The sequence below is a fragment of the Physella acuta genome, unplaced genomic scaffold (genome assembly GCF_028476545.2).
Source record: "Physella acuta isolate Inbredline_101_S28 unplaced genomic scaffold, ASM2847654v3 ptg000616l, whole genome shotgun sequence".
Lineage (NCBI taxonomy): Eukaryota > Metazoa > Mollusca > Gastropoda > Physidae > Physella > Physella acuta.
Genome location: NW_026732135.1, coordinates 39284 through 100231, shown reverse-complemented (window position 1 = coordinate 100231; position 60948 = coordinate 39284). Strand labels below are relative to the sequence as shown.

At 33.2% G+C, this 60948-nt stretch overlaps 1 protein-coding gene and 1 long non-coding RNA gene across 7 annotated transcripts; both read right to left on the bottom strand.

The window, feature by feature from the left end:
* Positions 1-550: 550 nt before the first annotated feature.
* LOC131947927 (uncharacterized) lies at positions 551-31098 on the bottom strand. 6 transcript variants are annotated; one of them, XM_059309330.1, is made up of 5 exons: positions 30773-31096; positions 3402-3484; positions 2678-2772; positions 1633-1784; positions 551-952 (listed from the first exon to the last, which is right to left on the bottom strand). In XM_059309330.1, the coding sequence occupies exons 1-5, from the start codon at positions 30862-30864 to the stop codon at positions 877-879; spliced, it is 498 nt and encodes a 165-aa protein (XP_059165313.1). In that variant the 5' UTR covers positions 30865-31096; the 3' UTR covers positions 551-876. The 6 variants fall into 6 exon arrangements, with proteins under 6 accessions (XP_059165313.1, XP_059165316.1, XP_059165318.1 ...); XM_059309333.1 differs by lacking the exon at positions 30773-31096 and adding an exon at positions 9859-9990; XM_059309335.1 differs by having other exon boundaries at positions 880-952; positions 1625-1784; positions 30773-31095.
* LOC131947928 (uncharacterized) lies at positions 12345-15149 on the bottom strand. The gene is made up of 3 exons (XR_009387938.1): positions 15132-15149; positions 14055-14206; positions 12345-13436 (listed from the first exon to the last, which is right to left on the bottom strand). It is a non-coding gene; the product is annotated as an uncharacterized LOC131947928 (long non-coding RNA).
* Positions 31099-60948: the final 29850 nt, after the last annotated feature.

Sequence of the window (60948 nt, the reverse complement as noted above, 5' to 3'; positions counted from 1 at the left end):
TGGAAATCGAAATGTAAAAATATAAAAAAATGATTTAAAATAAAAACATTTTGAGGACTGATGGTTGATATGTTATTTTTGTCAATGTCACACATTTCTTACCAGTCATACATGGATATAAATACAAAGTCGCTGGATTAAAATATAATGTGTATTTTATTTTTTATAAAACTGAAACATGTTTTTTTTTTACATGTGATTCAAATCATTTTTTTTTCTTGCTGCCATAGCGGAGTTGCGTATTTAAAATTGTGACAAATGTAAGATCTGTGGGTATTTTTGTTTTTGAAAATTCATTGATTCTAGGTTTTTTACAATTTTGTGACTGTAAGTAACGTTTACACGGAGCTAATACTCAGAGTTTCTTTAATACATCTCTCCGGGGGGGGGGGGCATAACACCCCTCGGATGAAAAAGAAATAATATAAAGTGTATATAAAAATGTATATGCCCTACTTTAATGTGTCCACCCTCCCCAGTAAAATTTAAGGGTGCCACCCCTCCCCCTCCTCAGTAACTTTTTAACTCCCCCGCTCCCCCCATTGCAATGGTTAAACTCTTGAGCTATATAGTCACTTTCGAACCAACTGTTAATATTTAGAACGTTTAATTCACACAAATATTGCAATACATAGGTTTTTTTCACTGTTCGATTGATCTTATTAAAAAAAAACCATAAAGTAAAATAAAATAAAAAGGAAATGTCAGTATATAATATTAGCAGCAGTAAAAGTAATATTTATAAAAAAATGCTCAACAAAAATACATTCAATTACATAACATGGATGAAAAAAATAATGAATTACCATTTGTTACCAGTGCAAACAAGTGATTGCAGGTTACTACCAATTAACAGATAATCTATTAAATATTTTATTAGCCAGGTTCTCCATCCATCTTTTTAAGCTTTACATTCCCAATGCGTTTTTCTCCCGCCCGAGATTTGGCAACACTGTAATGAAATTAAAAAAGAAATACTCATGAAATAAACATAATATAAAAGTTGTATCGGAGGTGGCTGAAAAAGTGCCAGCCTTGTCACCAGTTAGTGCGAAAAATAATTGTTAATTAATCCCTGCGGTAATTGAAGATATTCCTAGCTAATACTTTTGCGAACAACGTATTTTATGAAATCGTGTATGGTAAATAAAATAGTGTATTACGTGCATATTTTTTACTAAGAAAAATTGTCAACAGTAACATATTTTTCTTTTTTTTTTAAATAAATTAAAAAAAAAACGATTTTCTCAACATTATCTCCCTTTATCCCCTCCCGTTACATAAACTCCAGAACATGAAAAATTCTCCACGATGAGCAGCCACAGCAAACATACACAGTAAACATATAATCATACTATCACGCAATATCTGTACATGAAATACATTTTTATAAATGTTTTTATAAAGCAATATTGGGCTGAGTGGCCTAGCAGCGGTAGAGAGATAGATTATTAAACAGTTCGAATCCGGGTTCCAATTACACTATCCCTCATTTGCCGATGTCCCTAAAACAGATTAACTCTACTCCATATTTCACATGGGCACGTTCGAGAAAAGATGATGATTTCAAGAAATATAGAACCACTAATGATTTAAAACCTAGGTAAAACGTAAAGACTACAACCAAGTTACCCTTTGGCTGCGATCCTGATCTCATGCAAGTCATCCATGTGCTCCTCGAATTCTTCATTAGGTTTAGGTATCACAGTTTCGTTGTTGGATTTGTAGATGACGACCTCGTAGTCGTTGACGTCAAACTCAACAGGTAAGTGGTTTCTCAAAAACTGGAACATAATTTATTTGGTTAGTTAATGATAGGTTCATTATTTAAACAAACTCAACAGGTAAGTGGTTTCTCAAAAACTGGAATATAATTTATTTGGTGAGTTTAAAAAAAACTTAACAAGTAAGTGGTTTATAAAAAACTGGAACATAATTCATTTAAATAGTTCAGTGTTAAGTTAATTATTTAAACAAACTCAACAGGTAAGTGGTTTCTCAAAAACTGGAACATAATTTATTTGGTTAGTTAAGTGATATGTTCATTATTTAAGCAAACTCAACTGGTAAGTGGTTTCTCAAAAACTGGAACATAATTTATTTTGTTAGTTAATGATAAGTTCGTTATTTACACAAACTTACTAAAACATTGTTTAATTAAAAATATTTCTTTAAAAAAGTATAAGGCATGTTCTAATTAATTTACTTTGTCAGTTTAGTAATAGGTTAAGTGTTTAAACAAACACCAAAACATTGTTTTATATAAAAATAGTTAGTTTCAGTAAGTATAAGACATGTTTTCATCAGTTTAGTTATAAGTTTAGTAATAGGTTCATTAGGCTATTTCGAAGACAAACCAAAACGCTCTTTAATTTTAAAAAGTACTAGTATTAAAAAATGAACCGAATCTTTCATTTCTTAATAAAAAGGCAAGAAATTTTTTTTTTATTCAGAGGTACTTCTTTTAAGTCATTCCCCTATGGGCATTGTCCCCTTCCTCCAACACCATGCAAACGATCCACCCTTATTCCCGGAATATAGGCCTACATAAAACATATATATTCGTTAATCAGAATATATAGGCTATATAGTTTAATTAATGTCAGCCACCCGTCCCGGAAATTTTAAGCCCTGTTTATATGGGGTGCCAATTTTTGCTAGCTATTCTACACCTTACTTCGTTCATTCTGGATGAGCGAAACACACGTTTTTTCTCCTCCTTTCCGTCCGGTAGCACCACAGTACAAATAACACCTTCATCAACGTCAGCCTCTGTATAACCCAGGCGAAAGTTTTATTAATAATATACATGTCATTCAAAAAAATTAATAAACGATAATAAATGGCCAAGATTACTTAAAAACTAGACTACTGACTAAAAAGTGATAATATTTACACGAAAAAAAAATGTAAAAGTGTATTTTCAAATGAAAGCAAGGTATGTTATTTTTTCATGTTATTGCTAGTATAATTTAGAGTATTATCAATCGTAAATTGAAATTCTATAAAAAAACGTAAGGATTGACGTCGCGTCCGTAATTTTATGATGACGTGTGAAGAGGGAGGGGGTGGGGGAAATACAGATAATGTGACGTCACATTTTGCATTTAAAAAGGTAAAATTAGAAATTGAATTTTAGCCCATTATTTCGAGTTTTATGAAACTCGATTTTTTAAATTTCGTGAGGAGGTAGGCGAAAATCGGCAAAATAAAGCATTATGTTATTTATGGATGAGCTCATATGTTAAAAACATTATGACTTTATTTTTGCATTTTTCTGCTAAATATATGGATAGAAAAGTAGCAACAGACGTTTGGTTTACACTAGTATACATTGTATTGTAAAACATACATATGTAAGACAAGAGATAAAGAGTAGTACGATGTTGACGATGTATTACCTGGATAATGGCCCCCCTGTAAATGTTTGGGTTGTGTCTCCTTCTGTTTACTAGTACTAGACTTATTTCCCATTTCTGCTCTACTGCAAAAACAAGTTATTAACATCAATAACCGTCCGTTTCAAATATAACGATCAGCTGCACAACGTTGGTAAATTTACTTTAATATTTTTAAAATAATAAATTAAACCAATATATGTATATATATATATATATATATATATATATATATATATATATACATATATATATATATATATATGCGGGACACATTTGATTAACAATTAATGAACATTTTGTTTTGAAAAATCTTCAGAACAATGTTGATATTAAGGTGCGCCGATTAATAGATTATTATTCGAGATATTTCGACATTTGTATAGGCCCTACCTCATGACATTCGGCTAATTTGAAAATACTTTCACTTTTACCCAGAAACGTGTATTTATTAAAAACATTTAATTTAATTTATTTGTTTAATGGAATTATAACTTTTAGCTACTTAATTCACCATATGCAATAAAGCATAATTCTTTAAAAATAAAAAAAAAACTTTAAAAAGGCATCACCTCTTAGAAGAGTTAAAATTATTTTATTCAGGTCACATCACGATAGCCTACATTAAATATAATATGACCTGGTCTTCTCTGAGTGTCATGTTCTAGAAAAAAAACATTATATTAATTTGGTCATATGTTGTTTTGAATGTTATATCCAAGTGATTCAGTGTCAAGACTGTTATTTTACACAGCACACTTTCGAGGTCTGGTCGATCAGTTATAATGCCAAAGTGTGAAAGTGATACGTCCCCTCCTATTTGGCTATAACAGTGGAGCAACAAGTCACGGAATATTATTCCAAATTGATTTTTACACTAAGTTTGTGTATTGGTTTTTTATGTTTGCAGAAGAGCTTACTATAGTGGCTGTAAAATAAAGATAACAGTACTGCAGCTACAGTATTTTTTTACAAACCAAAACATCAAGGCGAAAATTGCACGAAAATTACACTTACACTTTTTAAAAATATTAATTATGGTGGGCTGTGGTCCCCCCTCTCCTAAACGGCCTGATCCTACCCCCCCCCCCCCACCCTCGCACTGGCGGCATGGTAGCTCCGCCCCTGGTGTTTGGGTGTCAAGAATGTTATTTTACACAGTTTTACTAGACAAGACTTAATGTTACATACTTTTTATGACCTATAACAATATTGGACCAAAATTAGATCCATAGAAGCAGAGGGATATGTGGTTTGTTATGAGAAAAAAAATATTTAAAATACACTTATTTAAAAATGTATTACTTTGCCTAGGCTAATACACTAGGATTACTTTAAAAGGGTATACAAACACAATACGTTTTATTACATAATGTACTACTACTTTTTATACGAACTTATACAATACACGCAAAGATTAGTTTAAAGAAGTAGCCTACACCATCTTCTTTGACTCGAACCTGGTAGTTTCTCTTTAAATCGGATTATTATTTTATTTCTATGTAAATCTTAATTATCAGTAAATAAGGCTAACATCCAACTGCCCAATGTCTCTTGCCCTCACCATCCAGTCTGGGGGTCCATGTCCTAACTTAACCTCGAATACAATAGGGTATCTCTTAACGTGTTTCCTCTAATTCACATCCCAGTTCAGCTGGGTCGGTTTCAGGTCGAGGCGACCTGTATTACTCCACGCCTGCACATAGCTAGGAGGGAAAGGGATGGCTTCCTATCAAATTATGTCGTGTCCCAATTGGAGGCAGAACCCACTAGCATCAACAATGGACTCAGTTATAACAATAAACATAAAACAATACTAGACCTCTTTATCTTATTCATATGTTTAGCAGGAAGATGAAGGTATAATTTTTAAAAACACTAGAGGAGTAACAACTTGGCTGCTCATGTAATTATGTGCGTGGTCGATGCTTTCTTTCATAAAAAAAAAACAGCGCAAATCATATGTCAGTTTAGTTTGTATTCTATTTATAAAAAAAATATAATTGTAAATTAAGGTTCGACATTAAAAGTTCAAACAAATATATAACTTAAAAACTTAATAACTGAATTCGGAGAAGACTAATTCCATATTTTTAAAATGTATTTAAATTTTTAAAATAATATTCGTATAAAGTGTTTAAATAAGTGCTAACATTTTAATATCGTTATATGTTACCAGTTTTGTAGAAGGGTAATTGATGCAAAGTTTTGGTTGTTAAATGATGCTTATTGGATAGTTCATTTATAGCCTACATTGATTTTAAGTGTGACTATATATATATATATATATATATATATATATATATATATATATATATATATATATGTATATGTATATGGCTACAGGACATTACCACCCCCCGGAAATTACCCCCCCCCCCGGACAATCCCCCCACAGTCAATTACCCCCCCCTCCGGAATTACCCCCCCCCCCCCCCACATCCCCACGGTATTTACCCCCCGGAGCAATTACCCCACAGTCAATTACCCCCCTGTCAATTACCCCCCGCCTTCCCCGGGGAATCTTTCCCCCCTCAAGTTAGAATCCTAACTCTAACTAGAATTCTATACCTATATACTACTTAAATCCAAACCTTAAGAAAAAGACCAAAACCTAAGCATCCACCTTAGCCTAAAACTTCACACAAAACCAAAACAAACGCTTGACACAACCCTAACCCTAACCCTAGCTCTAAACCTAACCCTAGCCCTAGTCCTTACCCTAACCCTAACCCTAACCCTTTTCCTAACCCTAACTCTAACCCTGTCCGGGGGTGGGGGGTAATGTCCTATTGGGCGGGGGTAATTGACAGGGGGTAATTCCTCTGGGGTTAATGTCGGGGGGGAAATGTCCGGGAGGTAATTGATAAGGGGGAAATGCCCTGTTCCGATATTTATATATATATATATATATATATATATATATATATATATATATATATATATATATATATATATATATATATATATATATATATATATATATAATAACATTGAAATACCCCCGTCAATTACCCCCCACGACATCCCCCCCCTTCGGGCGAACGGCATTAAGGCAAGCGTCTTTCCAGTGCAGCGCCTGGCGGGCACGGCTTATATATTTTTAAAGCTTAAATGGACTATGTGTCTCTCTTGTGAGCGATTAGAATTGTGGATAACCAATGACATTAGAATAGTAAATAACTCGACTTGATCGCCATTGTGTATATTCTTAATTTGTTCATTTTGTTTTACTTAAATCGAAATGGATGTTTAAGCAAGACAATATTGATTATTTTCAAAGGGGTCATCCATATAGGACGTCAAGCTTTTTTTGACGATTTTTTCCTCCACCCCCCCTCCCCTCCGTCACACGTCGTCACAAAAAGCCAGACCCCCCCCCCCTAAAATGACGTCACACCTACAACTCCCCTCAAAATTGCTGTTGAAATTTTCAAATCTTGTCCGAACTCTGTCAACATACAGACTTTTGATCTATTCCTAATACAATTTATTAAAACCGTTTTTTAAAACGCGAAATAAGGGCTAAAACTCGTTTTCTAACATTGCTTTTTTATAATGCAAAAAAGTGACGTCACACCATCTGAACCCCTCCCCATCATCAGACACCGTCAGAAAATTACATACCCCCCTCCTCCCTACGAGTGTGACGTCATTTATGGACGACCCACAAAGCACATTTTCATTTTTCATCATATCATTTTGATTTTGACTCAATCTGCATTGAACACAATCAAACTAGATTTATTGCCCTTCACAAAAATTCTCATTGTGTCTGAAAAAATGTTACGTCCGTTTGAACTAACTACGTCTCTTGATATTACGTACAAAAGTAAATTAATAACAAAGCAGAAAAAAAAATTACATTTCTTTAGTTAGTTATTGGAAAAAAAAATGATAGGGAGAAATTAGCAGCTTTTTGACAACCTTCTCGAGCAGTAAATGAGCACACTATAAGATTTAAAGTGATTTAACATAACGTTCAAGAAATAGACTTTTGCACAAGTAGAAATCAAATCTCCAAACATGGTAGTTAAAATATAGAGCCTTTAGAAATGTCTTTTTTTTTGACAAAAAAAGCTATAGATAAGTTAAAACTAATTACTAATATAACAATATAACAAGTGAACGCCAACAAATATTACAACAACATTAGTCATTAAAGAAGACATAATTGCATCAAGAAATAGGCCCTATATAGAATAATTTATAAATAATGATGAGTTAATAAAATAATTATTTAAATAAAAACCATATAAAATAAATTTCATCTATAAGCTATTAAGCTCAGATCTTTTAGATCGGTATTAATCATTCATGCAATGATAAATTAATGTAGGATCAGTAAATAAAACTAATGCAAAGTGAAGTAGAATAGATGAGTGAAGGTAGTGAATAAAAAAGTTACTAATGATAGACTACATAGATAAAATAACCTTAACATTTAACTTGAGGAATTATGATACAAGCAAATGCAAAAATTGTATAGGAGATAAATGATAACATTAAACAGGTTGCAATACTAAAATAAATTCATAAAAATCGTTTTAATAACAAGCTTTTATGTAATAATGCACTAAAAAGTAGAAAATAAATTATAGACTACTATTTAAATTACTATAAAGAAAAGCGTGGGTCACTTTAGTACCGATTGGATACCTTTACTAATATTTGAGAAGAGACCCACGCTTTTTTTATAGTAATTTAAATAGTAGTCTATAATTTATTTTCTACTTTTTAGTTCATTATTACATAAAAGCTTGTTATTAAAACGTTTTTTATGAATTTTTTTTCAGTACTTTACATGTTTTATTTACAATACAGTTACATGATTAAAAACCATTGCGCGCCTACTGAACGTGATGGCGCAGCTATTGAACGTATCGTGATGGCGCAGCTATTGAACCTGATGACGCGTGTGGTGTGGTTGGCTAGACATGCCTACTAATTCGGTCCAAATTTTAATTAATTCATTAAAAATTTATTAGGCATCCAATTAAGTCAAATTTAATTTCAGATTGCATTGTCTTCATGTCTTGACCCACGTGTCAAATGTGAATCGTATCGGTCAAGTAGAAGTTTCCGAATTTTCACTCCTGCGTTTCGATCTAGACAGACTGACGACTGACGAAGAAGTGAGTTAAATAAAAGCTTGTACAAAGGGATAGGTTTCAGTAAGGCATTGTGATATTTAAATGAGTTTTTAAAAACTTAAATCCCCTAAAACTGTGTGATATAGGCCTACTACTTTGCTTGCTATTGAACATTAATTTTAATTTAGTCTCAAAATAGACTAGTCAGACATAAAAAATATATTGGTTTACTATTATGTTATTTTACATAGGGAGCCTATAGTCCTCTGTAATTTTATATAAATAATCTATAATTTTACAATGAAAAAAGGCCATTTATATAGAGGGCATATATGGTATATTTTGATATATATATATATATATATATATATATATATATATATATATATATATATATATATATATATATATATATATATATATATATATAGAGAGAGAGAGAGAGAGAGAGAGAGAGAGAGAGAGAGAGATTACTAATAAGGCCTAATTTTAAAAAGTAAGGCCTAGATTTAGAATTTTGATCTATAGGCCTAAATATACATATTGTATCGGCATAAAAGTAGCCTGTAACCAGAGTTTCTTCCAGGCATCTTTCGGGGGGGCCAAGCCCCCCCGGAAATTTTTTACCGCCCCCCCCCCCCCCCCCCGAACAAAATGAAATTTATATCATTTATATAGAAAATATATACTTTTAACAGTGTCCGCCCCCCCCCCCCCGAAGAAAGTTTACCGCCCCCCCCCCCCCGAAGATTTCAAGTGCCCCCCCCCTGTAACATTATAATTTTAAAGTTAGGCAACACATATATCAAAACTTAAGAAGAAGACCATGTCCTAAATAAAAAAAAGAGTCTATTTAATCTAGATATTAGACTATATTCTGGATCCACTAGATCTAGTATGTAGAAGTAATATATGTAGTATATTGAGTATTTATTAGTAGATCTAGATCTATTTTAGAAGAAATCTATAGGCCCTATGCCGTATATAGTATAGTATGGAAGAGTCCTTGATGAGTCATGGATTGTTTTTAGTTGCATTTTAAATACTGTTTTGCTAATTATTTTGTATTTTTAATTATTTTAAGTGTATGTGCTAATTATTACTGCTACTTAACATTTAGTAACATTTAGTAAATCTAATCGTCTTATTTTACTAGATCTAGCGTCTAGTTTTTTTTTTCTTTCTGTGATTCTTAAAAAATATTAATTATCACACTCGATTTTATTAAATAATATTTAGATGTACTAATTTTTGTTAATTTTCTGTCAATTATATTTTAAATTAAGTTAAAACATTAATTTAATGCACGTATCTTTATTTTTATATTAACGGTCAAATAAACTATGTTTTACAGTAACGAATCTTACCGAAATTCAACACACATTACCAGATAATTTTCGAAGCTATATGGTGAGATTACCATTTTAAGTACACTTTAGCATGTAGATCTAGATCCGTCTTGAACGTCTGTATCTAGATCTACCAAGTGTTCGCACAGTTTCGCGCTGTTTGACACATTTGTTTTTACACACACCACTTCAGTGAACTCAATAGTGATATCCTGTTTTTTTTAATTGACCAATGACTAACTGCTGTTTAAAGTGTTAGTGAAAAATAACTAGGTTATAAATAGACCAGCATTTGACAATGATGTGCGACCCCGTGTAGAATAACAAAGATAAAATGTTTGGGGCTACCCCCTGCTCTCATCCCATTCACTTAACACACCAACACACAACAGTGAGTTGTTACTTCACTCTGATAAGTAAAGTGGTAAAAACCTAATGTTAAATTTAGGTAGGCCTATAGGCTACATGAAACAAGCATTTAATACAAAGTAACATTGTTACAATGTAGCCTTTGAATGAATCAATCATTGTATTTGATTGAGGGATTAAAGGGTTGATACTTGTAGCGAACCAAAGGGTGTGATTGGCAGTGTTTCTTCCAGACTTTTTTCTCCTGGGGGTGTGGACGGGGGACTTAATAGTTTCGGGGGGGGGGGGGGGGGGGGGGGAAGCGGACACCATTTTCCTTGGGTGGGGGCAGTGGCGTAGCGAGGTCGGGTGTCACCCGGTGCGGCACTTAATGGTGTCACCCCCAGAAGTATAGCGACCCTTCCCGGGGACACATTTTCGATTTGCACCCCCCCCCCCCTCAAGTTTTCGATTTGCACCCCCCCCCCTCAAACTTTTTGATTTGCACCCACACCCCCCCCCCCTTCAAGTTTTTCTCTATATATTTTGCTACTTTTTGCCTTGGTGTCACCCCCCCCCCCCTTAATGGTGTCACCCGGTACGCCCCTGAGATCATTTGTCCGTGAGATATTTTGTCTGAGATATTTTGTCTGAGATCAATTGTCCATGGTATCATTTGTCCTGATATATTTTGTCCTGGAATCTTTTGTCCGTGAGGTCATTTGTCCTTGAGATCATTTGTCCTGAGATCATTTGTCCGTGAGATATTTGTCTGAGATATTTTGTCTGAGATATTTTGTCTGAGATCATTTGTCCTGAGATCATTTGTCCTGTCACCCTTAAAACTAAAACTATGGTTACATTTGCAACATGTGTACCATAGACTTACACGTCCAGAAGGGGAAAAACTCAAAGCAAGATAATGTTAAATGCAGGGACGGCGCTACCTATAAGGGGTCGTCCATAAATGACGTCACACTGGAATGGGGGGGGGTGGGGGGTCCGTAATTTTGTGTCGGTGTATGATGACGGGGAGGGGGAAGGGGGGTTAAGATGGTGTGACGTCACACTTTTGCATTATATGTAAAAGAAATGTCAGAAAACGAGTTTTTGCCGTTATTTCACGTTTTAGAAAATAGTTTTATGAAATGGTAATAGGAATTGATAAAAAATACTCTATTTTGACAGAGTTTAGACAAGATTTTGGAAAAATATCGATGTTTTAAGAAACATTTTACTGCAATTTTGAAGTGGGGGGGGGGGGGGATTGTAGGCTGAGGTCATTTTAGGGGGGGGGGGGTCTAGCTTTTTGTGACGATGTGTGGCGGACGGGAGGGGGTGGGAGTTAAAAAACGTCAACAAAAATGTGACTTCATTTATAGATGGCCTCTAAGGCGAACTAGGCTGTCGCCTAGGTCTCTATCCACAGTGGGGCACAAAAATGTTTAATCTCCATTTTTAAAAAGTACAAAATATTTATTACTTTGATAACATTGTATAAACTATAGACAGGGTATTATACGAAGGTGTAGCGATTTATTTCGGCGCCCAGGATGAATTACCAATTTTTTTATTTTGAAATCTACTTGTAAAGTTTATGCAACTGATAATAATTTTATATTTTTCACTTTACATTTATTGCTTCCTTATACATATGTTTTTGTAGTTAATGTGTGTGAAAGGGGGCGTTTTGATAAGTTTTGCCTAGGGCGCTAAGCAACGTGGCACCGCACTGGTTTTATCAACACATTTTTCCCACGGAGCATGTATTGTACACTACCTTATTTCGAGTTAATTATTTCTAGGCATGTATTTGTATATATAGGTGGGGGGGGGGGGGGTTGGCGGGTTGACGACTCTCGTTTGAATTTTAACCAGAGGCGTAGTGAGGGTGGAGGCGGGGGGTACATATGTCCCCGGGCGCCGACCCTTGGGGGTGCCAAAATGGGTTTGAAAAAAAGTAAAAGCTTATTTTAGCTGCATTTTTGCATTATAAATATAAAAAAATATAAGGGGGGGTGGGGGGGTGGGGGGTGACAAATTAAAAGTTTGTCCCCGGGCGCCGAGAAAGATCGATACGCCAACCAATTCTGTTGGGAAATTGATTTTTAGCTTTTACCCCCCTCACATCTAAAGTAAAGAATAAAGAATATACAAGTTTCGAGCAGCTTACTCCCAATTTATTTCCACAAGTAATCATAATCAGATTGACAAATACAACATACACATTTATATTTAACCATTGTGTACAAATATGGTCTTTTTATAAACATGAAATTTTATATGTAGCAGACTAATATTCCACAGATGGAAGAATGGAAATAGAAATGTGAAAATATAAAAAAAAAAATTGATTTACTTTGAAAAATAAAAAAATAAAACAATTTGAGGACTGATGGTTAATATATTATTTTAGTCAATGCCACACATTTCTTATCAGTCATACACGCATATAAACACAAATTCGATGGATTAAAATGTAATGTACACTTTTTTTAACAAAAGAGAAACATGTTTATTGTACATGTGATTTCAAAGTATGTTTTCTTGGTTGCCATAGCGGAGCTGTCGATTTAAAATTGTAACAAATGTAAGATATGTGGGAGTTTTTGTTTTGACAATAGATTGATTCTAGTTTTTTTTTTTTTACATTTTTTTTAAAATTTATTTAACGTTAGCAATATTACTTATGTTAATACATCTCTCCAGGGGGGGGGGGGCATACCACCCCTCGAGTAAAATAGAAATAATATAAAGTGTATATAAAACTGTATATGCCCTACTTAGTAAATTTTAATTACCACCGATCCTTCATAGCAAAATTTCTCACGCGATGGTTAAAATCTTCAGGTAAATATTCACTAACGAACCAACTGCTACTATTTAGAACGTTTACTTCACACAAATATAGCAATACATACGTTTTTATTTGTTGTTCGGTTAATATTATTTTTAAAAAAATGAACAAACCATAAAGTAAAATAAAATAAAATGGAAATGTCAGTTTATAATACTAGCAGCAGTAAAAGTAATATTTAGAACAAATGCTCAACAAACATACTTTCAATTACATAATATGGATAAAAAATTATGAATTACCATTTGTAATTTGCAGTGCAAACAAGGGATTGCATGTTACCACCAATTAAGGGTTAATCTATTAAATATTTAATTAGCGAGCTTCTCCATCCATCTATTTAAGCTTTACATTCCCAATGTGTTTTTCTGCCGCGCGAGAATGAACCACACTGGAATGAAATTAAAAAGAAAATATTCATGAAATGAACAAAATATAAAAGTTATGTCTGAGGTGGCTGAAAAAGTGCCAGCCATATGCCACCAGCTGGTAAGAAAAATAGTTGTTAATAAATCCCTGCGCTAATTGAAGATATTCCGAGCTAATACTTTTGCGAAAACTTGTGTGGTAAATAAAATAGTGTATTAAGTACATATTTTTTACTAAGAAAAATTGTCAACAGTTACATATTTTTCTCTTTTTAAAAAAATAAATTAAAAAAAAAAAACGATTTTCTAAAAATTATCTCCCTTTATCCCCTCCCGTTACATAAACTCCAGAACATGAAAAATACTCCACGACGAGCAGCCACAGCAAACATACACAGTAAACATATACTCATACTAACACGCAATATCTGTACGCCTGGCAGCGTTAGAGAGCTAGATTATTAAACAGTTCAAATCCGGGTTCAAATTATACTATCCCTCATTTGCCGAGGTCCCTAAAACAGATTAACTCTACTCCATCTGTCACATGGGCACGACCGAGAAAAAAAGATGATTTCAAGTAATATAGAACTATTATGAATTAAAACCTAGCTAAAACGTAAAGACTGCAGCCAAGTTACCTTTTGGCTGCGATCCTGATCTGATGCAAGTCATCCATGTACTCCTCGAATTCTTCATTCGGTTTAGGTATCACAATTTCGTTGTTGGATTTGTAGATGACGACCTCGTATTCATTGACGTCAAACTCAACAGGTAAGTGGTTTCTCAAAAACTGGAACATAATTTAAATAATTTGGGTAGTTAAGTGATAGGTTCACTATTTAATCAAACGCAACAGGTAAGATGTTTCTCAAAAACTGGAACATAATTTATTTAAATAGTTAAGTGATAGCTTGATTATAAAAAAAACTTTAAACCATTGTTTAATTAAAAATATTTGTTTAAAAAAATATAAGTTATGTTTTCATCAATTTACTTGGTTAGTTAAGTAATTGGTTAAGTATTTAAACAAACACTAAAACATTGTTTAATATAAAAAATAATTAGTTTCAATAATTTAGTATAAGACATGTTTTCATCAATTTATTTGGTAAGTTTAGTTATAGGTTCAGTAGGCTATTTGAACACCAAGACAAAACCCTCTTTGATTAAAAAATAAGGACTAGTATTTAAATAAACCGGGAGTGATCTCCCCTAAACTTTCTCGAATATCCTTAAATTAAAAAAAAGGTGATGGGAATTCGGGATATAGACATGAATTTTAATCCATTTTAAATACTTAAACTTTTAAAAATAGAATAAAGTCTCGTAGAAAAAAGAATTGCACACCTGTGAACGCCAAAGAAAATGTGCATAATAGTGCGGAATATTATTTGTACTTTATAAATTTACATTCGTTTTTTGAGAAATCGGAAATAGCGTAAATTAGTACTTCCTATCAACGGATATTACTCAAAATTTGACAGAAGGTAGACAATTAGATCTTTTACTTACATGTGAAATTTCATTTATCTATCTGAAATAGTACTCAAGTTATACGCTTTTGAAAAATTCAAAGTAGAAAAAATACCACTTCCGGTTATCGGAAATCGCTCAAAAGTTTATCAGGATCTACGATTTTGTCAGCCTCCCGTCCTGGAAATTTTAAGCTCTGTGTATATCGGGTGCAAATTATTGCTAGCTATTCTACATCTTACTTCGTTCATTCTGGATGATGGCTGAGGAACTTTGCCCAGTAAAATCAAAGACTTTCAAGGAAACAAACTGGCCCCTGAACTGAAATTTAATATTTAATGCGGCTCCTCGACTGAAAAGTTCGTAGACCCCTGGTCTACATTTCTTACCAGTCATACACGCATATAAACACAAATTCGCTGGATTAAATAAATGTAATGTGCACTTTTTTTTTACAAAAGAGAAACATGTTTATTGTGCATGTGATTTCAAAGTATGTGTTTTTTGTGGCTGCCATAGCGGAGCTGCCTATTTAAAATTGTGACAAATGTAAGATCTGTGGGCATTTTTGTTTTAACATTAGATTGATTCTAGGTGTTTCACAATATTGTGGTATTATTTAACTTTAACGATATTACTTTTGTTAGACAGCTAAGGCTGGAAGCTAAAGTGAACTTTTAAACTGCAATACTCAGAGTTTCTATCATACATCTTTTTTTTTTGGGGGGGGGGGGGGCATACGACATCTGGGATAAAATAGAAATAATATAAAGTATTTATAAAAATATAAATGCCCTACTTTAACAAGTGTCCACCCTCCCCGGTAAAACTGAAGGGTGCCTCCACCCCCTCAGTAAATTTTTAACTACCCCCGCTCCCCCATTGCAAAATGTCTCAAGCAATGGTTAAACTCTTGAGCTATATAGTCACTTACGAACCAACTGCTAATATTTAGAACGTTTAATTCACACAAATATTGCAATACATAGGTTTTTTTCACTGTTCGATTAATCGTATTTTAAAAAAAAACCCATAAAGTAAAATAAAATAAAATGGAAATGTCAGTTTATAATACTAGCAGCAGTAAAAGTAATATTTAGAAAAAATTCTCAACAAAATACATTCAATTACATAATATGGATAAAAAAATTTATGAATTACCATTTGTAATTTACAGTGCCAACAAGTGATTGCATGTTACCACCAATTAAGGGTTAATCTATTAAATATTTAATTAGCCAGCTTCTCCATCCATCTTTTTAAGCTTTATATTCCCAATGTGTTGTTTTTCTGCCGCGCGAGATTGGGCAACACTGTAATGAAATTAAAAAAGAAATACTCATGAAATAAACATAACATAAAAGTTGTATCGGAGGTGGCTGAAAAAGTGGCAGCCATATGCCACCAGTTAGTAAAAAAATAATTGTTAATAAATGCCTACGCTAATTGAAGATATTCCTAGCTAATACTTTTGCGAACAAAGTATTTTATGAAAACGTGTGTGGTAAATTAAATAGTGTATTACGTGCATATTTTTTTTACTAAGAAAAATTGTCAACAGTAACATATTTTTCTCTTTTTTTTAAAAAATACATTTAAAAAAAACTATTTTCTCAAAATTATCTCCCTCTATCCCCTTCCGATACATAAACTACAGAACATCACAAATACTGCATCAGTAGCAACAGCAAACATACACAGTAAACATTTACTCATACTAGCACGCAATACATGTACATGAAATAGGCCTACATTTTAATACATGTTTTTATAAAGCAACATATGGCGGCGTGTCCTATCGGTAGAGAAGTAGACTATTAAACCTCAAGTCTCGAGTTCGAATCCGGGTTCAAATAACACAATTCTCATTTGCCGAGGTTCATAAAACAGATTAATACTACTCCATCTGCCCCATGGGCACGATCGAGAAAAGATGATGATTTCAAGAAATATAGAACCACTTATGTATTAAAACCTAGCTAAAACGTAAAGACTAGAGCCAAGTTACCCTTTGGATGCGATCCATATCTCATGCAAGTCATCCATGTACTCCTCGAATTCTTCATTCGGTTTAGGTATCACAATTCCGTTGTTGGATTTGTAGATGACGACCTCGTAGTCGCTGACGTCAAACTCAACAGGTAAGTGGTTTCTCAAAAACTGGAACATAATTTACTTGGTTAGTTTAAAAAACTTAACAAGTAAGTGATTTATAAAAAAACTGGAACATAATTTATTTAAATAGTTAAGTGTTAAGTTGATTATTTAAACAAACTCAACAGGTAAGTGGTTTCTCAAAAACTGGAACATAATTTCTTTGTTTAGTTAAGTGGTAGATTCATTATTTAAACAAACTCAACAGGTAAATGGTTTCTTAAAAAAAACTGGATCATAATTAATTTATTTGGTTAGTTAAGTGACAGGTTAATTATTTGAACAAACGCTAAAACAATGTTTAATTAAAAATATTTGTTTGAAAAATATAAGACCTGTTTTCATCAATTTACTTTGTTAGTTTAGTAATAGCTTAAGTGTTTAAACAAACACTAAAGCATTGTTTTATATAAAAAATAATTAGTTTCAGTATATAGGGCATATAAGACATGTTTTCATCAATTTATTTAAAAGATTAGTAATAGGTTAAATAGGCTATTGGAACAAAAACCAAAACGCTCTTTAATTTAAAAAAGTACTAGTATTAAAAAATGAACCAAATCTTTCATGTATTAAGTCATTTTTAAGTCATTCCCCTATGGGCATTGCCCCCTTCCTCCAACACCATGCAAAAGATCCACCCTTATGTTATGTAGAATATATAGGTTATATAGTTTAACTATTGTCAGCCACCCGTCCTGGAAATTTTAAGCCCTGCGTATAAGGGGTGCCAATTATTGCTAGCTATTCTACACCTTACTTCGTTCATTCTGGAAGAGCGAAACACACGTTTTTTCTCCTCCTTGCCGTCTGGTAGCAACACAGTACAAATAAAACCTTCATCAACGTCAGCCTCTGTATAACCCAGGCGAAAGTTTTATTTATAATAAACATGTCATTCAATAAAATAATTTAAACGATCTTAAATGGCCAAGACTAATTAAAAACTAGACTACTGACTAAAAAGTGATAATATATATGCGAATAAAAAAATTAAAAATTTTAAAGTGTATTTTCAAATAATAGCAAGGTATGTTATTTTATTTTCATGTTATCGCTAGTATTATTTAGAATATTATTAATTGTACATTGAAATGCTATCAAATAACATAGGGATTGACGTCGCACTCTTAGGGTGAAGGGGGCGTCCGTAATTTTATGATGCCATCTGAAGATGGAGGGGGTGGGGAATTACAGATAAATTGAAGTCACATTTTGCATTTAAAAAAGTAATGTTAGAAATTGAATTTTAGCCCATTATTTCGAGTTTTATAAAACTTTTAATAAATTTTAATCTAAATTGACTGAAATAATCTGAACTGACCAACACAGTCAAGTTTTTAGAATAAAAATGGAAGTTTCAAAAGCTGCAGTTTTGAAGGGGGTGGAGGTTCTGGTAAAGTCGTGACTTCATTTTAAGGGGTCAGGGTCTTGCTTTTCGTGAAAATTTAGGCGAAAATCGGCATAAAAAAGCGTTATGTCATTTATGGATGAGCTCTGTGTTAAAAACATTTTACCTTTTTAAAATGTTTCTGCTAAATATATGGATAAAAACAGTAGCACCAGACTTTTGGTTTACATTGGTATACATTGTATAAAGCATACATATGTAAGACAAGAGATAACGAGTAGTACGATGTTGACAATGTGTTACCTGAAACATGGGCCTGTAAGTGTTTGGGTTGTGGCTCTTTCTGTTTACTAGTACTAGACTTATTTCCCATTGCTGCTCTACTGCAAAAACAAGTTATAAACATGAATAAACAACCATTTAAAATATAACGATCAGCCGCACAACGTTGGTAAATTTACTTTAATATTTTTAAAATAATAGATTAAACCAATATATAAATAAATATATATATATATATTTATATATATATCTTTATATTTATATAATTACGGGACACATTTGATTAACAATTAATGAACATTTTGTATTGAAAAATGTTCAGAACGATGTTGATATTATTAAGGTGCGCCGATTAATGGATTTTTTTTTCGAAATATTTCGACATGTGTATACCTCATGACGTAATGGCTAATTTGAAAATACTTTCACTTTTACCCAGAAACGTGTATTTATTCAAACTATTTAATATAATCTATTTATTTAATGGAATTATAACTTTTATCAACTTATTTCACTCTAAGCAATAAAACATAATTCTTTTAAAATAAAATAAAACTTTAAAAAGGCATCACGTCTCAGAAGAGTTAAAATTATTTTATTCAGTTTAGATTACGATAGCCTACATTAAATATAATATGACCTGGTCTTCTCTGAGTGTCATGTTCTAGAAAAAACAATACATTAACTGGGCCATAGGTTGTTTTGAATATTATATCCAAGTGATTCAGTGTCAAGACTGTTATTTTACACAGCACACTTTCGAGGTCTGGTCGATCAGTTATTATGCCAAAGTGTGAAAGTGATACGTCCCCTCCTATTTGGCTATAACAGTGGAGCAACAAGTCACGGAATATTATTCCAAATTGTATTTTACACTAAGTTTGTGTATTGGTTTTTTATGTTTGCAGAAGAGCTTACTATAGTGGCTGTAAAATAAAGATAACAGTACTGCAGCTACAGTATTTTGTTACAAACCAAAACATCAAGGCGAAAATTGCACGAAAAGTACACTTACACTTTTTAAAATATTAATTATGGTGGGCTGTGGTCCCCCCTCTCCTAAACGGCCTGATTCCACCCCCCCCCCCACCCTCGCACTGGCGGCATGGTAGTTCCGCCCCTGGTGTTTGGGTGTCAAGAATGTTATTTTACACAGTTTTACTAGACAAGACTTAATGTTACATACTTTTTATGACAACTATAACCCGGATTGACCTATAACAATATTGGACCAAAATTAGATCCATAGAAGCAGAGGGATATGTGGTTTGTTATGAGAAAAAAAATATTTAAAATACACTTATTTAAAAATGTTATACTTTGCCTAGGCTAATACACTAGGATTACTTTAAAAGGGTATACAAACACAATACGTTTTATTACATAATGTACTACTACTTTTTATACGAACTTATACAATGCACGCAAAGATTAGTTTAAAGAAGTAGCCTACACCATCTTCTTTGACTCGAACCTGGTAGTTGCTCTTTAAATTGGATTATTATTTTATTTCTATGTAAATCTTAATTATCAGTAAATAAGTCTAACATCCAACTGCCCAATGTCTCTTGCCCTCACCATCCAGTCTGGGGGTCCATGTCCTGGCTTAACCTCGAATACAATAGGGTATCTCTTAACGTGTTTCCTCTAATTCACATCCCAGGTCAGCTGGGTCGGATTCAGGTCGAGGCGACCTGTAATACTCCACGCCTACACATAGCTAGGAGGGAAAGGGATGGCTTCCTATCAAATTATGTCGTGTCCCAATTGAGGTGGCTACGGTGGACTGGAGGCAGAACCCACTAGCATCAACAATGGACTCAGTTATAACAATAAACATAAAACAATACTAGACCTCTTTATCTTATTTATATGTTTAGCAGGAAGATGAAGGTATAATTTTTAAAAACACAAGAGGAGTAACAACTGGGCTGCTCATGTAATTATGTGCGTGGTCGATGCTTTCTTTCATAAAAAAAAACAGCGCAAATCATATGTCAGTTTAGTTTGTATTCTATTTATAAAAAAAAATATAATTGTAAATTAAGGTTCGACATTAAAAGTTCAAACAAATATATAACTTAAAAACTTAATAACTGAGTTCGGAGAAGACTAATTCCATAATTTTAAAATGTATTTGAATTTTTAAAATAACATACGTATAAAAATTTTAATTAAATAAGTGCTAACATTTTAATATCGTTATATGTTACCAGTTTTCTAGCAGGGTAATGATGTTGTTAAATGATGCCCATTGGATAGTTCATTTATACATTGATTTTAAGTGTGACTACAGTTGTTACTATATAAGAGTTTTTCTGTGGCTGTGATTATGAAAAAACCTAAATATAAAATTAATGTTTAACTATATACGTAACAAATCAAATATGTGTTAGCTTTTGTATTTCCTAATTGATATGATTAGTAGTTATCGTTGTTTTTTTTTTTCTCGTCATTATGAAGGTTTACATTGTGTGTAAATTGCTGTTGAATTTTTCCAAATCTTGTCCGAACTCTGTCAATATACATACTTTTTATCAATTCCTAATACAATTTATTAAAACCGTTTTTTTAAAACGCAAAATAAGGGCTAAAATGCGTTTTCTAACATTGCTTTTTTATAATGCAAAAAAGTGACGTCACACCATCTGAACCCCCCCCCCCCCCTCCCCCTCATCAGACACCGTCAGAAAATTACAGACCCCCTCCCCCTACGAGTGTGACTTCATTTATGGACGACCCCAAAGCACATTTTCATTTTTCATCATATCATCAAATCTGCATTAAACAAAATCAAACTAGATTTATTGCCCTTCATAAAAATTCTCATTGTGTCTGAAAAAATGTATACACATTACGTCCCTTTGAACTAACTACTTCTCTTGATATGACTTACAAAAGTAAAATAATAAAAGAAAAAAAAATGATAGGAAGAAATTAGCAGCTTGTTGGCAAACTTCTCGAGCAGTAAATGAGCACACTATAAGATTTAAAGTAATTTAACATGTAATATTTTAAATCTCCAAACATGGTAGTTAAAATATAGAGCCTTTAAAAAGTCTTTTTTTTTTGACAAAAAAGGTATAGATAAGTTAAAACTAATTACTAATATAACAAGTGAACGCAAAAAAATATTACAACAACATTAGTCGTTAAAGAAGACATAATTGCATAAAGAAATATAAAGAATAATTTATAAATAATGATGAGTTGTTAAAATAAGTATTGAAATAAATAACCATACTGCATACATTTAATCTATAAGCTATTAAGCTCAGCTCTTTTAGATCAGTATTAATGCAATTATAAATTAATGTAGGATCAGTAAATAAAACTAATGCAAAGTGAAGTAGACTAGATGAGTGAAGGTAGTGAATAACAAAATTACTAATGATAGACTACATAGAAAAAATAACCTTGAACTTTAAATTGAGGAATTATGATACAAGCAAATGCAAAAATTGTATAGGAGATAAATGATAACATTAAACAGGTTACAAAACTGGAAAGGGATAGGTTTCAATAAGGCTTTGCGATATTTAAATGAGTTTTTAAAAACTTAAATCCTGTATAACTGTGTGATATAGGCCTACTACTTTGCTTACCATTGAACATTAATTTTAATTTAGTCTCAAAATAGACTAGTCAGACATAAAAAAAATTTTGGTTCACTATTTTGTTATTTTACATAGGGAGCCTATAGTCCTCTGTAATTTATATAAATAATATATAATTTTACAATGAAAAAAAGGCCATTATATAGAGGGCATATATGGTATATTTTGATATATATATATATATATATATATATATATATATATATATATATATATATATATATATATATATAGGTAATATATATATATATATATATATATATATATATATATATATATATATATATATATATATATATATATATAGAGAGAGAGAGAGAGAGAGAGAGAGAGAGAGAGAGGGAGAGAGAGAGAGAGAGAGAGAGAGAGAGAGAGAGAAAGAGAGAGAGAGAGAGAGAGATTACCAATAAGGCCTAATTTTAAAAAGTAAGGCCTAGATCTAGAATTTTGATCTATAGGCCTAAATATACATATTGTATCGGCCTGTAACATTATAATTTTAAAGTTAGGCAACACATATATCAAAATATAAGAAGAAGACCATGTCCTAAATAAAAAAAGAGTCTATTTAATCTAGATATTAGACTATATTCTGGATCCACTAGATCTAGTATGTTGAAGTAATATAATATGTAGTATATTGAGTATTTAATAGTAGATCTAGATCTAGATTTATTTTAGAAGAAATCTATAAGCCCTATACCCTATATAGTATAGTACAGAAGAGTCCTTGATGAGTCATGGATTGATTTTAGTTGGATTTTAAATAATGTTTTGCTAATTATTTTGTATTTTTAATTATTTTAAGCCTATGTGCTATTTATTGCTGCTACTTAACATTTAGTAACATTTAGTGAATCTAATCGTCTTATTTTACTAGATCTAGAGTCTAGTTTTTTTCTTTCTGTGATTCTTAAAAACATATTAATTATTACACTCGATTTTATTAAATAATATTTAGATATACTAATTTTTGCTAATTTTCTGTCAATTATATTTTAAATTAAGTTAAAACATTAATTTAATGCACGTATCTTTATTTTTATATTAACGGTCAAATAAACTATGTTTTACAGTAACGAATCTTACCGAAATTCAACACACATTACCAGATAATTTTCGAAGCTATATGGTGAGATTACCATTTTAAGTACACTTTAGCATGTAGATCTAGATCCGTCTTGAACGTCTGTATCTAGATCTACCAAGTGTTCGCACACTTTCGCGCTGTTTGACACATTTGTTTTTACACACACCACTTCAGTGAACTCAATAGTGATATCCTGTTTTTTTAATTGACCAATGACTAACTGCTATTCAAAGTGGTAGTGAAAACTAACTAGGTTATAAATAGACCAGGATTCGACAATGATGTGCGACCCCGTGTAGAATAACAAAGATAAAATGTTTGGGGCTACCCCCCGCCCTCACTCCCATTTCCCCAACACACCAACACACCAACACACAACAGTGAGTTGTTACTTCACTGAGATGAGTAAAATGGTAAAACCTAATGTTAAATTTAGGTAGGCCTATAGGCTACATGAAATAAGCATTTAATACAAAGTAACATTGGTACAATGTAGCCTTTGAATGAATCAATCAATGTATCTGATTGATGAATTAAAGGGTTGATACTACTAGCGAACTAAAGGGTGGGAGGGGGAGCGGACACCATTTTCCTTGGGTGGGGGACGGGTACTGGTAAAAGTGTTTTGGAAATAAATTTCGTTCGGGTGGGGGGGGGGGGAGGTAGACTGGAAGACACCTGGAAGAAACTCTGGTGATAGGGGCAATTAGTTCTAGCTTCCTCTGGGTGTGGGGTAGGTAGTTCTAGCTACAAAGAAGGTAGTTCTAGCCATTTAGATGTATAGTTTATAGGCCAATAACGGCTCATAAAACTATTAAAACTATAGTTACATTTGCAACATGCGTACCATAGACTTACACGTCCAGAGAGGGAAAAAATCAAAGCAAGATAATGTTAAACGCAGGGACGGCGCTACCTATAAGGGGTCGTCCATAAATGACGTCGCACTCGAATGGGGGGTGAGGGGGTCCATAATTGTGTGTCGGTGTATGATGACGGGGAGGGGGAAAGGGGGGTTTAGATGGTATGACGTCACACTTTTGCATTATATATATATATATATATATAAAAGCAATGTCAGAAAACGAGTTTTTGCCGTTATTCCGCCTTTTAGAAAATGGTTTTATTAAATTGTAATAGGAATTGATAAAAATACTCTATTTTGACAGAGTTCAGACAAGATTTTGGAAAAATATCGATTTTTTAAGAAATGTTTAACTGCAATTTTGAGGGGGGGGGGTTGTAGGCTGAGGTCATTTTAGGGGAGTGGGGGGACTAGCTTTTTGTTACGATGTGTGACGGACGGGAGGGGGTGGGAGGTAAAAAACGTAAAAAAAAACGTGACGTCATTGATGGATGGCCCCAAAGGCGAACTAGGCTGTCGCCTAGGTCTCTATCCACAGTGGGGTACAAAAAATTTTAATCTTCATTTTTAAAAAGTACAAAATATTTATTACTTTGATAACATTGTATAAACTATAGACAGGGTATTATACGAAGGTTTAGCTATTTATTTCAGTGCACATGATGAATACCAATTTTTGCGCCCCCTCCTTCCCCGAATGGGCCTAGATAGGCTCTATAGGTATTCGCTTTGGTAAAAATACCTTCTCCTCCACCTCCCACATTTCAATAGAATGTGACACACGCTTCGACATGGAATTAGTAGAAACGAAGAAGAAACGAAAAAATTTAATTTTGATTTTGAAATCTACTTGTAAAGTTTATGCAATTGATAATAATTTAATATGTCACTTTACATTTATTGTGTCCTTATACATGTTTTTGTAATTGATGTGTGTGAAAGGGGGCGTTTTGATAAGTTAGTTTAGCCTAGGGCGCTAAGCAACGTGGCACCGCACTGGTTTTATCAACACATTTTTCCCACGGAGCATGTATTGTATTTTACCTTATTTCGAGTTAATTATTTCTAGGCATGTATTTGTATATATAGGTGGGGGGGGGGGGGGGGGGGGTTGGCGGGTTGACGACTCTCGTTTGAATTTTAACCAGAGGCGTAGTAAGGGTGGAGGCGTGGGGTACATATGTCCCCGGGCACCGACCCTTGGGGGTGCCAAAATGGGTTTGAAAAAAAGTAAAAGCTTATTTTAGCTGCATTTTTGCATTATAAATATAAAAAAAATATAAGGGGGGGGGGTGGGGGGTGGGGGGGTGACAAATTGAAAGTTTGTCCCCGGGCGCCGAGAAAGATCGATACGCCAACCAATTCTGTTGGGAAATTGATTTTTAGCTTTTACCCCCCTCACATCCAAAGTAAAGAATAAAGAATATACAAGTTTCGAGCAGCTTACTCCCAATTTATTTCCACAAGTAATCATAATCAGATTGACAAATATAACATACACATTTATATTTAACCATTGTGTACAAATATGGTCTTTTTATAAACATGTAATTTTATATGTAGCAGACTAATATTCCACAGATGGAAGAATGGAAATAGAAATGTGAAAATATAAAAAAATTGATTTACTTTGAAAAATAAAAAAAAAACAATTTGAGGACTGATGGTTAATATATTATTTTAGTCAATGCCACACATTTCTTATCAGTCATACACGCATATAAACACAAATTCGTTGGATTAAAATGCAATGTACACTTTTTTTTTAACAAAAGAGAAACATGTTTATTGTACATGTGATTTCAAAGTATGTTTTCTTGGTTGCCATAGCGGATCTGTCGATTTAAAATTGTAACAAATGTAAGATATGTGGGAGTTTTTGTTTTGACAATAGATTGATTCTAGTTTTTTTTATTTACATTTTAAAAAAAAATTATTTAACGTTAGCAATATTACTTATGTTAATACATCTCTCCAGGGGGGGGGGGGGGCATACCACCCCTCGAGTAAAATAGAAATAATATAAAGTGTATATAAAAATGTATATGCCCTACTTAGTACATTTTAATTACCACCGCTCCTTCATAGCAAATTTTCTCAAGCGATGGTTAAAATCTTCAGGTAAATATTCACTAACGAACCAACTGCTACTATTTAGAACGTTTACTTCACACAAATATAGCAATACATACGTTTTTATTTGTTGTTCGGTTAATATTATTTTTAAAAAAATGAACAAACCATAAAGTAAAATAAAATAAAATGGAAATGTCAGTTTATAATACTAGCAGCAGTAAAAGTAATATTTAGAACAAATGCTCAACAAACATACTTTCAATTACATAATATGGATAAAAAAAATATGAATTACCATTTGTAATTTGCAGTGCAAACAAGTGATTGCATGTTACCACCAATTAATGGTTAATCTATTAAATATTTAATTAGCCAGCTTCTCCATCCATCTATTTAAGCTTTACATTCCCAATGTGTTTTTCTGCCGCGCGAGAATGAACCACACTGGAATGAAATTAAAAAGAAAATATTCATGAAATGAACAAAATATAAAAGTTATGTCTGAGGTGGCTGAAAAAGTGCCAGCCATATGCCACCAGCTGGTAAGAAAAATAGTTGTTAATAAATCCCTGCGCTAATTGAAGATATTCCGAGCTAATACTTTTGCGAAAACTTGTGTGGTAAATAAAATAGTGTATTAAGTGCATATTTTTTACTAAGAAAAATTGTCAACAGTTACATATTTTTCTCTTTTTAAAAAAATAAATTAAAAAAAAAACGATTTTCTAAAAATTATCTCCCTTTATCCCCTCCAGTTACATAAACTCCAGAACATGAAAAATACTCCACGACGAGCAGCCACAGCAAACATACACAGTAAACATATACTCATACTATCACGCAATATCTGTACATGAAATACATTTTTATAAATGTATTTATAAAGCAATATTGGGCGGCGTGGCCTGGCAGCGTTAGAGAGCTAGATTATTAAACAGTTCGAATCCGGGTTCAAATTATACTATCCCTCATTTGCCGAGGTCCCTAAAACAGATTAACTCTACTCCATCTGTCACATGGGCACGACCGAGAAAAAAGATGATTTCAAGTAATATTGAACTATTAATGAATTAAAACCTAGCTAAAACGTAAAGACTGCAGCCAAGTTACCCTCTGGCTGCGATCCTGATCTGATGCAAGTCATCCATGTACTCCTCGAATTCTTCATTCGGTTTAGGTATCACAGTTTCGTTGTTGGATTTGTAGATGACGACCTCGTAGTCGCTGACGTCAAACTCAACAGGTAAGTGGTTTTTCAAAAACTGGAACATAATTTATTTAAATAGCTAAGTGATAGCTTGATTATATAAAAAAAAACGCTAAAACATTCATTTTATTTAAAAAATATCTGTTTAAAAAATATAAGTCATGTTTTCATCAATTTACTTGGTTAGTTAAGTAATTGGTTAAGTATTTAAACAAACACTAAAACAATGTTTAATATAAAAAATAATTAGGTTCAATAATTTAGCATAAGACATGTTTTCGTCAATTTATTTGGTAAGTTTAGTTATAGGTTCAGTAGGCTATTTGAACACCAAGACAAAACCCTCTTTGATTAAAAAAATAATTAGTAGTATTTAAAAAAATGTTAACAAATATTTAATTTATTAACAAAAAGGCAAGACATAATTTGTATTCAGATTTGTTTCTTTAAGGCATCACCCTACGGGCGTTTCCCAACTCTCTCCCACACCATGCAACAGATCCACCCTTATTCCCGGACTATATATAATATATATATATATATATATATATATATCTTAGTTATGCAGAATATATGGGCTATATTGTTTAACTATTGTCAGCCACCCGTCCTGGAAATTTTAAGCCCTGTGTATATGGGGTGCAAATTATTGCAAGCTATTCTACACCTTACTTCGTTCATTCTAAATGAGCGAAACACACGTTTTTTCTCCTCCTTGCCGTCCGGTAGTACCACAGTACAAATAACACCTTCATCAACGTCAGCCTCTGTATAATAAAGGGGAACGTTTCATTAATAATATAAAAGTCTTTCATTCAAATAATTTAAACGATCTCAAATGACCAAGACTACTTAAAAACTAGATTACTTACTGAAAAGTGATAATATTTATGCGAATAAAAAAAATGTTTCAATGAATAGCAAGGTATGTTATTTTTTAATGGTATGTCTGGTATAATTCAAAGTACGATAAATGGTACATTGAAATTAGATCAAACAACATTGGGATTGACGTCACACTCAGAGGGGGTAGGGGGAGTCCGTAATTTTGATGACGTGTGAAAAGTGAAAAGGGGGGGGAGGGTATAGAATATGTAACGTCAGAAGGTTAGAAATAGAATTTAGACGTTTTTCGAGTTTTAGAAAACTGAATCAATTGTAATAGAAAATGACGATAATATTCTGAGCTGATAAAGCTCAGTGAAGGTTTGAAAAAAAATGGAACTTTAAAAAACTGCAATTTTGATGGGGGGGGGGGCACAAGGTGTGAAGTTATTTTAAGGGTTAGTGTCTTACTTTTTCAGACGATGTGTGATGTAGGAGGGGGAGGCAAAAATCGGCAAAAAACGCGTCATCATTTATGAATGACCCCATATAAAACATTACAACTTTTTTTTTTGCATGTTTCTGCTAAATATATGGATAACAAAGTAGCACCAGACTTTTGTTTTAAACTGTTATACATTGTATTGTAAAGCATACATATGTAAGACAAGAGATAACGAGTAGTACGATGTTGACGATGTGTTACCTGGAACATGGCCCCCCTGTAAGTGTTTAGGTTGTGGTTCTTTCTTTTTACTAGTACTAGACTTATTTCCCATTTCTGCTCTACTGCAAAAACAATGTATGAACATCAATTACATAGCCATTTAAAATATAATGATCTACTGGTTGGTAAATTTACGTTAATATTTTTAAAACAATAAATTAAACGAATATACACACAGACACACTCATATATATATATATATATATATATATATATATATATATATATATATATATATATATATATATATATATATATATATATATATATACGTAAGACACATTTGATTAACTATGAAAGTACATTTAGTTTTGAAAAATCTTTAGAACGATGTTGGTAGCGCCGATTAATGGATTATTTTTCGGGAGATTTCGATATAGGGCCTACTTTTGACAATCAGTTAATTTGAAAATACTTTCACTTTTTTTACACAGAAACGTGTATTTTTTAAAAAAACATTTAATCTATCTGCTTACTGGAATTTTAAGCAACTTAATTCAATATATAAATTAAATAACGAGTTCTTTAAAATTAAAATAAAACTTAAAAAAGGCATCACTTCTCAGAAGAGCTAAAATTATTTCATTCAGGCCACATTACGATAGCCTACACTAAATATAATATGACCTCGTCTTCTCTAAGTGTCCTGTTCTAGAAAAAACATTACACAAGCTGGGCCATATGTTGTTTCTTTTGTTATTGCCAAGTGATTCGGTGCCCAGACTGTTATTTTGCATAGCACACTTTCGAGGTCCTGTGGAACAGTTTTAATGCCAATGTGTCAACGTCGTACCCCCCCCCCCTCCCCCTCCATTCCTATTTGGCTATTAAAGGGGAGAAACAAGTCACGGAAATTAACCAAATTTATTTTTACACTAAGTTTGTGTAGTGGTTTTAATGTTTACTGGAGATCAGCTACAGTATTTTTTTTTACGAACTAAAACATCAAGGCAAAAATGCACGAAAGTTACATTAACACTTTTTTAAAAATTATTAATTGTGGTCGGCTGTGTCCCCCACCCCCCTAAATAGCCTGCTCCTCCACTCAACCCCCTTCCCCTTCCCCCCTCCCGCCCCTTGCATTGCGAGGTCTGGCGGCATGGCAGTTCCGCCCCTGGTGTTTGGGTGTCAAGAATGTTATTTGACACAGTTTTACTAGAGAAGCAGTAGTGTAGCGGGGGGGGGGGGGACATTTAAAATGGGTTGGAAAAATAAAAATGAAAGCTAGAGGGGGGTGGAATTCGAAATCTTGAGGGGGGGGGTGCAAATCGAAAGTTTGTCCCCGGGCGCCGGGAAGGGTCGCTACGCCTCTGTAGAGAAGACTAAATGTTACACACTTTTTTTATGACAACTTTAAACAGGGTTGACCTATAAAAAATTTGGACAAAACCCAGATCTATAGAAGCAGAGGGGAATATGTGATTTGTTATGTGAAAATTATTTTAGAATATACTTATTTAAACATTTTATATTTCTCCTATGTCAATAAGTTTTATTATATATAATGTACTACTAATTTTCTACGGACTTATACAATGCACGCAAAGATTAGTTTAAAGAAGTAGCCTACACCATCTTCTTTGACTCGAATCTGGTAGTTTCTCTTTAAATCCGATTATTAATAAAGCTTCACTCTATTTTATTTCTATGTAAATCTTAATTATCAGTAAATATAAAAGATAATATTACCTGAGGTTAAGAGCTTTAAACTCTTCGTCAAGAACAAACTTTTTCTTGTTTTTCCAGTGAACTGACTCTTCGAAACTTTCTTCAGCAAACATGAGAACGACGATTATCAAATTTGTTATGAATAACTCATCATTGTACCAGACTGATGATTGTTATCATTCAACCACGAATAAAACCAATTAGTTTATGTTTAAGTCTAATTGTGTTCGATCTATTCAATTAAACTTCAACGTAAATCTTGTCGTACAAGAAGTAAATCAACCTATCTAGCTGAAATATATTTACGTAAGCTCCAAATAATAACGGGAAAACCCGACACCACAGCTTGGAAAACCCAAAAGTAATTCGGCCAGATTTTTGCAAAGTTGTTTTTTACATACGCATAATAATTTACACACATATTGGACTTGTTAATTGTAACATTACGAATTTCAAATTATAAAATAATTAATATCCAATTTATTAGTAGTTGTTTTTTCCCGATCTATTACTTTTGGTGTTTAACTGATTTGCTCGAGGTTTACATTTTTTACAGATTTTTAAAAATAAATTTCTGAAAGTGATTTTTAAAATCAAATTATTGTTAAAACAAGAAGTAATATGAAACCTACTTTAAAAAAAAATGTATTCATCACTACACCTAATCCTTACCTATCGCGGTTGTTATTTTTTTATATGAGAATCACATTTACAATAAAATAAATCAAAAACAATTAGGGATGCGATGGGCTGAAGATTGACGTCCTTCATTTTAAAAAGACAGACGTTTTTGTATGTAAGTGTGTGTGGGTGTGTGTGTGTGGTAGAGGCTAAAGTGGGGAGGGGTTTATCGGCAAAATTGTGTATGACATATAAAAACAGACCCAAATGGGACATTTTTTAACATTAAAGTAAGTTCAAGTAGAAGAGCAATATCATATCGGGAATTCCACATAAGTATTGAGTCCGTCGTAAGCAAATTTCGTCATTCAGATAGCTCCTGCGCATTAATCTCACTAAATAGCCCTAAATATTTGCCTTTAGTCTGCAATTTACCTTTAATTTCAAAAAAGTGATATTATGTCTTCATAATGAACACGACGAAAGAGTTGAAGGCAACAAGACAACGTCTATTATATATATATATATATATATATATATATATATATATATATATATATATATATATATATATATATATATATATATCATGCTGGCGTACTTTATAAGGAACGCAAAGTGATTTTATATTGGACGACAGTTTTATTAAAGTAAGTGCATGTAGAAGAGCAATATCGTATCGGGAATTCCAGGTATGGATTGAGTCCGTCGTAAACAAATTTCGTCACTCAGATAGCTCCTGCGCATTAACCTCACTACATAGCCCTAAATATTTGCCTTTGTTAGTATGCAATTTAAGTTGTTTTTTTCCTTTAATTCCAAATAAGTTATATTGTGTCTTAAAAATTCAAATTCAGTTTAAAAATTCATAAACTAACAATTATTTACATTAGCATATTATATCAGGTGTAATTCTAGGCGGGTGTTATTATTGACATACTTTGCAGTTATGATATTATTTATTGGAAAAAATCACCTAAACATCCAATTATCACCTCAGACCAGTGGTTCTTAAACTTTGACTAACTTAAATTACTGCAGGATGTCGAAGTGGATTCAGTGGCGGAACTAGAAAAAAATGGCCACCCCGCAAAAACTTTTTTAGGCCCCATATATATATATATATATATATATATATATATATATATATATATATATATATATATATATATACAAACACAAAGTACGAACAGAGCATAGGATACTCATTGCTGGCCTGTTCGGGTTTTGAAATAAAATGTTTTTTTTTCAATAAAAACAAATTACAACATCATGTCATGTATGTAAGTGCATTAGTGTGTTTTGAGAAAATCAATTTCATTTTATCTACCATGAGTTCACTTAACTATCCGGCAAAAAGAATATAAAACATGAAATCGTTGTAGAAGTAATGGTGCCTCGTGTTATGATTATTTTTAAGTTTTTTGTATTTATATTATTAATTTTAAATACATTTCCTTTTTATACAAGGTCATTCTTTAGTAAGTACTTTATGAAAATATATTTAATAAGAGAAGTAATTGCTTTTTAATTTATTTAGTACAAATCTATTAAAATGTGCTTATGAGCACCCTAATTTGACTATTTAAAAAAGGGAAATAAGTCATGGAAGTGGTTTGAACGTTTGCTTATCTTTGTTAAGTTTAATTGTAGAAGAAAGAGGACTCGGCTTTCACAGTGGTTTAAAAAATAAAGGGAAAACTAATGGGGTGGTGTCTATAAAATAAAGATAATCCAACCGCAGCTATGGTAATCGTTTTACAAAACAAACATCAAGTCAAATATTGCAAGAAAAGTAGATTTTTTTTTAACTACAATAAAAACTATTAGTGTTGGCCGTGGGCCCCTAAATGGCGAGCCCCCCCCCCAACCCCCCCCCCCCCCCCGCATTGCGGGGTCTGGCGGCACTGTAGTTCCGACCCTGAGTGGATTCTTTACATTAATCAAGAAAATCGAATTAATGCGTATTTGATAAAATGTTCTTCTTATTTCTATAGTTAAATATTATACGTCGTTATTATGTTGATGAAATGTTGTTTGATAAACTATGATGATTAATATGAAATATTAATGAATAAAACAGTTATGCTTATTTAAAATAAACAGTAAAACATGTACGGTACACATTAGATGGGTGTTATGAAATCATCAGAACGAGCCGACTCGCGGCGTATCATACGCGGCTATTTAGTTGTTTTATTTTCTACTTTTCAGTAATTCATAATTTGTGAATTCGACAGTACCAATGCTGTCACTGAAAATACTTGCTTTAAAACACTATCAGTAGGTCGTTAAGGACGATACTACCCCCACCCTCCTTTCCCCCAACCCCTACCCTTCACCCCCCCCCCCCACCCCCGTGAAAGCAGCCTCCTCTTAGTTACCTCCCCTAAGTTTAAAATCGTTTCAAACTAAATTATCTGCCCCTAATAGCCGACACTAAACCCGGCTCTACGATTGTAAACATTTAGCATGAACCACAGCTCACCAGACCATGTAGGGGTGGGGTGGTAGGGAGCGCGCTTACAGCTTGTTTTCTAGCGTCTCCAAGAAGAGAATTATATATATATATATATATATATATATATATATATATATATATATATATATATATATATATATATATATATATATATATATATATATATATATATATATATATAGAATATAATTGGTACAAGGCTTCGATTTCGTTGAGGACTTCAGTGAGAGGTTATACAGGTGTGTAGTGAACTCGACACATCAACAGTGGATAGCGTGATTATTCAAAATAAACGCAAACACAAATCTCAGCTCAGCAGGGATGGTTGATACTAAACACTCCATGATATTTTTAGCCTAGTCTAAAGCAGAAGATAAACTTGGCCATCAATAGCGACCAGCCTTAGCGGCCAGCCTTACCACACAAAACACGTCTACATGCTCCTCAGGCTAACATCCAACTGTCCTATGACCCTGACCACCTAGCCTGGGGTTAATGTCCTGACTTAACCTCGAATACAATAGGGTATCACGTGCCGTGTGGTCTAGCGGTAGAGAGCTGGACTGCTAACCCGTAAGTCTCGAGTTCGAATCCGGGTTCAAGTCAATAGACCGTCCCTGAGACCACCCAACTCTGATTGGTACCTAACTCACGTAAGGGAAAGTAAAGGCGGCTGGGCATAGTGCTGACGACACTATCTCTTCATATGCCGAGGTCACAGAAACAGGAGAACTCTACTCCACTTGCCCCATAGACCGTCAGGTTTGAAAGGGAAACTTTACTTTACTTTACATCACGTGACGTGCTTCCTCAAATTCACATCCCAGGTAAAAGACAAGGTGACCGGTACAACTACTAGCTTGCACATAGCTTGGAAGGAAGGGGATTGCTTTCTATCAAATTACGACCTATCCCAATTCAGGCGGATGAAGGTGGACTGGAGGTAGAACTCACTAGCATCAACAATGGACTCAGTTATAACAATAAACATAAAACAATACTAGACCTCTTTATCTTATTTATATGTTTAGCGCAGGAAGATGAAGGTATAATCTTTAAAAACGCTAGAGGAGTAACAACTGGGCTGCTCATGTAATTAAGTGTGTGCTCTACGCTTTCTTTCCTAGTAAAAAAATAAAAAAAAAACACAACGCGTATGTCAATTTAGTATGTATTTTATTTATAAACAAAATAAAATTGTAAATTAATACTCGACATTAAAAAGTACATACAAATAAATAACTTAAAATTAACTGAATTCGGAGAAGACAAATTATACATTTTTAAAAAATTTATATAAGTTTTAAATTAATATACGTATAAAGTGTTTATATACATATATGTGCTAACGTTTTAATTTCGTTATATGTTATATGTTACCGGTTTTCTAGCAGGGTAATGCTGTCGTTAAATGATGCTAATTGATGCAAAGTTTTTCTTAAATATTTGCATTTTAACAAACATAACATGCCCAACGGATAGTTACATTTACACATTAATTTTAAGTGTGCCTACAATTATTACCTTAAAAAAATTAGTTTTACTTTGGCTGTGATTATGAAATTTTTTAAAATACAAAATGTATATGTAACTATATACGTAGCTAATAAAAAAGTGTTAGCCATAGCTCTTGTCTTTCCTAATTTATTTGATTAGCAGATATCGGTTTTTTCTCGTCATTATAAAGATTTACATAGTGTGTAAACATATGTGGATAATAAATATTTATTATTTTTTAATCACTAAAATTGAATCCGTTTGTAACGTAACATATTGCATATTAATTACATATTATCGCATTACATTTTATCGACCGGTATCAGCTTGTTAAAGAATAAATATATTGCATAGAATCGCCTTGCGGATTGATCTTTCTGCATCATTGTTGTTTTTTTCGTAAACTGTATTGTATTGTCAGATTGAGTGGTTTATGCTTGAAAATGTGGGTCTGCAGTGAGGGGGGGGGGTGTAACTGACAGGGGGGTAATTTCTCCGGGGGGGGGAGGTAAATAAGGGTGTAATGTCCTATATATATATATATATATATATATATATATATATATATATATATATATATATATATATATATATATATATATCATGCTGGCGTACTTTATAAGGAACATAATGTTATGGTTGAGTGATTTTAAATAGGACTACAGTTTTAATGTTTTAATTTTATTTTTGACTTTTTCAATTGTGTTTAAATATAAATATTACAATGTTGGGATTTTAATTCCGTTTTTAATCTAAACCTTTTCTGTTTTGCTCAGTCGAATATCTAGTCAAAACGTGTTTTATCAATATTTTGATTCTAATGGTACGGGATTTACCAACTCATGACTCACCGTTGCCAGACATTAACTATGTAAACAAAACAATTTTTCCCTCTTTGTTGCCGGCAATCGTTACACGTGGCAGCAGAGTTTTATCGATCTGAGATATTTATAAACAGTAACCAAGATACTATATTTTTACATATGAATTTCTCCGGATTTAATTAATTAAGCGCAGTGGCGCGAACATAATAAATTGAAAGGTTTGGACGATATGTTGGGTAGATGTAAAAAAAAATATTTCACAGCTTCAGTCGTAGAATACAATTTAAATAGCCTTTGCCGTCATACTCAAACAAACTACTTTGGATGAATCAATAGTGTTAGGACAGGGAGATGTGTAGAACACGTTTAAACGCTTCATTACCCGTCTCTGCTTGGGCTTCCTCTTTTAAAGCCACGGTTGACAACATTATCCCATTCATGTGTGTACTGTATCAATACATCTTGCAGAATCCCTAGCCCGCATTAATGTAGCGCTAACTGTGGTGTATTCCAATCATCTTATTAAAGCGACAAAAAAGCAGCAAAAATGAAAGTGTTGAAAAAATAAAGATTGAAAAAATTCAGATAATATTAAAAATTTACAGATAAAATAAAATACTCCTCAAACTTAGTCAACGTCAAATCAAAGCAGTGCTATTATTACATCAGAAATCTCAATCTGAAGCCAGCTCTTTGTGATGTCAAAGGGAAATTCCCTCTATCCGGAAATAAAAACCAACGTCACGCTCGTGGGGCAGTTATTTCTGGCGGCAGTTCTTTGTGCTAACGTACGGACGCTTCTAGAATCACTAGGTAAGTTAACTATTTTTTTCCAGCCTAGATGTACTTGTGATAAAAATACATGTTACAACTAGTAGCGTTACTTCTTTTAAAAACAGTACTATTACATTCTACAGAATGCAAGCACAAGTTTAATGGCTTAAAAAAATATATGCTCCTTTTCACATAATTTTCACATAAGTTATTATTCATCGGTACTCGTTAAACGTGAATTGTAGGCCTATACTTTTTAATGTTATAACTGTTTGGGAATTTTTTTTTATAAAAAAGTTATATGTCAAAACGCAACGTGCTTTACTATACGTTGCACGATATTAGTGAGAAAGAAAAGATTACTCAATAACTAAATAACTAAAAATCTAAGTTGTGATGCCCAGAGAGGGTGCGATTTTTCTCAACATAAAAATACATTAATTACACGGGTTTTAACGGAAACAGTTCCTAAGCGGCTTTCATAGTACTTGGTATCAGATCATTGGGCGTCCTGTCAGGGATACTACTCGATTCAACAGTAAAAACCGTACCAGGCGCTTTAACCGGCGCAAAGGTGGATTAGTGACCCGGGGCGACTCGGGCTCCAACTTGAGCACTATGGTGGGGACATTTTGTTTAAAGAGTGCGACAGAATATGAATACGTTTGGCTAATATATTCGTTCACTAAATCGAATAAGGTGCGTCTTCCGGCGCCCCGACAGAGTGCCATTTGGCGTCGAGGGATACACAGTAAGCACTAATGTGCATATGTTCGTTTTAAAGAGTGCGATAGGCTAGTATGGATACAATGGGTCACAATAGTCGTTCATTAAATCGAAACATTAGCCTTCACCGGCGTCCCCGATTGGGTGCTATTTGGCGCCCCGGGTTATATTGTGAACACTATGGCACCTACGTTAGTTTTAAAGTGCACTGTAAATATTGACTCGGTCTTACACGACATTTAATGATTAAACCGAGCCAGGGGCCGTACGCGGCGCCCCTGCGGTAGTGTAACGGGGGCTCCCGTGTGCGTCCCGCTACGTCCCTAACACCTGGGCGGTCGAAGTGGGTTCTGCCTCACTATTATGGGGAGTTATTACAGTATTCTCAACGCTCTCGTACTGCGCGCCCGAGGCATGCTCGGCGATTGTGTGGGCAAACACGGCTCCGACAATTATGATCACGAATCTAACAATATAGTAGGATTGGTAACATAGTGATAAAACCCTCTTGAAATATTTCGTCTTCTGAAACCAAGCAACGCGCTGGACGGGCACGATAGTGTATTGAGGCAAATGCAAATATATGTTTGTGGGTTTGTTTGTCCTATATCCATTATATTACCTTACTTCTGATTGCCTTAAAACTTTGGAGAGTGGATGAGAATACTTCAGATGTTTCTGCGAAAAATTAAATTTTGCGGGGCGGTGCCCCAGTAGAGTGCAATTCGATAGCTTGTGATTAAATGTAACTCTGTCTGTGTGTCTGTGTGTGCGTCTGATCATATGTTTGCGTGTGTTTGTATGTTTCTGTGTGTGTCTTCTTATGACTGCATGTGTGCGTTAATTTATATTTGTGTGTGTTTGTGTGTGTGCGTTGGTGTGTGTGGGTTCCATTAAGAACCTCGACTTGCTTTCCAGAGCAGTTTATTTAAACGAGGCTTAAATCAATATACTACCCCGTTGCTAGGCAATAAATCAATAGTTCCAGGCAGTCGCGCTTAACGAATCTCTCTCTCTCACAGTGTATTGTGTGCTTTATTGTTTACTGATAATCGTCAGGCTAACTGTTCTATTTGTGTTAAGGGTTTTGTTCTTGTTTGAACCCTACGTAAAGCTGCCCACCAGCGTGGTTGAACTAGTCACTGTAATTTTTTTTCTCTCCTTCACATTTTTATGTTAGTATCATAGAGATATGTGAAGTGTGGCCTAGCGGTAGATCGACATACTGCTCACACAATAGTCTTGAGCTCGAAATCGGGTTTAAGTCTGTAGAGCTTTCCTTAGTCCATTGACTCTGATGGGCACCTAACTCATGTTAGGGTAAACAAAGACGACTGGGCAGATTGCTGTCCACACTATCCCTTCATAAGTCAAGGTCATATGATTCGTTGAGTCAAACCTACAGTTCTGTCCTCCACTCTTTGGAACCAGAATAAGCTTAGCTGTTAGCGTCATCGCTGTTGCGCCGTTTGTGCGGACTGGCAGTAATGTAAGTTACAATTTGTGATTCATTTGATAATGACAATGCATGTATTATTTTCGTTTATTTCTTCAAGATTTCAAACTAAACAATTTAAAAGTGAATGTTATATTTTAAAAGATTCATATATATATATATATATATATATATATATATATATATATATATATATATATATATATATATATATATATTTTCTTCTCTTCTTCTTCGTTCTTAATTATTAGTGTTGAAGATTTATCTGCCAGTGGAATTGAACTCGAGACTTTTGTTCGAATTTATCAAACATGAGCTTTTTGCCGACTCGACCACGCCTCCAACACAATTAAGCGTTACGTGTCAACTGGTTATGCGCCATTAAGGCCATTGACTCCGATTTCAGCCTGCTTTTCTTTTTGGATTTGCTTCCATAGCCTTTGTCCAACCAAGAACAAACTACAAGGCAGCAGTTGTTTAATTTTGGAGTTGTCTCTCCTAGAAGAGTGGCTGTTCCCAGCTAACGAGCCTCATCTGCCCGAGGGTTCGAACTCGAGACTTTTCGATTTAGCAACCATGAGCTTTACCGACTCGACCACGCCGACCCCTGATATATATATATATATATATATATATATATATATATATATATATATATATATATATATATATATATATGAATCTTTTAAAATATTTTTTTTCAATCATAACATTGGCTTTATAATTTTCATGTACCTTATGTATCCATCACTTTTATGGATCCATAAAGATTGTTGGCTGGTCATAGAGATATCAGAGACTTTAAAATTAATTCTTTGAAAATTCATATATTTTATAGTCACTCAACTATTTATGTAAAAATATCATTTATATTAAAATTCTTTTTTGAAATCTTTATTTTTTCTAGTAGTCTTATGTTTTGTGAGATTTAATTGTTGAGTAGACATTTGGTATAATTTTTTTTTTTTTAATGTCAATACTTAAAATAAATGTAAATGTACTACGTATTTAATTTTTCAAAGAGTCACATCTTGTGCTAGAAAATTGTAATATACTTCTACAAAAAAAGGTAATACAATCATGTTTTTATTCATAAAATTTCAAAATAAAAATTAGTTACACATTTTTAGTATTACATAAGAGCTTGTTATTAAAACATTTTTAATGCATTTTTTTTTCAGAATTTTAAAATTTTAAATACAATAGAGTTTGATGATTGAAAACTATGGACCACTAAATGAACATGATCTTGCGAGTAAAATAGAGCAGAATAGTAGGTATCCGTACCTCTTTTAAGAAAACGTTAATTAGTTTATAAAAAACATTTAGCCATCCAGATAAGTCAAATTTAATATCAGAGTAAATTATAATCGGGTCTTGAATCACGTGTCAAGTTTGAAACGGTTCCCAGAAAGATGCGCTACGGAAAAAGTAACAATGGAAAGAAACCGGGAGTGATCTCCCTTAAACTTTCTCGAATATTCTAATATAAAATTACGAGGGATGGCAAATCAGGACATAGATCCATTTTTAATTATTTAAACTTTTTATAATAGAATAGAATCTCGTAAAAAAAAAAGCATTGCACACCAAGTGAAAAGTTTCCCTTTCAAACCTGACGGTCTACGGGGCAAGTAAAGTAGAGTTCACTTGTTTCTGTGACCTTGGCATATGAAGTGATAGTGTGCCCAGCCGCCTTTACTTTCCCTAACAGGAGTTAGGTACCCATCAGAGTTGGACTCAGGGACGGTCTACTGACTTGAACTCGGATTCGAACCCGAGACTAACGAGTTAGCAGTCCAGCTCTCTACCGCTAGACCATTCCGTCCCACACCAAGTGAACGCTTAATAAAATGTGTATAAAAGTGCGGGATATTATTAGTACTTTATAAATTTACATGCGTTTTTTGAGAAATCGGAAATAGCGTAAACTAGTACTTCTGTTCAACGGAAAGTATTCAAAATTGGACAGAAAGTAGAGAATTAGATCTTTTACTTACGTGTGAAATTTCTTGCATCTATCTAAAATAGTACGCAACTTATAGGCTTTTGAAAAATTCAAAGTAGAAAAAGTACCACTTCCGGTTATCGGAAATCGATCAAAAGTTGATCAGGATCTACGATTTTGATAAAATACTTACATATGAAATTTCATCAACCTAGCTGTAAGGGTACTCAAGTTATCGTGTTTACACACAGACAGACACACAGACATACGGACAGAATTGCAAAGTCCAGTTTTTACGACTCGATAACGCATAAAACGTCAAAACGTTTATATATTTGTATTTATAATTTTTGCCTGATTAAAATAAGTCTTCTATACTCCGGAGGTGATGAAGGACTGAGGAGTAAAACGGTGAAAACTGTCAAAGTTTCGTGTTATTTTTGTGCACGATTACAATACTTTCTCTATACTTCGTATATACGAGAAAGTAAAAAAAGCGAACAAAAACATGCGCAAAGGAAAAAACGAAAAATGAATAATATATGTTAATTATTAAGCACGTTTATAATATTTAATCTATATTCCGTAAACGAGAAATATATATTTTTTTAATTTAGCCCTATGAAGGCATCGATCATGTTGTAGCATCTTTTTGTGATATGGCAAGGGGGGGGGGGGTGAGAGTATACATACTAGTCAATATGTCCTTATTTAATGTTGTATTAGATTATTATTTACCCATCTCTTTTTTTTTGCAAGCTACTAATATATCAATCTATATATATGTATATTGACGGACCATGCGGGACAAGACTTTTACGCACGCCGAACCTCCCCCTCCCTCCCTCGCTCTCAAGACATGCTCAACGGACCATAACGCTACCACCCCAACCCCACCACTTTAAAATAATTAATCTAATCATATTATACATCTGCTAATGAAGTAGGCTTTCTTTCAAGATACTTCTTTATTTTTGTTCTTTATAGTTTTATTTATTAGTATACTTAAAGAAAATTATATTTTGTGCATTCAATTATACCGTGTGAACATTTCTCTCTCTCTCTCTCTTTTTCTCTCTCTCTCTCACACTCTCTCTCTCTCTCTCTCCAGCCGATCAAACACTATTTTAAATGAAAGACTCAATGAAATTATCAATGACAGAGTCAATGATAACTACCGCTCTCCTGTATTTTTCTCTCGAGGACTTAATGATAATACGTTAGTTGTTATAAAGAGAGAGAGAGAGAGAGAGAGTTTATCAAAACGGAAATAATTCAACTCGTTTAATTAATAATGCGTTAAACGTAATTATTAATTATTAATTTTTCAGCGATTGATACAATTGTTTAGGGACAGTTAAACTATTTTTAAAAAATATAGATCCTCGATCTTCATTTATAATTTATTAATTAAAATAATATTTTTAAAAAATAATTAAAACAGGTCTTTGTACTATATTATTAAAAAAAAAACTAATGAATATAATAAAATAATTTTGACTATTTCTCATTCTAAACCTATCGACTATCTTTTTTTTTTTAAATGCAAGGTAACCTTTTATAGAACCTACATGATTAACTTTTCTTCTAATAATAAAAAAAACTCTAAATGAAAACTATTAATCCTACAAATATGAGAGTAGTCCCCCTTGACAGTTTCTATTCGAATGTATTTTGTGTTAATTTTCGTTATGAAATACAGTTGACATTTTAAATTAATTATATAAGAAAACAATCTATCTCTGTGTATATTTATTTAAAAAAATATTATTACAATAATTAGAATAGGTGTTTCTGGTTAAATAGCAATTATTCTCATTCTAAATCTTTGGCTATCGAGTTTCATGGGTTTTTAAATTTAAGATTATGAACACATTGGCTTGACGAAAATGATTATATACACTTAAATACATACTAAAATTTACTTTTGTAATAAAACCTACACTATTTTATGCACACATACAAAAAAGAATATTTTAGCGGCAGTTACAACGTCAAAAAAAAGGAAACTCCTTTATACTGAATAGTTCTACGTAACAACAAAAATGTAAAAATACATAGTCCTAGAGCACACTAACACATACATATATACATACGAAGATATATGCGTGTGTAAGTAGGATGTGAGGTGGGTAGACAGGCGGGGTGGAAGGAAAGCAGTTTGGCAGGAATAAAGGTAGGTAGGAAAGTAGGTAGGCAGGCAGCAGCGCAGGCAGGTTAGTAGATAGGTAGGTACGTAGGCAGGGAGTTAGGTATGTAGGTAGGTGGGCCTAGGTAGGAAGGCGCCTCACTCGGTATAGTGAGCAATTATAGTAGCCCATCATATTCATAACGTTTCGCAATTATTAAAACGAACAAAGGTATCATAGTACTCACGGGAAAACCCGGGGAGCTAAATGGAACCCTGCCAGGGCGCCACCAAATCGAATTTGTTTTTCGCAGAAACCACCACAGGAGTATTAGCATTAGCTTCTCAAATTTGAATGACAAACGAATGAAATCTTTGTTAATGCTTAAACAAACAAACCCACATATTCGTTTTTGGGGCGCGGGTTTGTCCACACTGCCGCCTAGACGCACCAAGGCTTAATGTATGAAAGCCTTGAGTGTACGTTAATCAACCTCTGTAAAAATCTCTAGATTAAAACTACTTTTCTCTTTTATGTGCCTACTGACCACATCACATGTATTTGTTCTGAAAGTCTAAAAACAGAGGCACAAATATATCGTCTAGACTTGTGAGGTCTACAGATTAGGTATTATGGCAGTTATCTAAGCCCTTGCCTGTTCTGACTCAAAGCCTTATTCTTTCTCTGTCGACGCCTTGCGTAACATGGGATTGAGTTTTTAAGGCGGCATAAAGCTTTATGTTGTTCCTTTTTGAGTACACTAGATTAAAAACTAACGTTTTCAGATGCCTAAACATGTTCTGGGAACATGTTGCCATTTTGTGTGTTCTGGGAACATGTTGACATTATGTGGCTGTGTTCTGGGAACATGTTGACATTATGTGGCTGTGTTCTGGGAACATGTTTGTTTCATTTTTAAATATTATAATAAAACATTTTTAGAAATTCTATATTAGGAATTGTGTAGGCTATATATAAAATTTATATATTTAATAAGACAATTGGATGAATTATAATAAACAGCAAAAATGATTCAAATAAGTTTAGAATTATTTGGCTTGATGTTCCAACAGTGAACTGTATTCTGAGCTTGTTTCCCTAGTAATAACCCATCTTTTTTGTGCCACCCTTCCAATCAAATATCCAGCTTTTTCTTGACCTGTATCATAATGCTGGTCACAGACTTGCTTGATTTGTGTATCACAATATGATTTTGAATGTTCTTCTGTAAATGAAATAAAGACAAAAATTTTTGATATATTCTTTTGTGGAACTAGCAAGAGAAATACATTACAAATTTATATTACTATCTCTATTATTTCTTTACTATAACTAATTACTTTGAAAAGATAAAGCACTGAACATGATGAATAACAAGAAACAAACATTATCAGCAAAGATTATAGATTTAAAATTGTATTCATTCATATTGAAGATTAATGAAGTAGATTATCAATATTTACCCACTTGATGGCTGATACTTTGATTTGGTGTCTTTACTTTAAGCTTACACACCAGTCTCTGTGTGGTAAAATATGAAATAATATGCTTCAATAAAACTGTTTCAGTATATTAATTGCATTAGATAAGTACATAGTTTTGAGCTCTATAACAATATGTGTTTCAATTATCATTCAAATATAATACCCTCTATGTTGTACAAGTCACTGATTTATTAGAATTTAAGAAAAGACAATAATTAATAAAATATTTTAAATTAAAATCCATTATATTTATTATAACATATAATGCTATCTCTTGCTATAATAATTAATTTAAAAATGGGTTATTCCTATAGTACATTTACCTGAGGATGAAACTAGGCACAGTGTATAGTCCACGGAGACTGATTAATATCCCTTGTAATTGAACATCAGTTGTAGTTATGAAATCTGGATGGCCAAACACACAATCATAGTCCTGAAAAGCAATTTACACATAGATTAACAAGAATATCTCACGAATTATTAAATTAAAGCTAACCCCTATTTAGTGCAATCCATCAAAGTAGTAGCATTTTTGTTAAGTTGTAGACACAATAAAAAGTAATGTTTGTTCTGTGATTTACATACTTTTATAAAATAGCAATCAAATTATATATATATATATATATATATATATATATATATATATATATATATATATATATATATATATATATATATATATATATATATATATATATATATATATATATATATATATATATATATATATATATATATATATATATATATATATATATATATATATATATATATATATATATATATATATATATATATATATATATATATATATATAATATATATATATATATATTCATTGTAAATTTTAGTTATGTCTTGCTATTAAATTTATTTACTCGACTGATCTAAACTCACTTTATTTAAACATAATATAGTGGATAAGTATAGTGATTTTATTATTCAGCAATAAATAGCAGGCCTAAAAAATTTTAAATAGTAACGTTTGTGAATGAACACTAAATTCTATGTATTTCCATTTCTATGTCTTTCCCAACTTGATGCATATTACTAACCAAGCATTAAACTATAGTCCTAAACCTTACTCTAATTACCATTTATTGGACAACCTGAACCTTTGCGATACCATGTTATAATATATTGTTTTAAAAAAGAGCTTACCACTAATTACTAAAATCAAATGTTTTTAGTATTAACTGAGCCGCATACTATCTGCTATTGTCATCACCAGAAATCCAGTATGTTGGCAAAGATTAGTCTCTAAGTTCCCTACAACCTCTTTCCTCTGGAGTGCGGAAAACACTGAAATCATTAATCATTATTTCAGTATGCCTAATAGTTTAAAGGTAGTATTAAAGTAGTACTAAATAGTACGAGTCTAGTTACTATAGGTCTAATGAACATTATTATTGTGCATGCTTACATGCTTTAAGTTTTATGCACAATATTGGTATATAATATATAATCTATAGTATATAGCCTAGGCTATAGAGTATATAGGCCTATAAGCCTAAATATAACAGCAGCTTGAATAATGCTCATTAGCATGCATTCACTATAAACTATAAAGATAAACAAATATTTCAGTTTAATTTAATTATAACTAATAATAGTAAATAGGCCTTTTTCTTGTGGTAACAAATTTAAAGTATTGGGCAGTACAGTTATAGTATATCCCTACTAGATTCTATATTTAAGTATGTGGGCTTTTCTTCATTCCAATGCACCACAATAGATACCACACATGATCGAACTGGACTTCTGATCTAAAGATTTAATAATTGGGCCTAACAAACAGTGAAACTACAATAAAAATCATGTAAATTACTAATTTTTAACCTTCTCTAGATTCCTATTCTTTTTATGCAGCCGTATGATTAGATTCTAAACTACATTCTAATAAACATGAAATAACTACTAACCAGAACACTAGATCTAAATTTCTATATTCTATGCAATATGTATTCAACCTATAGGCCTAATATTTATTTTAAATTCCTATGCGATGTGTCATGAACTGTAGGTTTCATGTTATTTTTTAATGGCGGAAATCAGTTTAAAATTTCGTTTATTTCCTTTTGTTATTCTATTTATAGATTTAAAATGCTTAGAGTCGGAGCAATTATCATTGAATTAGTCGGGTGATCCACACAGGAAGTGCTGGTAAATCTATTAGTTACTCAGTGATCAGATCATTGACAGAAACAGAGATTCGCATGGGGTGCGCTCTCTCTCTCTCTCTCTCTCTCTCTCTCTCTCTCTCTCTCTCTCTCTCTATTTGCTCGCATGTCCCGAGCCTAAGAGAACTAAAAAATAAAATATAAAATACTAATATATATTGGATGTTCTAAATGTATAAACGTTCTATATCTTTCTAAAAGATGGCAATGCACTGTGACATAAAATGTGACCGGACAAATTATATTTATAAATAATTTTTGAAGTATATATCAGAGTTTCTTTTATTAAGTTCTATTTTCAATCTATTATGCAAATATTGTTTGTATTCATTTTGAATGGCAATTATTTTTTTCCAAACGAATCTATCTATATATATAATTCGCTTCAAGGAGACTATAGAAAACACCGCCACCCTCATTTGTTAGCCACCACCCTCATCCCCACCTGTCAGGTGAGCTGTGGTTCACCCACATTGTTTACAATCGTAGAGCCGTGTTAGTGACGGCTATTAGGGGCAGATAATTTAGTAATAAATTATTTGAATCGAAGGGGTGATAAAAATTTTTGATTGATCTTTTCTTTTTCTGTAAACGGCTGCTTTCACTGGGCAGGAATGGGGAAGGGGGGGGGGGGGGCGGAGGGGGCAGTGTTGAATTCACAAATTATGAATTGCTGATAAGCAGAAAATAAACTAGATGGCGGCGTATACTACTGGTGAGCTGTTGACAATTAGTTACGAATTTTAGGTGCAGATAATTTAGTTTTTAAACGAATTGAAACTAAGGGGAGGTAATAAAAAGTAAACTGTCGTCACGGACAGTCATATATATATATATATATATATATATATATATATATATATATATATATAATTATCTACGTGGACACAACAACGACGCAAGCCGATTCTCTAATTTTCCTTGCGCCCCCTCCAGATAATCGTCCTTCACGAGCTACTGGTAATGTCTAAAGTAAAAAATTTTGATTGTTCAAATTAGTTCAACAATTACTAACCTACAATTAACTTCACATTCTTTTTAAGAAGTTATTTTTATTACTCGCACTTTTATGTATTTTTTTGTATTACTTTGTCTTTTAATATTAAATTATAATTATTTTTAGTGTAATTGTATTTGTAGATTTTTTAATGCGAAGATGTAGGCCTACTGGTATTAAAATATCCTTTTAAAATCTTGTTTTAAAATTATTCGTTATTATTGTAAATATTTGAGCAATAGAAAGTAAACATGGGAATCGGCCACAGTACAGCAGCTGAGTTGATATCAATAGATGACAAAGGATCAGTAATCGTTGGCGAAAAACATGAGTGTCTAAAAGATGGAGATCGATTGTACGTTTTACACGATTTCAAGAAACACTGGTGTCTTTACGGAGGTAATTTTAAAGAGACTAACACATGTAAAGCATAAATAATAAAGCGGGACTTAGATCCTTAAGACTCTCCCAGTATAACTGCTAGCGTTGGGATGGCACTTCCAAAGGCTTTGAGCGATATAAATTGTGGGTAAGTTTGAGACGAAGCTTGTCGTGTTTCGATAAAACACATAAAGGAAATATAAATATTTATAATATATGACAATACTGTTTTATTAAATAAAATAACCGAAATCTTAAAGTCTCTGAGAACAACATAAAGTACAAATTCCAGGTACCGTAAATCGATCAAAAGTTGATATAAAAATGGGTTGATAAAAACTAATTGTTAAATAAGAATCATTTCATACATGCATCGCTAAGATAACAGCATAAGTTTTTCTTCTGTATATGTGTTCCTTTTAATGTAATTAAATATATAAATAACATTTGAAATAGACAATGTACATGATTTCTGTAGCATTTTTTATAATGTGCTTCATTAGGTAAGGATGAAGAAGATGATCACATATTTTACCATTTGGTAAGCCAAACGTGTTCTAAATATACCTGTTCAGAAATTCAAAAAGACCCGCTAGATATTCTTTTAAGTGGCCAAAGAAAAGTATTCAGGGATAATTCACTGGACAAAAAATATACGTAAGATAATTTAATATGTACCAAAATGCTTTTAAAATTAAAAAAAAATGTATATTAATTCCATACGTTTATTTTGTCTTAGATCAGATTGTATTTAATAACAATAGGTTTGCATATACATAGAGTAAATAATCATAGATAAATTTCAATTGTTAAGAATATCCTAAAATACAATATTTTGTAAAGAGATAAACATTTGCAATACTTTATAAATATCTATATGCACATTTTATTTTGTTTGTAATTCTGTTATTGTTTTACATTTATATATACATTTTACCATGTAGGCCGTTAAATGGCGCAGAGATAATAAAGAGGGCGGAGCGAGTTAAAGGAAAAACAAAATTTAAATTTCTTACAAGAAACTGTGAGCATTTTGTCAACTGGTGCAGATATAACAAGTTTTACAGTGTTCAGGTATCTTTATTTTTATATCTTTTATGTGTATAAATTTTACAGTACAAACGGCCAATTGTCTTGTAATCGTGCAAAAAAAAAATCGAGATTTTTTACTCTTCTTCTTCGTTCTTAATTGTGAATATGGTGGAGGATTCAGACAACAAGTCCAACTTCGTGAACAAACCGGACTGTGGTCTCCAGTTTGTCAGGTGCCCCATATAATTTTTCCCTGAGTGGGGTGGGCTGGGGCCAGTGTCTGACTCGTGCCTGGCTATACAAAGTACATTCCTGAAGGACGTGCTCCGTGTTTTCCGGGGCCTTGCCACAAGGGCACATTTCGCTACACCCAACCTTCAGTTTTCTGTGCATGTGTTGATTTAGTCTGTTGTGGCCTGTTCTAATTCGAAAGATTATGTATTGTTGTTTTCGTGTCAGATTATAATAGCCGTCATCTTTATTGTAGTGAGGGTGTGTGTCAGACCATATTTGCGTTTGTTTGTTTTTTATTATTCTTTTTATTTCTTTTGGGTGTAGCGAAATTTCCGGTTGTGGTTTCTTTCCCCTAATTTTTGCCAGCTGGTCTGCAATCTCGTTACCCTGGATCTGGCAGTGGCCCGGGATCCACTGCAGCACAATTCTGCTGCAGGTATTTATTAGCCTCTCTAGTGCTGTCATAAGTGTTTGAATATAGGACTCTGGATTTTACAATTCTCGACGTTTTACGCCTCACTGACACGGAAAAACATAATTTTGCAATCTTGTCCGTATGTCTGTGTGTTTGTCTATCTGTCTCTGTGTAAACACGATAACTTGAGTACCGTTACAGCTAGGTTGATGAAATTTCATATATAAGTATTTTATCAAAATCGTAGATCCGTCTCAACTTTTGAGCGATTTCCGATAACCGAAAGTTGTACTTTTCTACTATGAATTTTTCAAAAGCCTATAACTTGAGTACTATTTCAGATAGATAAATGCAATTTTACAATTTAGTAAAAGATCTAATTCTCTACCTTCTTTCAAATTTTGAGTAATTTCCGTTTACCGGAATTACTAATTGACGCTATTTCCGATTTCTCAAAAACGCATGTAAATTTATAAAGTACTAATAATATTGCACACTATTATGCACATATTTATTAGGCGTTCACTTGGTGTTCAATTCTTTTTTTACAAGATTCCATTCTATTATAAAAAGTTTAAGTAATTAATAAAAAACCGGGAGTGATCTCCCCTAAACTTTCTCGAATATTCTTATATAAAATAACAGGGGATGGGAACTCGGGCTATAGACATGATTTTTAATCCATTTTAAATACTTAAAGTTTTAAAAATAGTATAAAATCTCGTAGACAAATTTATTGCACACCAAGTGAACGCCAAATAAAAAAGCGCATAATGGTGCGCAATATTATTATTACTTTTAAAATTTACATTAGTTTTTTGAGAAATCGGAAGTAGCGTAAAGTACTACTTCCAGTCAACGGAAATGACTCAAAATTTAATAGAAGGTAGAGAATTAGATCTTTTACTTACATGTGAAATTTCATTTATCTATCTGAAATAGTACTCAAGTTATAGGCTTTTGAAAAATTCAAAGTAGGAAAAGTACCACTTCCGGTTATTGGAAATCGCTCAAAAGTTGATACGGATCTACGATTTTGATTAAATACTTATATATGAAATTTCATCAACCTAGCTGTAACGGTACTCAAGTTATCGTGTTTACACACGGACAGACAGACACACAGACACACAGACAGACACACAGACATACGGACAAGATTGCAAAATTATGTTTTTCCGTATAAGTGAGGTGTGAAACGTCGAGATTTGTAAAAATCTCGATTTTTTTTTTTGCACGATTACAATACTTTCTCTATACTTCGTATATACGAGAAAGTAAAAATGGATTACAAATATTGTCTAAGTCCTGAGTTGCCATCCCTCGTAGTTTTATACTAGAATATTCGAGAAAGTTTAGGGGAGATCACTCCCGGTTTATTTTATCTCATTTTGTATTATAACTATGTTATATTATTTCTTTGATCCACATTTTTAGTGCTATGTTACTGCTATGTCGTTACTATGCAATTGCTTTTACTTTCTCGTATATACGAAGTATAGAGAAAGTAGGCCTATTGTAATCGTGCAAAAAAATCTCTTGAAATTCTAACAATTTTCACCGTATTACACCTCAGTCCTTTATCACATCCGAAGTATAGAGGACTTATTTTAATCGGGCAAAAATTATGAATTCAGATTTATCAAAAATAAGAGGTTTTATGCGTAATTCATTCTGAAAAACTGGGCTTTGCAATCCTGTCCGTATGTCTGTGTGTCTGTCTATGTGTCTGTGGGTGTGTAAACACGATTACTTGAGTACCGTTACAGCTAGATTGATGAAAATTCATATATAAGTATTTTATCAAAATCGTAGATCCGTATCAATTTTTGAGCGATTTCTGATAACCGAAAGTGGTACTTTTTCTACTTTGAATTTTTCAAAAGCCTATAACTTGAGTACTATTTCAGATAGATAAATGAAATTTCACATGTGAGTAGAAGATCTAATTTTCTACCTTCTGTTAAATTTCGAGTAATTTCCGTTGACCGGAAGTAGTAATTTACGCTACTTCTGATTTCTCAAAAAACTAATGTAAATTTTTACAGTACTTATAATATTGCGCACTATTATGCACTTTTTTATTTGGCGTTCACTAGGTGTGCAATTCTTTTGTCTACGAGGTTTTATTCTATTTTTAAAACTTTAAGTATTTAAAATGGATTAAAAATCATGTCTATAGCCCGAGTTCCCATCCCCTGTTGTTTTATATAAGAACTAGCTGCATCCCGTGCTGCGCCACGGTAAATCTTTTTTAAATGTACCAACTTGGGAACAGAACAAAACTAAACACAACACAAACGAACGCAAAAAAAAAACGAAAAAACAAACACAACACTCATAACATAAACACAATTTAAATGCAATCATAAAGGCATATTGCTCACAGTCTAGCCCGTAGCGCCAAATCGCGCCCTTCCCGAGCGCCGCCGGACGCGTCTGACACAGTGAATGACTATAAAACAGAGGCGTAGCGACCCTTTCCGGCGCCCGTGGAAAAACTTTCAATTTGACACCCCCCCCCCCTCAAACTTACGATTTGCACCCCCTCTCCTCTCAAAATTTCAATTTCCACCCCACCCCCTTAAACTTTCGATTTGCACCCCCCCCCCCCCCGTTCAGACTTTCGATTTGCACCACTTTTGTTTTGAAAATCCCCCCCCTCAAATTTTCGATTTGCACCCTCCCACCGCCCTCAAACTTCCGATTTCCACCACCCCCCCCCCCCGCACATTTTTTTCAACCCACTTTGGCGCCCCCTTAGGTCGGCATCCGGGGACATATGTTCCCTCCCCCCCTCTCTACGCCTCTCCTATAAAACCCCCAGCAGTATTTAAAATATCCGTGTTTTACCTACCATATTATATCACTTTATCAATTCACGCATTTTTTTTCCCAGTACTTTAAATTTTAAAAATTTACAATAGAGTTTCATAACTAAAACCATTTCGCACCAAATGAACGTGATGACGCGTCTATAATAGTGCTTAATAGTTGATTAAAAATTATAAGTAGTAAACATTACATTCTGTGAATAAAATAAATAAAAAATAGCATTTTATCAATCAATGCTAATTATAGTATTCCAACAATAATGTACTCTTACACGCCTGCATAATTTGCATTCACATTTTGCTAATTATATTATTCCAACAATTATTCCTTCTTGCAGATTCTGCATTCACATTTTTAGCGTGAGTTCAATTTATTTTTATTACAAGCTTTTATTTAACTCACTTCCTCGACAGTCTGTCTGTCTAGACGGAAACGCAGGAGTGAAAATTCGGACAGTTCTACTTGACCGATACGATTCACAGTTGGCACGTGGGTCAAGACATAAAGACAATGCAATCTGAAACTAAATTTGACTTAATTGGATGCCTAATTAATTTTTTATGAATTAATAAAAATTTGGACCGAATTAGTAGGCATGTCTAGCCAACCACACCACACGCGTCATCACCTTCAATAGCTTCAATGGCTGCGTTCAAAAACCATTGCGCGCCTACTGAACGTGATGTTCAGTAGGCGCGCAATGGTTTTTAGTCATGTAACTCTATTGTAAATAAAACATGTAAAGTACTGAAAAAAATTCATAAAAAACGTTTTAATAACAAGCTTTTATGTAATAATGCACTAAAAAGTAGAAAATAAATTATAGACTACTATTTAAATAACTATAAAGAAAAGCGTGGGTCACTTTAGTATCTATTGGATACCTTTACTAATGTTAAGGAAGACACCCACGCTTTTCTTTATAGTTATTTAAATAGTAGTCTATAATTTATTTTCTACTTTTTAGTGCATTATTACATAAAAGCTTGTTATTATTAAAATACCTCCCTTGGCAAAATTACTAAACAGTTTAATTAGATTTTTCTAACCTACAGTTATTATGTTATTAAAATGTATCCACTTTTTCTAGGAATATTAACGAAAACGATATTTGACATTGATCCTTTTAATATGTTTTAGCGATGTGCGTGTATTTAATATTCTGTTTACGTGAATCAAAATTGTACAAACAGTGGAAATTATAAAATAGCTTTATGTCGTTATATAAACAAACCCTACTCTAATACTTATATTAAGACAATGCGATGCACTGCAAAGCACTACATGTGCGATGTTTACTTTTATGTTTCCAAAATCTATAGCGATGACGGACGGAAGGAAGGAAGGACAGACACAGCCCGCTTATATTATAGATATTCGAGAAAGTTTAGGGGAGATCACTCCCGGTTTATTTAATGCTGATGTTGAATTGTTGTTTTATTTGTTTATTTTAAAACGGCCAATGTGAAAAAGGCCTTCGTGCCTACTATTGTTACCGTAATTGAATAAATGAAATGAATAAATGAAATCCCTAATTAATTTTTTAAAGAATTAATTAAATTTTGGACCGAATTAATAATCGAGATTTTTGCAAATCTCGACGTTTTACACCTCCCTGAGTCGGAAAAACAGTTTTGCAATCTTGTCCGTATGTCTGTGTGTGTGTGTATGTGTGTCTGTGTGTGTGTGTGTAAACACGTTAACTTAGAAACAATTAGCTACTATATTTTTATATACGTTTTTCTCTTCGGCAGGCTAGCAGCTGTTCATGTTGCATTTCAAAAACAGATACATTTGAAAAAAATGGTAATTATGGACAATACCACTATATTTTAACTTATTTTTAAAAATCTACCAACGTACGCACTACATATTATATTTCTTTATATTATATTATATAATATATATATATATATATATATATATATATATATATATATATATATATATATATATATATAAAGCAATGTATGTCGTGTGTGTGGTGTTTGTTTGTCTTGTATGTATTTTTGCACCTCTCATTCAATCGCCCTGAAACTTTGGGGATGTGTTGAGAATACTCCTGGGCGCGATTTGATTCGTCTCTATATATACAGTATTTAAAAAAAAATGTCGATTGCGGTTTGACACCGCTCGCGAAAAAAAAATTAGGGGGTTGATTAGAACACTAAAAGCAACTTTTCTTCTTCAAAGAAACCTTTATTCTTTTAATTTTGCAAGGGCAGCGCCAACCGGTTGGGGTAGGGGGGGGAAGGGGAGGTGTGCGATATTTCTCTATATACGGTATATAAAAAATAAAAGTCGGATGTGTTACGACACCGTTCATCCGATCGCCATCAAACTTTGAGGAGCTGATGAGAATACTAACGAGAAGGCTTCTGCGGGGAAAAAAAATCCATTTTGCACGAGTGGCCCCCGAAAGGGTGTGAATAGGCGCCCAGCCTTTCCCGTGAGAGCTAGGTTCTTTTTCAAAAGTGAGTAATACTATGGATAAGGGGTCGTCCATAAATGACGTCACACACGTAGGGGGGAGGGGGTCCGTAATTTTGTGACGGTGTGTGATGAGAAGAAGGGGGAGGTTCTGATGGTGTGACGTCACACTTTTGCATTATAAAAATGCAATGTTAGAAAACGAGTTTTAGTCGTTATTTCGCGTTTTAGAAAACTGTTTTAATAAATTTTAATAGGAATTGGTTAAAATAATCTGTGTTGACAGAGTGCAGACAAGAGTTTGGAAAAATATATTAAGAAAAATTCAACTGCAATTTTTTTTGTAGGTTTAGGTATGCCGTCATTTTAGGGGCGGGGGGTATGTCTTTTTGTTACGATGTGTGACAGGGGGGAGGGAGGAGAGGTAAAAATCTTTAAACAAACCGTGCCGTCATTTATGTATGACCCCTAAGATCAGATGGGGTGTTATAGTCGTTCACTACATTGTATCAAGCGCGTTCGCCGGCGCCCTGGCAGTGTACAATTCGGCGCTTTGGCTGTATTCTGAGCGCTATGGTACTTAAGTACGTTTTAAACAGTGCAAGAGACTATGGTTAAATGGGACCTTACGTTAGTTATAAGAAGCACTGTAAAATATTGACTTGGCGACACACGACATTCAATGAATAAACCAAGACAGAGGCCGTACGCTGCGCCACTGTAGTAGTGTAATCTGTGGCTCACAAGAGCGCCCCTCTACGACTCCGACTTTTAGGCGGTGAGTGATTAACGGTGAAATTTCGTAAGTGATCAACGTATACTCAAAGTATGCATACAGCACGCCCCATGGCGGTAGTGTAAGTAAACTCGTACCACGATAAATATGATCCAAGAGCAGGCATTTTTTATATATAAATAACTCAGTTTTGAAAAACAAAGTTACGCGTTTAAGAATATAGGATTGGTAAAGCATTGACGTAACCCTCTTAATATATTTCGTCAGTTGTTGAAAACTATTCTAGAGAGATTTCTGAAAAAAAAAAGAATCTTTAATTCACAGGAGGTCGTTCGGTCGTGATTCGATTCTTTTTTACATACGGTATACAAAAAATTAAAGTCGATTGCAGTTTGACACCGTTCATCAGATTGCAATGAAACTTTGGTGAGTTAATTAGAACACTCCAGGGAAGGATTCTGCAAAAAAAAATAATTAATGTCGCCCTGGGTTATCCCGTGAGCGCTATGGCGCCTACGGTCGTTTTAAAAAGTGCAATAGACTATTGATATGATGAGGCGTTATAGTCGTTTATTAAATTGAATCAAGCGCGTTCGTCGGCCCACCGGAAGGGTGCAATTTTGCTCCTAGGGCTACATAGACTATAAGTTTTGCTTTCCTTTAGAAGAGACAATGTCTTTTAATGAAAAGCTGACTTGCTATTCCAGACGTTATCAATTCGGTAACTGGGACTTGGGACAAATACTTTAAGTCGCGCACCTATCATTGTACATTACTGCTTGGGCTGGTTCTGGCTCTGGTTCAATTAGAAATAGAGAGTGTTTTAGACAAGGTGTGTCCGAAACCCCGGAAGACTTTCAGGCTTGAAGTGTGAGGCCCTATAAATGGTTGTATCTTCAGCTTACGGTACAATTCGAATACAGTGCGTCTTTATTTTAAAAGAAATGAAAAGCCTTCGTTTACAATGATTTAAGTTCATGCTTGTTATGTGGCAAGCTGTTTGGTTCGACTAACTGAAACTTTAACTCCTAACTATTTCGGGTCATTCTTCATTAAGAACACGAACACCATCTCAAGAGGACTGAAGTGTATATTGAGATCTTCAAAAACAATTGTGTGTGTATAAAATTAATATGATATTTACAAAGTTAAATGGGACTACACTAACGTAAACCAAGACAACTGGGAATGGGAGGCGGTTAAACAAGTGAAAACTAGATATAAAGTAAGTCTACGCACACAAAAATTTAATTATAATAATTAATAATATAATATCTACTAGATCGAGCAATTAGTACTAAGTTTCTTTTAACTCGCCCTAAACTCGACAAAGCCTGGTACGTTAAAGTGGATTTTGACTACATATTTCTGCTACACGTTTGTAATTGGTGAAGTTTACAAAACAACACATATTCATTAAAGAAAGAGAGTGATCTGGTCAGCAGTATATGCCTAATAAGCAAGGTATACGTTTCCTCTACAGCATGGCACAATTAGAAAAAACATTCTAAACCTCACAGCTATCAGTAACACAATACAAAAGCTGACTTTTATAAATGATGCCACTACTATTTTTGTCAGCATATTATACATTTCATTATTTAGAATAATTTCAATGTTTTCCCGCGATTTTATATAGGAAGGTAAACGGAATATACAGTAGTAAGCCTACCAATTGCGAACTTTTACGCATTGCCACCAAGAATTAACTTATTTATTGATTTCACATGTTTTGTATTGTATTTTGTATAGTTGCCGCTATTACATCAGACATTAGATCTGTAGGGGAATCTGTAATAAACAGTGATTTTTCTGAAGGTAAATATAATTTTAAGATTTAAAACTTTAACATTTAAAAATATGTAACTAAACATTCTAAGTTACGTAGAATTGAACATGTATCCCTACTTAAATAAATCGAAAGAGAGCTCCCCAAAACAGTCTGTTAAGGTCTTACATAACAGTAAGTGTTGGGATGGCACTTTCAGTTAAATCGTGCTAAAGAATTATAGAAGTTTGTGATAAAAGTGTTCGATTTTCTAGAAAAGAAAATATATGTTGTCTAAAAGATCTTAGAATATGCTGCTTTACGAAAGTGTAATAAACGGTTATCAAAATATCATATTAAAAAAACTCTTCGCTTATTTTTATTTTGTTGAAAAAAAACAAGTGATTTTGTCAACAACACAATCACACACTCACGCACACACACACACATATATATATATATATATATATATATATATATATATATATATATATATATATATATATATATATATATATATATATATATATATATAAAATTATATATATACCGATTTCAAAGGCAGTGTCCTCCCCAACCCGTACTGTTATATACGAATATATTAGAAAGTTTAGGAATGCACATTCCCGCTTTATTTTCTGTTAATTACTTTTCTATTTATTTTATATATATATTTTTTTTTTCTTCAAGAGGATTGTTCCCAAATTTTAGAAAGCCTCTCACAAGCAAAAGACTGTGTTGAAAAACGAAAACGTAAAGTCTGCAATGCCTCAAAACGCACATCACAGGTAAGAATATTATGAAATGTTCAGTTGCTGGAGAAAAATCGTGTGTATATTGTTGCGTACACACTGACTCGCCATCATGGATAATCAAATGCGTCACACAACAGAATAGACAACCGATCACTAAGTGTTACAGAACAAAATAGTAAATAAAACAAAGGCTTGTTACAACACTAAATTAAAGTTTAATTTCTATATACACAAACAACACACAGATAAATGTATATTATAACTGACCAAAGTGTACGCAAATCTAGGACACAGTGGCTACTATACAATACTTAAATTAAGTACACACTAACCTGCTAACATGAAAATTCTAGACTGAGGCATCCAACCCCGCCATCACACACCTTTTATTCCCGTACACAACCAAGTACAAACCTAACGATGACAACGAAACTACAGACAGCTCAAGGGACGAGGGGTAACAATGACGAATAGGTTATGAAGTACAAACTACACTCACTCGTTTAATTTCCTTTACTACATATATACATCATACATTATTTTCTCTATTTGAGTTTTTTTAATTTTCGGTCACGCAATATATTTTTACCAATTTTATAATATTTATACTTATGCTTGATACAAATTTCTAACATACAAATTTGTGTAGTTTTCATTAACATTGAGCTGATAAAAATTTGTACGTGATGTAAAATTTTTGAGATTTACATATTTTGTAAACAATATTTACCTGCTATCGTTTATTTGATAAAACTTACATGAGTATGTATTTTTATATTTCTTGTGTTTGAACACTATAGTAACACTTTTATTTCAGGTTTGTGAGATGACTAACATTGCTTCGATCAAGAGTAATAGTTGAATGATTGCTAATATTGGTTGTAAATCTCACCTTTTTAATTTGAGAGATAACGACATATTTTAAACAACATATTGCTGAACTTTTTTAGATCTATACTACCGATTAAATGATAAAAGTAAACTAATTTCATTTTATAACTAAAAGTTGGCTTGATTATTTTGTATAGAATAATGTATGAGATAAATATATTTTCATTTACTGCAACGTTACATATAGTTATATATATATTACACTGGAAATGTTATGACGATTTTTTTTCTGAATGTTTATATCCATTTTAGGTGATAAGCTAACGAAATTTAGATTGTCGACGCGCATACATTAATGATTAATTACAATGCTTTAATTTATATATTTTTGAAATAATTGTTTTTTTGACGTGGCGTTAATTTTTAACGAAAATTGCCTATCAGTAGTGGAAATTAATTTTGCACATAAATTTTATTGTTAGTTTTTTCTGTGTTAAAAAAAAATATATATATATTTGTTTCGTCAGTTTTTTACTTTAAGCGAGGTGTAGGCCTACTCTGTCTGAATGTAGTCCAACGCTCGTGTTATTCAGTTAATTCGAATAATCAATTTGTTAAATTATATTATCACATGTTGTTATAAGGTTTTTAATAATTGCTTAAAACCCTTTCCCCGGCAACATATTTGGTACCCTGTCCCCGGCAACTGGGTGGATCACACCCAAAGACTTTCTTATAGTAAATTATTTTCTTTGTTCATTGTGGGGTGAGTAACAATACTGACACAGTTGGGGTATTCAGGGCACAGAGGCCATGGCGAACACAAGACATGTTGTTGTCAATGGGAGAGCTGTAATATGATACTACAGGTTGATGGGATTCTCAAGCTAGAGTTAACCTGTGGGTGGACACATGTAGTGATTTACTCTTTGCTGGAGCTCTGACTTGCAGTTACAGACAGAACTGTAGTTTAGAGTTACAATAGGTTAATGAAATGCAGGGGTAAGCTTGCCTGTGGGAGGACATATATAGTGATTTGTACTCTTTTAGGGAGCTCTGGAATGTAGATAGAGACATTCTAGCCTTTTAGAGTAACTTGACATTAACCTCATTAGGAGTACGAATGAGGACAAAAAGGCAAAACAACTTTGTAATGCTGCTTGAAAGTTAATACTGGGCAATTAATTGATCAAACTGGGAGTGGGGTGGGTGTTCTACAGGTTGTGAACCTGAGAGTAAGGTTTATAAATAGTCACAAACGTTATTGAGAACACAACAGAAACAAGTCTTGAACGCTTTTGTCTAAACTCAAGTGCTAATGATAAAGGAATATATTTGCCAGTTTTAGTATAGCAGGTGAAAATGACCAACAAGTTTTGAGTCTGAACTATTAGTATCAGAGGTAGAAGATGAAGAATGGCAGCCATCAGTATCAGAGGTAGAAGATGAAGAATGGCAGCCATCAGTATCAGAGGTAGAAGATGAAGAATGGCAGCCATCAGTATCAGAGGTAGAAGATGAAGAATGGCAGCCATCAGTATCAGAGGTAGAAGATGAAGAATGGCAGCCATCAGTATCAGAGGTAGAGGATGAAGAATGGCAGCCATCAGTATCAGAGGTAGAAGACAATGCTGGTTCAGTTTCAAGCAGCTCTGATGA

Bases quoted from the DNA above. Each gene is read 5' to 3' on its own strand.
- LOC131947927 (XM_059309331.1), bottom strand. From the start codon at position 30,864: ATGTTTGCTGAAGAAAGTTTCGAAGAGTCAGTTCACTGGAAAAACAAG. The intron at 18,778-30,772 runs GTAATATTATCT...TTGTTTTTGCAG, and splicing joins TTTAAAGCTCTTAACCTCAG to TAGAGCAGCAATGGGAAATA. The intron at 16,203-16,897 runs GTAACTTGGCTC...ATTTCATTACAG, and splicing joins ATATGGATCGCATCCAAAGG to TGTTGCCCAATCTCGCGCGG.